The 70880-nt window shown below is 45.1% G+C and overlaps 2 protein-coding genes across 5 annotated transcripts in view; both read left to right on the top strand.

Annotated features, from left to right (window-relative positions):
• Window positions 1–9082, top strand: part of PGK1 (phosphoglycerate kinase 1) — a 22233-nt gene extending 13151 nt beyond the window's left edge. Inside the window, exons 7-11 of the mRNA XM_060692027.2 lie at window positions 428–542; window positions 4211–4390; window positions 4481–4658; window positions 5004–5102; window positions 8626–9082. Of these exons, the coding sequence (XP_060548010.1) occupies window positions 428–542; window positions 4211–4390; window positions 4481–4658; window positions 5004–5102; window positions 8626–8666 (613 nt within the window). The 3' untranslated portion in view covers window positions 8667–9082. The remainder of the gene's footprint in view (window positions 1–427; window positions 543–4210; window positions 4391–4480; window positions 4659–5003; window positions 5103–8625) is intronic.
• Window positions 9083–10316: 1234 nt separating this feature from the next.
• Window positions 10317–70440, top strand: AMOT (angiomotin). 4 transcript variants are annotated; one of them, XM_060692025.2, is made up of 13 exons: window positions 10317–10529; window positions 33768–33903; window positions 35214–36096; window positions 44424–44871; window positions 46153–46297; window positions 51710–51802; window positions 54902–55047; window positions 61632–61781; window positions 63898–64091; window positions 65555–65677; window positions 67267–67499; window positions 68500–68727; window positions 69357–70440. In XM_060692025.2, exons 3-13 carry the CDS (start codon window positions 35270–35272, stop codon window positions 69455–69457), a joined length of 2688 nt encoding a protein of 895 aa, XP_060548008.1. In that variant the 5' UTR covers window positions 10317–10529; window positions 33768–33903; window positions 35214–35269; the 3' UTR covers window positions 69458–70440. The 4 variants fall into 4 exon arrangements, with proteins under 4 accessions (XP_060548008.1, XP_087733852.1, XP_060548009.1 ...); XM_060692024.2 differs by lacking the exon at window positions 10317–10529 and adding an exon at window positions 19083–19464; XM_087877726.1 differs by lacking the exon at window positions 68500–68727.
• Window positions 70441–70880: the final 440 nt, after the last annotated feature.

Below are 70880 nucleotides of genomic sequence, written 5' to 3'. Positions count from 1 at the left end.
CACAGTAATAACCCATTCTGTAAAAGGGATTGGAACAACGGGGTTAGGGTCTACCTGTCTCAATACATTTTGGATAATTATAAATTATTTGTATTGATAATTCATAATGTTTTGATTTTTCAAACCAGAGTGGAGAACAGATGCGTCCAATCAATTTAGAGCTTCAATCCTTTTGACTTGAAAGAGAGCCAGGTCTATGGATGTGTCCCTCTGTAATGCCTTTCTCTCTATTTTAAGCTTTGCTTATATAAGTCAAAAAAGTAAATGAGTTTATGTGTTTCTCCCATTTAACAATAAAACACGAAATCTTTATTTTCATACTTGTTTCTACAGTCTAATTAGCTGTTTTCTTTGTCAAGCATTTTTATTTCAAATATTCCACAGAAATATTTAACAACTTGGATCTCTTTTTCTCCCTGCTCGTTAGAGCTAAGGTTCAGGATAAGATTCAGCTAATCAATAACATGTTGGATAAGGTCAATGAGATGATTATTGGTGGTGGAATGGCCTTCACCTTCCTCAAAGTACTCAACAATATGGAGGTATTTATTTATTTAATTTCTACAGGTGTCCCATCTCAGACAAGTGGGTCTGTGTGCTACAATGTTGTATTTAGTTGAGAAAAAGTAAATACCGTATTTTTCGGAGTATAAGACGCACCTTAGTTTTTGGGGAGGAAAATAAGAAAAAAGCTGATTGGCAGGTGGATCAGCCTCCCGGAATACCCTCAATCAGCTGTTCCCAGAGGTGAATTTTAGCAACAGGTTCCTTGGTTGTGAGCTCTGTGCCTTGCTTTTTTTTTTCCCCCTGCCTCTGAAACTTCTGAAACTCCGCTTCAGAAAAAACTTCTTTTCCTGCCTCTGAAAGCCTCCGAAACAGAGCTTCAGGAAAAAAAGCCTCTGAAGCTCTTCTTTGGGGGCTTCTTTTCTGAAGCTTCATTTCTGATGCTTTTTTCAGCCTCTGAAACCTCCATTTGAGAAGCTGGGCGGGGCTACATTCGGTGTATAAGACGCACCCAGATTTTCACCCTCTTTTTGGGGTGGGGGAGTGCATCTTATACTCCGAAAAATATGATATATAGGAACAATTCTTTGTATTAATCAGTGTTAAATGTTTAGTAAGTTGTTGGTCATATACAAGACAATTTTCCCTGATCTACTTTTTCATATAAGTTCATATTTCATTAATATTGCTCCTTTGACTAAGCTACTGTAACACTTCTAATTTAGACCTGAACTTTCAGAAGTCGCACTGCAAATAATTTTCTTCAGCCTCTTGCTTCCCATCTGCCACCAGTCACTTCATAGGAACATAGAAAATTGATGGCAGAAAATGTATTAAAATGGTTTTATTTTGAAAAGGCAACTTGACTTATTTTTGAGGAAAAACTAAATGTTTCGCTTCCTATCCTGGAAGCTTCATCAGTTGTATTGGATGTTGGGGGAGATGGAAGGGCAGTGACTGACAGTTGAGATTAGTTGGTGGGACAGAATGGGGAGGGGGGAGAAATAGGGGAAAGGTGTTTTTTTTTTTTTTTTTGCAGTGAACTGGTCTTAACATTCTCTGAAAGCCATTGTGGTTACTTGGGGTTTTATCTGTGATTCAGGGTCACCTAAATCAGAGGTGTGGAATCTGCTTGGAAGAGCCAAAAGGACTGCATTGTAAATTGGGGTAGGTGGTGTCTTATCCCTCCCCCTCTGTTGAGAGAGGGCTGCTCAGTGTTAATTTAAATGGCCTCTCTTACCCCTCTTTCAAATCAGTGGTCCTCTCTATCCACAATGTGGACTTTGCTATCTTCAAAAGGGTGACTCTTATCTTTCAAATGCAGATGGACCACTGAATCGTGTCCTGGTGGATTAAATTTCTCATGTGCCATGTGCTTCTGAAGTGGTTGTTTTGTTTCACCAATGTACACATCTGCACACGTCTCACTGCATTGTACACGCATCATAAACGTTTTATCCTTCAGGTGGACAAGTTTCTGCCTTATTGCACTCTTGGGCTTAAAATGTACAAGTTTGTGACGTTGGTTGAAAATCCTCCTGAGTTTTTCAGATATTCCAGCAATATGTGGAATGACAATGTTGCTTCGTTTGTTACTCTCTTCCTTGTGTAGAGGAGGTCATGCTCCTCTACACAATTTGATGAAGGCCCAGTTAGGATAGCAACTCTGAGGGATTCCTTGTTGTGTTCTAATTCTTTTTCTTTTCCCTCTTTACTGGTAGTCAAACTTTTAGCCCGATGGCGTAGGGTTCTGATCACTCCCAATTTGTGTTCTAGTGGGTAGTAAGAATTAAAATGCAAATACTGATCAGTGTGCATTGGTTTTTTTGTAAGATTCAATATTAAGGCTTCTGTCAGCCTCAGCTTGCCTGCTTCAGCTGCCATAAGAAACGGGGAGGGATTAGTTATGGAGCAAAGGGGGGAAGGGAGCAGGAGGTGGTTTTGTCTTTCTAGGAGGGGACTTCGTGAGAAACGAAACTGTATTTTCAAAAGGGGACGGCTGACCAACTGTCCGACATTCCTGATGAATGACGCTGCCAGACGTGTTGCCACCTGACCTTTGGAAGACCTTTGGATTGGCTGATGATTTATAAACACGAGGGGGGGAAGAAGCTTAGTAGATGCATTTCGCGCGTTTTGCTCACTTCCAGCTTTAACTGGGTTGTTAATCATTTCATATTCAGTAAAAGTACCAAATTCTTCAAAATGCTTGAGTTTGGGGTTTTCTTTCCTGGATATTGAAGGAAGCATACCTGACAGCTTCCATCTTCCGTAATGTGTACAACACAGTCCAGGAAAGCCAGACTGTTTTCCTTAACATCTTCCCGTTGGTATCCGTCCACAGAGTTGATGTGTTTGATGAAGGATTCCACTTCCTGTGTTTTAATCTTGATCCAAGTATCATCCACAGACCTCTACCAGTCAGTTGGTGAAATTCCTGGGAATGAGTTTAGGGCTTTGGTTTCTACCTCTTCCATGTACAGATTTGCCACAATGGGGGACACAGGTGAAGCCATGGCACAACCGTGTTTTCATTTGTAGAAACCCTCATTGTATTTAAAATAGGTAGTGGTCAGACAGAGGCCCAACGTGGCACATATGTGGTCTGGGCTGAGGTTGGTTCTGCTACCTCTTGTAGCAGACATTTCTTCATTACCATGACAGCTTCAGTTGTTGGAATGCAGGTGAAGAGTGAGGTCACATCGTAAGAAACCATAGTTTCATCTGGATCCAATTTTAGTTTCCAAGCTGACAAAGTCCTGTGAATTGTTGATGTGATGAATGGTGTTGCCAATCAAAGGAGCTAATAAAATGATTAGATGTTTTGCAGTGCTAGGTGACAAGAGTTGATGCTGCTGACAATTGGTCTGGATTTCCCCCTCTGGATTTGGGGGAGTATATATGCATGAGTGGCTTCCCCAGGGTAAAAGCGGGAGTATTGTGGCTTGTCAGTTGCATTGTCCTTAAGTAGCTTTTGCAGGAAGTTGATGACCCGTTTTCTTTTAAAATATATGGACTGCCCAAAATCTACAAAAAGGGAATACTTTCCTTTTCCATTTCTCTCCCACCCATCCCCCAATCCTGTCAGAACCTATTAATCTCAACTGTCAATAACTGTCCTTCCATCTCCCACAGCATCCAACACAACTGATGAAGCTTCTGGGATAGGAAGCAAAATGTCTTGTTTTTCCTCAAAAATCAGTCCAGTTGCCTTTTCAAAAGAAAAACCACTTTTGATCACCAGGATAACTGAGAATCTTCATAGACATTCTATGTCAGAAAAAGACCTAGTGGTCCATCAAATCTGCCTTTTGAGTTTAATTTTATTTTTTTAACTTTTGTTGGACGATGGATATGTGTTTATCCCAAGCATGTTTAAACTCAGTTACTGATGATTGACCCATCAGCTCCATTAGAAGTTTGTTCCAATCTTCCACTACTCTTTCTGTGATGTAATACTTTCTAGCATTACTTTTGAACTTCTCTCCTGTCAGTTTGAGGTTATGCTCCAGTGTTCTTGATGTTTGCTTATTATTGAAAATACTGCCTTCTAGAACCTTAATTTATTTAAAGGTTTTGATCATAGTCTTCCCTTTTCTTTCTTCTTTAAGGATACATATTTGCAGGTGTCTTTTGTGGCACTCATTGATTTCATTGCAGCTGGCACCACCATTATATGCTACTGAACTGTCTTTGTTTCTTCCAGATTGGCAACTCTTTGTTTGATGAAGAAGGATCAAAAATCGTCAAAGATCTGATGGCCAAAGCTGAGAAGAATGGTGTCCGGATCACTTTGCCTGTCGACTTTATCACTGCAGACAAATTTGATGAGAACGCTAACACTGGGGTAGCTACATTGGCCTCTGGCATTCCTGCAGGCTGGATGGTGAGTGGAAGAAATCATTGCTAGACGTTTTTCTTCTCTGCACTTTCCAGAGAAAGGGCTGAATGGTCTCATTTGCTCCCTTGGCCTTAGGGACTGGATTGTGGCCCTGAAAGCACTAAGCTCTTTGTGGAAGCTGTGGGCAGAGCCAAGCAAATTGTGTGGAACGGTCCGGTCGGTGTCTTTGAGTGGGAGAAGTTTGCCAAAGGAACCAAAGCCGTGATGGATAAAGTAGTGGAAGTTACCAGCAAAGGCTGCATCACCATTATCGGTACAAATCTTTCTGTTCTTCTTCTGGGTGTCACTTTTTGATTAGCACCTTTTTGATCAATTTGAACAATGTCTTTCACAGAAGGAACAGAGGGCATTGCCTTACATTGGCAAATTCAGTAATATCGATGCCACCTATCTCTGTTGCCCTTATTTTGTATTTGGATTGTACTTTGGATTGTCCAGCATATCCAACTGGCAAAGAATGTTTGGAATGGTACCTGGAGAGAACCTCTGGCTGGAAGTGGGTTGCTCTGACCCTTCTTTTAAACGGTTTTAACAACAAACAACACATTTTGGTATCAGCCCAGTTGTGTGTCCTCACACAGTCCAAACTATTTTACAGGTGGAGGAGACACTGCTACCTGCTGTGCAAAGTGGGATACGGAAGATAAAGTTAGCCACGTTAGTACAGGAGGTGGAGCCAGTCTGGAACTTTTAGAAGGTAATGGGTTTCTTTTTCTTTCTTTTTTTTTAAATTACCTGATGAGTTAATAGCTTGCTTTGAGCACTGCTCCTGCCACAGACTTTTTTGTTGTTCAGTCACTAAGCCGTGTCTGATTCCCGTGACTCTATCAACCCGTCCTCCAATAATCCTGGGAGTTTGCCCAAATTCATGCTCATTGCATCAATAACACTATCTAACCATCTTAGCCTTTGCTGCCCCCCTTCTCCTTTTGCTTTTTGTCTTTCCCAACATCAGGGTCTTTTCCAAAGAGTCCTCCCTTCTCATGGTGGCCAAAGTATTTCAGCTTCGGCATCTGTCCTTGCAAAGGACAGTAAGGGTTGATTTCCTTTAGGATTGACTGATTTGACCTCTTTGCAGCCCAAGGGACTCTCCACCACCACAATTACCACGCTTCCGAAGCATCAGTTCTTCGGTGGTCAGCCTAGTTTATGGTCCAGTTCTCACAGCCATACATTACTACTGGGAAAACCATAGCTTTGACTATACAGACCTTTGTCACCAAGGTGATGCCTCTGCTTTTTAATAGGCTTAGGTTTGCCATAGCTTTCCCCACAAGGAGCAAGCATCTTTTAATTTCATGGCTGCAGTCACCGTCTGCAGTGATCTTGGAGCGCAAGGAAATAAAATCTCATTGCTAAAGGCTGGCTGGTAGGATGTTGAGCGTGAACTTGCTAGCGTGTGAAATGAGAACAATTGTTCGGTAGTTGGAACATTCTTTGGCATTGCCCTTCTTTGGGATTGGAATGTAAACTGACCTTTTCCAATCCTGTGGCCATTCTTAAGAGTTTTCCAAATTTGCTGGCATGCTGAATCCAGCACTTTAACAGCATTATCTTTTAGGATTTTAAATAACTCAACTGGAATACTGTCATCTCTGCTAGATTTGTTGTTGGTAATACTTCCTAAGGCCCATTTGATTTCGCACTCCAGAATGTTTGGCTCAAGGTCAGCGATTACATCATCATGGTTATCAGAGACAGTATAGTTCTATGGATTCTTGCCACCTCTTCTTTATCGCTTCTGTTAGGTTTTTAAAGATGGGCACCCATCTTTGCATGAAACATTCCCTTGATAGCTTCAATTTTCTTGAAAGTCTTTCTCTAATTTTTCCCATTCAGATGTTTTCCTCTATTTCCCTGCCTTGTTCATTTAAGAGGGCCTTCTTATCTCTCCTTGCTTTTCTCTGGAAATGTACATTCGATTGGGTATATCTTTTCCTTTCTCCCTTGTCTTTTGCTTTCCTTCTTTCCTCAGCCATTTGTAAGGCCTCATCAGCCACTTCACTTTTTCATTTCTTTTTCTTTGGGATGGTTTTAGTTGCTGCCTCTTATACAATGTTTCAAACCTCCATCCATAGTTCTTCAGGCACGCTGTCTACCAGATCGAATCTCTTAAATCTATTAATCACCTCCTTTGTATATTCATAAGGGATATGATTTAGGTCAGGCTTGAGCAGCCTAGTGGTGTTCCCTAACTTCCTTCAATTTAAGCGTGAATTTTGCAGTAAGAAGCCACAATCATCTCCAGGTCTTGTTTTTATTGACCACACAGAGCTTCTCCATCTTTGGCTGCAAAGTGCATAATCTGATTTTGGTACTGATTATCTGGTGATGTCCATGTGTAAAGTCGCCTTTTGGGTTGTTGGAAAAGAATGTTTGCTGTGGTCGGCATATTCTCTTGACCGAATTCTGTTAGCCTTTGCCCTGCTTCATTTTGTACTCCAAACATGCCTGTAATTCCAGTTGCCTCTTGACTTCCTACTTTAGCATTCCAATCCCCTATGATAAAAAGGACATCTTTTTTTGGTATTAGTTCTACAAGATGTTGTAGGTCTTCATAGTATCAGTCAATGTCAACCTCTTCAGCATTGGTGGTTGGATTACTGCGATGTTGAATGGTTTGCCTTGGATTTGAAACTGAGACCATTCTGTCATTTTTGTGATTGTACCCCAGTACTGTCCCCACTCTTTTATTGACAATGAGGACTGTTCCATTTCTTCTAAGGTTCTTGCTCACATTAGTAGACTCAGGGCCACCTGAGTTAAATTCACCCATTCCCGTCCACTTTAGTTCACTGATTCCCAACATGTCAATGTTCAATCTTGCCATGTTTGACCACATCCTGCTTACCTTGATTGATACATCTTACATTCCAGGTTCCTATGCAATATATTTCTTTACAGCATCAGACTTTCCTTTCCCCACCAGACACATCAACAGTTGAGCATCCTTTTGGCTTTGGCCCAGCCGCTTCACTCTTTCTGGATCTACTTGTAATCGCCCCCCACTCTTCCCCAGTAGCATATTGGGCACCTTCTGACCTGAGGGACACATCTTCTAGCATCCTATCTTTGGTGTAGTGCAATTGCATGTGATGAATTGTATCCATGAAAATTTATGACAGAATTAAATATATGACTTTTAAGGTGCTACAGGATTCCTAGTTTGTTGGCAAAGACTAATGCTGTCACCTCTTGGGGGAAAAAAATATAGTTGTGTCTTTGTGGGCTGCATTGTTCTGTGAATGATTTGATTTCCTCTAGTAATTAAGCTGTTTCCCAATACATACACATTTTGTCTTTCTGTTGCCTTTACTTGCTGTCTGAAAAATAAGCCAAACTAAAGTCTTCTGCAACTATTATTACCAGAAATGCTATGCTGGACAGGCTCTTTGTCTCTGTTGCCTAGGAATTAACAATGAAGGGGAAAGAATGTGCACTTGTAGAGAGAGCCCATGAAAGTGAAATGTCCTCTTTAGTTTAGACTGTTAGCATTCAAAATGTAGGTTTTCCTCAGTGGTTCTAAACGGTGGTGGTAAAATTTCCTCAGGATATAATGCATGTTTAGTAAAGCTGTAGCTAAACTCCTTAAAATACATTATTAAAGAATATGAGAATTAGGGTGTGACTTTAGAACAGATAAAGATAGATTTCTATTATTTTAAAGTACATTTAGTGCAGCATGTAATTTGCTCAATTTGGGTTAAAATTTCTGATTTCTTACCTGGTGCCCTTGAACTGGTACTTCAGCGATAGGTGGTCTTTTCCTTGTTGAAAACCACCTTCTCTATGCGTTGCTACACCATACATACTAGACAGTGGGCAAGTCAAACCAAAAATAGATGACCGTTGAAATGAATACGTGGGCTGCCTCTGCACTGCTCCACATCATGAAGAGAACATACTTGCCAGTAGTTCTCCATGCAGGCATCATCAGTTGGAGCGGCTAATTCAAATTCTTGAGTTAATGTGTCCTGGGTAATATAACACATACGAATGAAAACCTATCATTGAAATTTACTTTCGATTGTCTTAGTTGTGCAGAAATCCCTGAAATTTTCTGTAATGGCCCCTATTCCTTCAGCATTCTAAACACTCCAGCAGGAGATAGCAAAGACCTCTGGGAGGTGAGGGCTTGAGGGAGGACCTTTGACTCAGACGATGAAATGAGCTGTGCTGAAGTTAGTTATTCATGCTTGTGTCTTTTCAACCATGTGCAGGTAAAGTTCTTCCAGGTGTCGATGCTCTGAGCAGCGTGTAATGCGTAGGACGTGGGATAAATGAACACCACTTCTCTGACTGTTCCTCTGCGCCAGCATTTAAAGTAGATACTGCACCACCTTCATAATTGTTCAAGCAGCAGAGCAGAGGGTGTACACTGGAAGCAAGCGGAATCAGGCTCTGTTCTGCAAAGGCGACGGTTTACATAACACTGATTTGCCTGTTGCTATCTCATCTGAACTACTGTATTGCGAAAACAGCTTCTGTTATTTTCAGTGTACATACTCATATTTTAGCCTTTTAAAATAGGCAGAGTTCCCTGATGTCAGATTTTCAAAACCATCAGTTTGCTTCCGTGGTACTTTAGCTGCTTCACACGATCCACAAGCAAGCGAAGAACATACATTTCAGGATATGAATGTAAGCTTTCAAATAAATGTTAAGTGTGAGTAGAAATATTTCCTTTTGAGTGTATTTTTTCTAAATTTCGTTACATAGTACAAAGTTTATACAATTAGAACATCTCCCAGGAATAGTTTTAAGGATTGACCAAGATACTCTACCCTTAGCATGTCTAGGAAAAACTTTTTAAAAAGAGTTTGAATCATGTCCAATTACTGAGGGACTGTAGCAATATTCAGATTATTCTCTTTGCTTTTCTCTGATGATTGCAGTTTTAAGTATTGACACTACAGTTTAAGATGTCGAGAAAGTACATATGTCTGTACAGAATTTTTTAACTTCTCTTTTTTGGAGGGTGGGACAATATGGGAAGTATGTGCAACCTATATACAAGTTGACTTGTTATTTTAAATATGAACTACAGTTGCTTTATTTTCTTCACAGCAGATAAATTGTTGTGAAATATAAAATGCCCAGTCAGAAGCTTTTTAGCAACATCTGGTTTTATTTCTTACACAATGGGTAAAATTGCTTCAGTAGTTCAGTGTTCCCACAAAAGTAAGTTTTTCTGTAAATTGGAGTGTTGTAACAGCCTTTATTCAATTTCATAACTTATTTGGAGGGTGAATAAAACTCTCAACTATCAATTTCAAAAATATGGGGAGTAGATTTGCCCTTTTAAATTATGGAACTTAAGTGACTGAAAATAGGTTTCCCATTACGTATATATTCGCCAAAAGAAAATGATTATCTCTGGAGGAAATAGTTGGGGTGCTGAGACAGTTTGGGACGTTGGCGTATGAAAGGTTTGTGGGAGTATGAAAAGACGTGTATAACAAAGTTGTTAAGTCAAAAGTGGCCAAATACATCCAGTGGGAGCCACTCCAGGCCTCTCCAGAAATAAAAAGCAAAAACACTCAGAATTTTCAGTTCAGTAGACGAGAAAGATCCCGGTGGCTTCGTTTACATGAAGCATTTTTTACTGCGATATTTTTTACAGCTGGCAAAAATTGTTCCCATCCGCTTTCATTTGACACTGTGCCTTTGTAAAAGAACAGCGTTTAAATCTGGCTTTAAAAACCTTTTTGCCTTGGTTCAAACAAGCCCTCAAGCTGAGGAAAAATACCTTGGAATACAGTCAATTTTAAAAAAAAAATCAGATTAATAGCACTGCTGGAATACTGTTAAAAAAAAAAAAAGAAGAGAAAAACGCCTTCAAGCGAGCTGCGGGAGGCAGGAAGGGCCGCAGAGCCGCCGGGGGCTCAAGTTTCCCAAAGCGCCTGGCTGAATCGGCCTCCCGCTCGGCCTTGCAAAGGCCTCGGGAGGGGGGGGAGAGCGGGAAACTCCATTTCCCGAAGGCCTTTGCGGGCACACCTGGCCTTGGCAAGGCATGCCGGGAAGCCTCATTGAAAGCGGGGCGGAGGAAAGCCAAGACGCCCCTCCGCCTCTCTTCCGGGGAAGCGGCGCCGGAGCCCGGGAGGAGCCGAGCGGGAGGCGCGCGGTAAGAAGGCCCGGAAGGAGCGGGGTGGGGGGGGGGCTTTGCAGCTGTGGAAGGCCGCGGAGTGGCTTGCCCCGGGGGAGGGGGAGGGGGAAAGGGGGTGGGGTGGGGGGGCCGCCTGGGCATCTTCGCCGCGAAAAAGGAAAAGGCTCCTAAAAGGGGGGGGGGCAATCTGGCTCTTTTACAACCTGGCTCAGGAATTCTGGGAGTTGAAGTCCACAGGTTGTAAAAGAGCCAGATTGCCCCCCCCAAGGGAATTCGCACCTGGAGGCTGGAAAGACACACACACACACACACACACACACACACGCACGCACGCAAGCCTTTCTGCACCTGCCAGGTGAGGCGTGGGCGGGGCAGCGCAGCCAGGACGTCCCTGCCTTCTGGGCAAGGCCAAGCCTGGGCATTGGAGGCTCGAAGGGGCATCCCGAGGTGGTCATGCCGTGCCTGGCAGCGATGGGCGCCATTTGGAGCAGAAGGCCGGGGCAGCAACGGCGCAGTTGCCCTCCGCTGGGCCAGGGCTGACTGGGCTGAGGCTTCCAGCTTTTCTGCTCTGGGATTTATTTATTTATTACATATATTTATATGCCGCCATTCTCCCGAAGGACTCAGGGCAGCGAACACAAGTTAAGAAACAAGCACAATAAAATCATAATTTAATCCAAATAACTAATTAATAGTAACTAATAAAACCCGGAATCAGTCTCAGCCTATTTGTTTGAACAGCCAAGTCTTCAGGTCCCGACGGAAGGAACGGAGATCAGGAGCCGTCCGGAGCCCAATAGGTAGTTCATTCCAGAGGGTGGGAGCACCCACAGAGAACGCCCTACCCCTGGGCACAGCAAGGTGACATTGGCTCGCCGTCGGAACCCTGAGGAGAGCAGCCCTATGTGAGCGAACAGGACTTGAATGGATGGAGAAGCTTCCCTCCCGCACTAAAAACAGGGCAAGCCTATTTTCTGCACTTCACCGCACACTTTTCTCTGCCGGCAGTTTGGGTTCTTTCGCTACCTGTCCACTTACTTATTACCTCCCCTTCCTCCTCATGCAACACTCCAGCAACTTATAGCCAGAAGAGATAGAAAGGATCAAACAGAAGGGTAAAAACAATTCAATCACTACCAAGGCCAAATGAAAAATGGACACTTGGAGTGGTGGTGAATGAGATTTAGCAAAATTCTGGGAGAGTGCATGGGAAAATGCTGAAATGATTCTTGCACACGAGAAAGGGCCCCAAGATGACTTAAAGAACTATCGCCCGATAAGCCTTCTCTCCGTCGTCTACAAGGTTTTTACCAAGATAATAGCAAAAAGAATATAGAGAACATTAAATAATGCACAGCCAAAGGAGCAGGCAGGCTTCAGAAGTGGCTACAGCACGATGGGTCATATCCAGGTGTCCAGCAAGTCACTTAAAGGCACAACAATACCATGCCTCTGTGCGTGGCTTTCATTGACCACGAAAAGGTGTTTGACTCCATATTCCAGGAAGCAGTCATTAAGGCATTGTTCAACCAAGGCATAGACACGGCTTACATAAACTTACTACAATCAATCTATGAAAAAACAATGGCGATAGTTTGCTTTAATGACTTTAAAGTGGAAATCGACATAGAACGAGGTGTACGACAAGGCAATACAATATCACCTATTCTTTTCTCAGCCTGCCTTGAAGAAGTATTTCACAAACTGGATTGGGCAAAAGATGGAATAAAAATCAATGGAGCCTATTTCAGTCGCTTAAGATTTGCAGATGATGATCTCTTCTCACAAGATCTAGAAGAGCTACAAAGGCGAGCTGCACGAAGCAGGAGAACCATTCAGCTTAAAAATAAACCTGAAAAAGAGCCAGGTTATGTTCAATAAATTCACTAAAGAAAGAAAAAAAATTAATATCTGGAGAAGAACTAGATCAGAGGTCTTCAAACCTGGCAGCTTTAAGACTTGTGGACTCCAACTCCCAGAATTCTCCAGCCAGCTATGCTCCAACTCTGGGAGTTGGAGTCCACAAGTCTTAAAGCTGCCAGGTTTGAAGACCTCTGAACTAGATGTAGCAGACCACTACATAGGCCTTGGCCAATGGATCTCAATGGAAGGCAATACAGTAAAGGAAATTGAACAGAATGTGGTTGGCAGGCATTCGGCAAGCTAAGCATAATTTTCAAGAACAACCTCCCCCTATGCCTGAAGAGAAAAGTTTTCGATCACTGGGTGCTACCTGCTCTAACATCTGCCAGTGGATATGGACACTAACCTCACAATCCATACAAAAGCTACGAGTGTCGCAAAGAGCCATGGAAAGAGACATGCTCGAGACGAGAGAGAAAGACCTGCACATGGATTAGAGAACAAACAGAAGTAGATGATGCCATCAAGAGAATCAAAGAATTGAAATGGAAATGGGCAGGTCACATAGCAAGAAGAACTGAGGGCAGGTAGACCAAGGTGGTCATAGAATGGATCCCACTGGATCAAAAGTGTCCACAAAAGAGACCTAAAACAAGTTGGATGGATGACATCAGCACGCATCGTGGGCCCAATTGGCAAAAGAAAGCTCAGGACCGTCTGGGTTGGAAACATGCGGAAGAGGCCTTCATCCTGCAGTGGATAGATAATGGGTAGAATGATGATGATGATGATAACTGGGAACATGGAGACCGAATGCACCTCCTTGAGCAAAGTTTTCGCTATCCTAGGGGCCACATGGGAAAAGACCCTCTCCAGGATGCTAAATAGGGAAACTTCAAGCAAATCCAAGGAGTCTCTTCTGAGGTCTGTGAACCTAAGTAATTGGACTGGTTTATAGTTCATAGGAGAATTGATCCCTCAGATGTTTTTCCCAACCTCTCTTCTCTGTCTCCATACTTAAAAAGTAATCACTTCTCTCTGGACTTTCTTATGATAGGGTGAGATCCACAAAAGACAGTACGTCTATGTACTACTAAAATTCTCTTTCCTCTAACTTTTAAGGGAGTGAAACAGTTGGAGTTCTCTTGGTTGATGAGGTGAACTCAACGGCCTCCACTCCACTCCCTCCAGGGCCATCTCTCTGGCCCTTGGCACTGGCTTTGTTGGCTTCTTGACAGGCCCTGCAGGTACTTTTTGGGCTGGATGCGCGACTTGGCAGTCGGCAGCTTGGTACCCTTCCTTCCCACACTTAAAGCAGCCAGTGGAACATCTGTGTGGGCTTTGCTAAAGTTACAGACTTTTCCCCTTCATCCCTTCCCCTTGACCAGTTCGTCTTTGACCAGTGATGTGCCATCTAGGTGTTTTGGGAGCCGCTTGGATGTTTGGTGCAATTCGTATTCCATTCCCAAGCTTCATTGGCCTTGAAGACTGGTTTCTTACACCTCTGGCTTCTGTCAAACCTGTCATCCCCCCTCCCTATTTCTCAGCTCTACTCCAATACACGTTTAGTGCCCCTTTCCTCTCCTCCCCCCTTCCAATAGTTGATGGCAGTTTGCAAGCAAGGTCCTAAGCCGAAGATGGCAGATCTGGCAGGATCAAAGCAAATTGGCACCAGCTAAAAGTTGATGGATTTGGGGGATGGGGGTTGATCTTCGGTCTCTTCCAGGGATGTAGGGACTCCAGACTGACAGGTTTAACCCATCCCTCAGGCTGGTCATCTACATGCCCCTGTTCCATGCAGGACCCTAAATTAAAGCATCCCAGACAGAGGGATGTCCTTTTTCTTCTTGAATGGATCTAATGAAACTGTTGAACTATTTTTACTGATGTTCTACTGGTATCTCTTTTCCTGTAACTTCGATCCATTATTTTCCATCTGGAACTTGAGGATAGGTCGTGGCTATGTCCTCTGTAATTCCTCAAGAGGTTTATGAAGCAGATTCTCATCTTCTCACCATCAGGTTCAAAACAGTGCTTTCATTCTCTGCAGAGCTCTGTTCCCTTATCAGCCTTATTGCTCTCCTTTTCCCATGGATAAACTTGTCTGAATCCTTTGGCATGACTTTAGAGTACAGATAGTCTTAGAAGAGGTCGGTCAACTGTCTAGCCTAGACAGTACAAAAGGAAAACCCAACCAATTAATTAGATTGTTTTAGAGAGGTAGAATGTTAAGAGTGTGAAGGAGGGTGGACTTGATGATCTTTTAGGTCTCTTCCAATGCTGTGATTCAATGAGAATCTCCTATCTGGATTCAGTTGAAGACCCTTCAGCTCAATCATCTGTTCTCCAGCAGTGGCTAATCAGATATTTTAGGGAAGTTCCTGAGCTTGGAATAGTGCAAGATTGGAAAATGGGGAGAGATCAGGCCCATAAATCAAGAATCAGACTTGACTGAAGAATTCTCCCCCGTGGGTTGCTCACTGTTTCCGATCCTAAATGGGTTCCATTTAGCCTTTGTGGCTCTAAAACAGTGTTTCTCAACCTTGGTAGCTTGAAGTCCACCCATCTTCAAGCTTCCAAGGTTAAGAAACGCTGCTCTAAAAGCTGTCCTTTGATCCTGCCTTCCATGCATTTGTCTAACAGTCACTTGAGCAATTCGGCTGGTCTTAACGTTTGTGGCAATACTCCTATTTCTGGTTGCTGATGCCTAGATAGCCGAGTTGAAGGCCAATCCAGTGATAAATCTTGGACTGGTTTGTGGTGGATTGGCAGGAGTTTCTCCCCATTTTAATAATATTAACAATTCACTGCTATCTTATTAGACCATTGAAATTAACAAAAAAGTTAACGGTGATTTTATTCAACTATTGATTTATTTTTATACAGCTTTTATCGAAAACCACGATTTGACTGATTTGGAACTCAAAGGCATTCTAATCCTTATTTCTGTGAATGTCTACTATCAAGCTTCCTTTATTTTGAAGTGGTTCTTGGATTTTGAGATGTGAACCTGGAGGTTTTTAACAAAAAAACCATCCTACAGACCCAAGAAGCCTATTGTTTTCTTGCTGTTGCTGTTGCTACAGCGTAAGACACGGACTGAGGGCCACTTTAGGCCTTGACTTACAATCACACTTGGCACTAGAGTTTCTTTTGGTAAGCCAGATGGTTGTTCAGTCACACCTGATATTATAACATTTTTGCCATGGTGGTTAAGTGAGTCACTGCACTTGTTACACGCATCATACAGTTGTTAGGCAAGTTGGGCTTCCCCCATTGGCTTTACTTGGTGGAAGACAATTGGGGAGGTTGCAAATTGTGATCACATGATTCCAGGTGTGTTGTGGGTATCTGTTGTAAATATATGCTGATGGCCGAGCACCATTTGCCTGATTCTATCAAATGCGTTAGGAGATTTTGCAGCTCTGTATTTAAATGCTGCGTGTTTTGTAACTGAGACAAGTAAATATCTGTTACATACAGACACTGGTTCATTAGGAACAAAGAAATGTCATAGATCAGTGATGGCTAACCTTTTTGCTGTCATGTGCCAAAAGTGAGAGGAGAGCGGAGGGGTTGTGTGCACATGTGCCCACACCTATAATTCAATGCGTCCTACCCACTGCACATGCATGCGTGACCCATCCTCACTCCCCCTGCTTTTGGCATGCGATGGCCCGGTGGGCCCGGTAGGCCTGTTTTTTGCCCTCCCCAGGCGCCAGAGGCTTTCTAGGATTCTGGGGAGGGTGAAAACAGCCTTCCCCATCCCCCCGGAGACCCTCCGGAGGCTGGAAAAGTCCGTTTCCCAACTTCTGGTTGGCCCCGAAGGCCCAAAAATTAGCTGGCCAGTGCATGCATGTGCGCTGGAGTTGAGCTAGGGCAATGCTCGTGTGCCCACAGATATGGCTCCACGTGTTCACCATCACGGTCATAGATCATGGTTGCGTGACCACGGGAGTACTGTAAAAAGCTGTCTGGTTTCTGAGTGCCCGCAATGTGATCACCTGAGAAGGCATGGGAGAAGGTGGCCACCTGAATCCAGGTCATAAGTAGCCCTGGAGAGGTCTGTGGTAACTTTTAATGGTCGCTAAGTGAATGGTCATAAATGGAAGACTACCTCTATTGGAGGATTCCCTTGAAACGGGGTGCAACTTCTTAGCCCTCCTGGTTCTTCAGTGTACAAAATGCGTGCCCTGTTGCTTTGTGCCTGACCTTAGAGGAGTTTGGTTGCCTCCCATCCTTTCCACTCTCCCCACTGCTCAGTTGGACTCTTACCTGTGGGACTGACCCCCAAAACATTTACATAACACTTCAGACGTTCATCTTTAAGGTGCTGCAAGAGTCAGTCGATTTGGCTGCCAAAAACAGTAACATTTGCCCCTCTGGAAAATGGTGGAGGTGGTGAATCTGAGGGGCCGTGTGGCGCTTTCCTTTGGGGTGCTTTTGTCCAGCCCCACCCCTCTTGGCCAGCCTCTCCCCGCCTAACCAGAGGTGTTTCTCTTCTAGCTGCATTCCTCTGGACGGTGGCATCAGAAACAAAAGGCCTTTGGGGCCTTCTTGACTGATGGTTTCCAAAGTCATCCTTCTGCTCTGTGTTCTTTTCTCTGGATCCGAAGTAACCTTTTGCTTCATTGTGCAACTTGAAAAGCTGGCTGGAACGGAGTGGTTTTTTCAGCGCTCTTCCTGTGGCGTTTCCTGCATTCTGACATTGTAGCATGATCTATTCATGGAAAAATTGCAGACTTCCTTTCTCTAGCCAGCCCTTGGAGTATATGCCATGGCTTGGGAAGGCTGGAGGGGCGGGGTGGGGTGGGGGGGACTTGGCAAAAGAGGCCTGGGATGTCCTGCTTTCTTTCTTTGCTCTTTTCCTGCTTGGCTCAAGTCCTCAGACCAGGCTTTCTTCAGCGAAACCTTCAGCACGCTCTTGTTTCCTTCCATTGAAAGGAAGATGGTTGCCAAACCCCCTCAACAATGGCTGAGACGGGCACTTATTCTGTGCTTTATGAAACACAGCCTGGTTTAACCTTTTCTGATTCCCTCCTTAGGATCAGCCAGTCACATAAAAAAGCATCAAAAGAAATAGTGGCCATTTTGTGCTGGTTGAAAAAAAACATACAACAAGATTCATAGAAATAAACACTATGAGAATTACGGCTTTACAAAATAGTTGCAAGCTTTTTTTTTTTTTTTTTTTGATTTGATTTATATGCCGCCCTTCTCCGGAGACTCAGGGCAGCTTACAATGCACTAAGCAATAGCCTTCATACTTTTTGTATATTTATACAAAGTCAACTTATTGCCCCCACAAACTGGGTCCTCAATTTACCCACCTTAGAATGGATGGAAGGCTGAGTCAACCTTGAGCCTGGGGAGATTTGAACTTGCAGAAATTGCAGGCAGCTGGTGTTAATCACAGTGCTTTAGTCTGCTGAGCCACCAGGCCCAGTTTTTGATTTTAACTCTGGCCAAGGGAACTGTGCATTGTGATAGGATGGGAAATGTTTCCAATTTTGGAAGCTGGAATGTCATAAATCCCTGAATCATTCCAGACCAATGACCATCCAATCTTCTTGGAACAGCCCCTCTCCCCAGTGATGGACCCCCCCCCCCTCCACTCCAGGAGGCAGGCTCTCATAACCCGAAAACTCCTCCTAAGGTGGACTCTAGATGTGTCTCTCGCTGCTGCTCCATTTCTACCTACCGAGATGTAATTCACCCCCTGCCCTGTGACGGCCCTTCAGGAGGCCACTTCCACATCTCAGGCCTCCTCGCTGTCTTTCTGTGCAAAAATGTAAGCCGGTCCCTGGTCAAGGCTCAGCTGGAACACAGCCTGTGTTTCTCCCTTTTTCAGCTTCTGACTGTCCGCCCTGATGCAGAGAGGTTGGCAATTTGAAAGTATGCAACTATTTTGGAAAACGCTTTGATCTAAAATCGGGTTGAGAAGATGTATGCAGGTTCCCCTGACTCCGTATTGCCCTTATCCCGGCCACTCCAATTCATCTCCCACGGTTATTGTGCAATAGTCCACTGGTCCCGGTTTTAAAAACCACCGTCCGGTAAGAGGCTCGGCCATTTTTGTCGCTTTAACCCAGGGGCCTGCATGCGTGTTCTGGGATCAAAATGTCCGGAAGGGATGATGCTTGCAAGAAGGAAACCGCCCGGCCTCTTTCTGGGGGAAACGTTCCCATTGTGGCTGGGGGGGTCCGGCCTCTTCCCACCCTTGGCTTTGTGGTGGTAGGCCGGGGGACGGTGAGGAGGGGCAGAGGCAGAGAGTTGCCCATCCTGCTTGCCTTGCAAGGCCTTCTTGGGCTCTTGGTGCAAAGCAAGGGGGGTCCCAACCGGGGTGAGGATGGGGGCTCTTTGGGGATGGCGAAGGCAGCTGAGCAGGGCAGGGACTGGGGGTCCCGGGGAGGTCAGAGGCTGGGGGCTCCTGCAGGTATTTGGGGCAGAGGCTTCTCCCTCCCCCTCCCCCTCCCCCTTCTTCCCTGGCAGGCAAGAGGGGCGGGGGTCCCATTCAGAGCGGTGCTTGTAACCAGGGCGACCGGGCAGCCGAGCTTTCTCGGGTCCTGGCACTTGGCGGGCGCCCCCTCCGGCCCTTTGGGCTGCCTTCCTGCAGCGGCCGCCGGTGCTCGGCCTGCGGGGGGCGCGCGGGGCTCCCTCCTTCCTTCCCGGCGGGGACAATGGGGCCTTGTTTGGCGCCCCCCCCCCGCTTTCTCCAGGGGCGGGAGTGGCAGGCCGGGCGGCCAACCGGCGTCGGCGTCGGGGCGGGCGCGGCCAGTGAAGGGGCGTCGGGGGGCTCCGGGCATCCTTTCCTGCCCGCCCCGCTGGCGTGGCGAGCGGGGAGAGCTGCAGCGCGGGGCGACGGGCTCGCCAACCTCGCTGCTGCCCGCCCAGCCATGGCGCCCCGGGCGCGGCGCTGAAGACGTCGGGTGGCCGCCCTGCCTGCCTCTCCTCCTCCTCCGGCCGGGCTTCCTGCGGACGCGGCGGCGGCGATGGGCTGCTGGCCGGGGCCGTTGCCGGAGCCTTCGGGGCTGCGCGCCCGCTTTTCCCCCGCCCGCAAGAGCGCCGCCTCCTCCTCTCCGTCCTCCCGGTAAGGCGATGCCCCGAAGAAGGGGCCGGTTCGGGAGCGGAGCCCCCTCCCCGAAAGAAGCGCTTCGCCACGGGGCTCCGACGCCCTTTTACGCGGCTGACCGACGGCGGCCTTCCCTGGCCGGGCGGCTTTGGCTCTGCGCCAGGCGTGCAGGCGGCTTTCCGCTCCGTTGCGCCGGGACGGGGAGGGTGGCGTCGGTCCCGGGGACGGCGACCTTGGCCTCTGGCCGCCGCAGCAGCAGGCAGGCGTCTTGGGTGCCTGGAGCGGAGAAGTGAACGGGAGCGTCGGATGCCCCCCGGCCCTCTTGGGAAGGGACGCCAGCTGGCATCTGGGTCGGTGGCACCAACCGACCACCTCCTGGAGCAGTGCTTCTCAACCTTGGAAGCTTGAAGATGGGTGGACTTCAACTCCCAGAATTCCCCCAGCCAGCAAAGCCAAGCCAGCAAAGCAGCGCTGGCTGGGGGATTCTGGGAGTTGAAGTCCACCCATCTTCAAGCTTCCAAGGTTGAGAAACACTGTCCTAAAGCAGGACTCTCCGCCCTTGGCAACTTTAGGCCTGGAAGACTTCAACTCCCAGAATCCCCCCAGCCAGCAAAGCCAAGCCAGCAAAGCAGCGCTGGCTGGGGGATTCTGGGAGTGGAAGTCCACCCATCTTCAAGCTTCCAAGGTTGAGAAGCACTGCTCTAAAAGGATGCAAATGACCAGCTGTCTGCAAGGAGTATAAATCCTTCCATTCCCCACTATCCTGTCAAGAGAAGCTTCTTGGATGAGAAGTGAAACTATTCCTTGCAGACAGCTGGTCATTTGCATCCTTTTAGAGCAGTGTTTCTCAACCTTGGTAGCTTGAAGATGGGTGGACTTCAACTCCCAGAATCCCCCAGCCAGCAACGCTGGCTGGGGGATTCTGGGAGTTGAAGTCCACTCATCTTCAAGCTTCCAAGGTTGAGAAACACTGTCCTAAAGCAGGACTCTCCGCCCTTGGCAACTTTAGGCCTGGAAGACTTCAACTCCCAGAATTCCCCCAGCCAGCAAAGCAAAGCTGGCTGGGGAATTCTGGGAGTGGAAGTCCAGCAGGCTTGGTGTTGCCAAGGCTGCAGACCCCCGTCGTAGACTTCTTCCCGTAGATATCGGGAAGCTCCATCTTATTCCCAGGCTGGGAGGCAGGGCAGGGAGAAGAGGAATGCTGTGGGGCAGGTGCTCCACCCCACAAGTGGCTTCTGAGTTCTCACGTTAGGGTGTGACGCCGGCCGGGCTCTTTCCTTGAATTTGGGATAGACAGGCCTGGAAAGGGTTGGTCCAGTGGGCAAGGCCCGGCCCTTGCTCTGCTTGGCCTGCAAGAGCGGCTCCGATGGGGAATCTTAAGCCGTTGGGCTTTTGCTACACCGACACATCACTTCCACCACAAACCTTTGTTGCCGTTGCAGTGGGAAAGCCATTGCTTGGAGAAGTTTATTGGCGGAATGCTAGCTTGTTATTATAAATGGTTAAAAATGAGCCACCAAGTTCATTGAGCAGCAACTTTTTGGTAAAAATAATTAGTTTTTAACAAAAGCACTTCTTAAGAAAGACGGATGACGGGTACCATTTTAGCTGGCTTTCTTTAGGACGATGTCTTGGACATTTGTACCGTTGGATTTGAATTCCCATAATCTCCCTTAGCTCATGTTGCAGAGCTCCCCTCACATCTCATGGGTGCCCGTTGAGTCATGCTGTAGAAAGTTTTGACTGTACTCGATATACAGTTTTTTGATTTTGTGAAGTACACCTCTGATACTAGATGTCTAAGGATAATGGGCGTAATTTCTTCCTTGGAGTGGACACAGTTCTGTTTAAAATAGATTGGATATTTGAAGGTTCAAGTACAGGTAGTCCTTGACTTACGACAGTTCACTTAGTGACAGGTTACAACGGCACTGTAAAAAGTGACTTACGACCATTTTTCACACAAAGAACCGTTGCAGCATCCCCCATGGTCACATGATTTACATTCATATGCTTGACAATGGACTCACATTTATGACGGTTGCAGTGTGCCGGGGTCAGGTGATCTCCTTTTGCAACCTGCCGACAGGCCAAGTGAATGGGGAAGCCAGATTCACTTAACAACTGGATTACTAATTTCACAACTGCAGTGATTCACTTAACAACTGTGGCGGGAAAAGTTGTAAAAAGTCACTTAACAAATTTCTCATTTAGCAACATAAATTTTGGGCTCCATTGTGGTCATAAATTGAGGGCTGCCTTCATAAGTAAAGAAGTGGGTAGTATATAATACTGCCTAAAATTGGGAAGACATTTTATTCCAGGTTTGCAATCAGATTTAAAAAAGGTTTGCAATCTGCATATCTGCGATCTGTTGCTTATTCGGTATGATCACTTAGTTGCATTTTTTTTGTTCCCAGCTAGAGAATGAGGAACTACTTATTCCCAGGATGCAATTTGTTCTGTTTAAGCTCCACAACAGCTACTCTTTATTTTTTTCTATCTGGCAAGTGGCTCCTTGAGTGAAGCTGGGTTAAATGTTATTTCCTTTCTACCCTCAAAGCGAAGAAGCTGCCCTGGGGCCATTCCAGAGCCACCCAGATGGCTTAGAGAATTGGATAGCTTTCTCCTACCTTGAACTACCTTTTCCAGCTCCAGGTGGTTGATGGAGATCCAGGCTGAAACCAGCTGCTGATCAGTGGCAAGCAGTAGGCGCCAGGAATTTAGCCTTACCTGAATGCTGTTCAAGGATTGTGTCTCCTCATTTGGGAGAAATCCACAGGAGGCTCTCTCTTTTTGGTGCTGTTGTTGCAAAAACAGAAAATTACTTGCCTCTAGTACAGTTCTGTGTTTCTTCTGAAGATTCTGGTGCGAGTTAAATGCACGTCCTCAATAATGGAAGACCTGGATGTTGCACCTGCTGAATCTTTTCCAGGCCTCTTCACTTCCCCTGTAGAAATTTGGGCATCCTGTGGTCGCACAAGTGCTCTCAATTCTTTTTGGCCACCCTTTCCCAGAAGTTAGGCCATTGATGTCAGAGGGCATTGCATAAGAGGCGATCGCATCTGTTGTCCCTCTACAGTAAATGTTAACCTGATTTAGCACCATCAAAAACTAAAGCAAAAACAATCCCTTTTTCAAAAGGCATTCCTGTGACATTATGTGTTCCTCTTTGCCTGTTAAAAATTATAGCAGTAGCACTTCTATACCGCTTCGTAGTGCTTTTACAGCCCTCTCTAAGCGGTTTACAAGGTCAGCATCTTCTTGCCCCCAACAGTCTGGGTCCTCATTTTTACCCATCTCGGAAGGGTGGAAGGCTGAGTCAACCTTGTGCCTGGTGAGCTTTGAACTTTAAATGTCAATTTTCATAAAGGTGATCTTCCTCGGCACTAAGAGGTGCCATTTAGTTAGGGCTCAGAGGCTGGCTTTAGAGCCAGACTAGGTTTTTTGAGTCCCCTTCAAAAAGTAAAAGATAGGCCAGGAAAGAATTACCATAATTTCTTTGATATTTATCCTTTATTAAATTAAACTTGGCAAAGGGGATTACGTCCCCATCATAGATTCCCCCCTTGTGTCACATTATTTTATTTTATTTTATTTTATTTTATTATTTTATTTCTATACCGCCCTTCTCCCGAAGGTCTCAGGGCGGTGTACAGCCTGATTAAAAGCACAAAGACAGACAAAATTTAAAAATAATTAAAATTATTAAATGATAGGCTCAATTTAAAACCCCAAATTTAAAATCCCATTTTTAAAAACCATTTTTTTTTAAATTTTTTATTGATTTTTCCAAAACAAAAAAGAGAATGTACAATCCATCTCTGCTTTCGAAGGTACAGTGTAATTACAATATAATAAAACAAAAATTGGGGAAAATAAGGCTTCAATCTTAACTATACATGATACTATACAATATGGCTATAGTAGATGTGCCAGGTCAAAATTCTAAAGTCATGTTTTCGTCTTATTTTTAAGCCAGTGGTACCAGATACCCCATACATCATAATATCTTAAGTTGTCCTCATTTTTTAACTCGCCTGACAGTTTCGCCATTTCTGCGCACTCTAAGATCTTATTTATTAGAGTTTCTTCTGAGGGTATAAGTTTGTTTTTCCACCATTTTGCGAAGGCTAATCTAGCCGCAGTTATAATCTGAATTATCAGTTGGGTTTTGTTGTTGTTTAAGCCCTCTTCAGTTATGCCTAGGAGGAAAAGTTCCGGAACTAGGGCTACCTCCTGTCCTGTTATTTCACAGAGCCAATGTTGGATTTTGGACCAGTACTTTTTAGTCTCAGGGCAGGTCCACCATAGGTGATAAAAGGTGCTGACCGATTAAAACCTTAAAAACCATTTTTATCTTGATAACCCAGCCTGGCGGAACAACAAGGTTTTGAGGGCACGGCGGAAAGCACGGAGATCAGGGATATTCCGAATCTCGGGGCAGTTCATTCCAAAGGGTTGGAGCCCCCACAGAGAAGGCCCTCCCCCTGGGTGTCGCCAGCCAACATAATTTGGCCGATGGCACCCTGAGGAGACCCTCTCTGTGGGAGCGGACTGGCCGGTGGGAGGCTACTGGTGGCAGAAGACGCTCTCGAAGGTATCCAGGTCCAATGCCATGGAGCACTTTAAAGGTGGTAACCAACATCTTGAATCATTAACAAAGATGGTTTGATTAAAACCTGAGGAGGCCTTTGGGCGGCCCAGTCACTTTGGCAGGTGGAAGCTTTGCTTCCTGTCCCAATGGTGCCCTGCGGCACAAGGAAGGTCCTCCCAGCTTCTGTTGAAATGACTGTCACGGAGCACAAGAGGAGAGGGTGGAAGTCGCCTTGGGCAGCTCCTGCTGTGAGTGTCTGCATGCCTTAATCTATCTCTGGTTATCTCCAGAGTCTCACCTTCCCAGGTGAGAAAGAGGCTGAGGGCTTAGCAGAAAAAGGATAATCAGGGCATACGCTGAGCAGGTTGAACTTGATGCGCAGTTGAGTGAGAGAGGCCCTGGAAGAGCCCTGGGGCTCTGGGCTAAACTGAAAAGCCACAAAATATCCCAGGGAGCAGCAAACCGTTTCGTTTTTCTCACCAAGAAAAATACCGTAGATGTGTCTTCATAATCAGCAAAAGCCAAGTTTGATTCCAGGCTGTTTTTTTGCACTTAATAACCTACTTTTTAAAAAGCCAGTTTTCCAAGTCGTCATACTGCACAGATTTTCCTTAAGGGAAAATTGAACTCTTAATAAAAAAGCTTGCTATCATTATCCATTGTACATTATGAAGCAGCAGAACAGAAAACTGCTTCCACAGATGGATGCAGCAATTGTAGCACTCCCCTCCCCCTCTCCCCCCCCTTTCTGAGTTTTGCTGGCCCACAAATCAGTCTTCCGGCCATTGCTGCTGGTATGCTTGTGTCCATCCAACTTCTGTTCAAGGCAGTTAACAATACAAGTAACATTCAGATAAGGCGGTAAGATTGCTTTAAAACATTAAAATTGGCTACATGAATGCTCATAATTTTTTTTTAAAAAACCCATTAAGAAACAAGTAAGAATACTTGCCATACTAAGCCTTATTCAGAAAAAAAAATTGCCTTCATCAGACAGGGCTGTGTGAATGGTAGAAGTTAAGTTTAAGACATGGTTTATTGCTTTTAGCTAGCTTTAGCTGTATGGAGCCAACTTTACTGATTGCTGTTCCATTTTAGTCTGAACTTCATGGTCAAGGAAAGCTAAGTTATAGTTTAAATTCATAGCTTAGTACAGGGGTCTCCAACCTTGACAACTGTAAGACTTGTGGACTTCAACTCCCAGAATTCCTCAGCAAAGGAGATGAAGTCCACAAGCAAAGCTGGCTGAGGAATTCTGGGAGTTGAAGTCCACAAGTCTTACAGTTGTCAAGGTTGGAGACCCCTGGCTTAGGATGAAGCATAAAGCCAGGCTATTTCTCTGACCGCTGATGGTCAAGCTACAAGGTGATGTCATCCTGGCCTGCCTTATCATCGATTCCAGACCAACCACCAAAACCAGGAAGGTCCTCTGGTGTTACTTTTTCCCCAAATGCATGTCCAGCAGAAGCAAGTCAAGGCCAAAACCTTTCAGCTGAAGGAGGCTCTAGAGGGAGGACGTGTCCCTGGCTTTTAAAAAACCACTTGGTTGTGTTTTCACCCAAATTACTACGTGGGGTATTTTTAAGCTGCTCAGAGTTGTTATGATTAGAGTGAATGGAAGCCCAAGCATTAAATAAGTGCACGTTGTGCGTCTGAGACTAAAACTTATATTGATATCAACATCTTCCCCAAATTGATCGAGTCCTCTTTTAAAGCTATCCAAAAGTTAGTAGTGTTTGTCACCCTATCTTGTAACGCTTTGAGGGAAACGTGGCTTCTTCCGTCTTAGCCAATGGTTCTATTTAGATCAGGGTGGATAAAAATCATTGATTTTTTTTAAAAAAATCAAAAAAAAATCACATTTTTTTTATTTAAATCGGATTTTTTTTATTTAAATCAGATTTTTTTTTATTTTTATTGAATTTATTTTAATAAAAAACTTTTGGGGTAAAAATCTATCGTAAGATAGTTTTCTATTTAAGATACATAAATAATTTAGTTTATTCAGCATGAAATGGAGCTTAGTTCTGTAGCGTGAGGCTGTATATTCTGCAACACTGGGACTATCAGTGAGTCAACAGTGGGTCAAAGGAGTAGCAGAGATGGCAGTTGCTCTTTAAAAATTATGATTTAAATCGAGTTGATTTAAATCAAGCCTTTTTACTAGTGATTTAAATCATGATTTAAACTGTGATTTAAATCAACTCGATTTAAATCAAATCCACCCTGGCCAGCAGTAATCGCTCAGGGTTGGGGGCCCGTGGGCCAGAGGGTCCCCAAACTTGTTTCTTTCCCCATTCAAATAGAAACTGGAGCCAGTGGTACCAAAAACAGGTGCTTTATCCCAGCACAGGCAGGAGCTCTCAAGCTTTTTCCATGTTGGAAGTCATACCCAAACATTTCATACACCCTGCCGTATACATGGCAGGGATTGGCTGCAGACTGTTGGACCAAAGAGCAGAGTTGGGGTTATTGACAACAAGCCTACTCTTCAAAATGATGAGAGTGTTTGGGAGTTTTCTCTTTAGTGCTCCAAGGGTAACTTCCTCTATTTATTTACATTGAGGTTATGTCAGTTTTCCTCTGTTTTACTACAACTCCTGGGGGGGGGTGTGTGTGCAAAACCTTCTTCAGCTGGCAAGATTTCTTCCTTGCTGGAGGGCACATGGCCATTCTGCCTCCAACAAAATCAAAAAATGATTTTAGTTGGATATTTTAAATTTGGCCGAATGATTGAATTATTTAATTTAATTTTTGTTGTATATTGTTTTGACCATGGCTGTTCACCGCCCTGAGTCCCTCGGGAGAAGGGCGGTATATAAATATAATAAACTAACTAAACTAACTAACTAACAGGAGCTTTCTGCAAGATGGTTTCTGTTTCAGAAAATGAGCACGTCTCCTTTATTTTATTTTTATTTTTTAATCTTTCTGGACTCAGGAAAAGCAGAGGGAGATTGGGAACGGGCTGAATGGGTAGGGGGCAATAGCCCCCCTCATCAAAAGCCAGTTGCAAAATGACAACTTTTGGCACTCTGAATCATTTTACTTTAAAAATATTTTTTAAATGACAACATTTCAAATACTCACGCCACATCTGTAGTAGATGAAGCCTACGTATTTTGACAAAAAACACAGAAGGGGGAGCTGGGTCACCAGGTCAGAATAATGTGCTTTAGAACCCTAAAGTCACATCAATTGCAGCCCTTGAGTCTAGGCCCAGTTGCTTCTCGGTGGTCTGTTCAGTGATCCCAGGCCAGACCTTGTTTCAGCATCATTCTATCCCCGGGTTTCTTACAGGATTAAAAGGGGGGGGGAGAGTGTTTTTCAACCTCAGCAAGTGGACTTCATCTCCCAGAATTCTTGGGCCTTATCAGAGTTGCTGAAGTTGGGGGGGAAAAAAACCAAGACATTGAACTTAAAAGCTGCCTTGAACTTCTGGATGAAGGGTGGGATATAACTTTATTGATTGAATTAACGAATAAAAGTGCCACCAACTTCACCAGTGGGATTTCTTGGGGGCAGAAATCTGGGTTTGTGCTCGAAACAAAGTCATCCAAGCCGGGATTTGTATTGAATGAGATGCAGTTGGTTGGATTCACACAACGTGTTAATAATAAGTGACTTGAAAATGAGAAGTGCCTGGGTCCTCATGTCCAAGAATTTCCATTACAGCTTTTGTGTGGATCCAGTGATGACGAGGGCCCCTGCGCCGGAGCAGCTACAAATATGTAGTCCTTGACTTACAACAATTCATTTAGTGACTATTCGACAGTGGCGCTGAAAAAAATGACTTTGGAGCGTTTTTCACACTTACAACTGTTGCAACCTCCCCAGGGCCACAGAATCAAAATTTGGGTGCTTGGCAACTGACACGTTGTTATGACGGTCGCAGTGTCCTGGGGTCATATGACCATCTTCTGTGCCTTCTGACAAGCAAAGTCAATGGGGAAGTTAGATTCACTCAACAGCCGTGTTACTAACTTAACCACTTCAGTGATTTACTTAAGAACCCAGGCGAGAAAGGATGTAAAATGGGACAAAACTCACTTAACAATGTCTCACTTAGCAATGGAAACTTTGGGCTCAATTGTGGTTGTCATTCAAGGACTACCTGTATGCAGATTGCTTCATTAAATTGTATTTATTTATTGTGGTATTTGTGTACAGGCTCGGTCCCAACTGACTCCTAAATACTTTGGTCAGAAATTCTGACATCTGTAAAGCAGTCGTTTAATGGTAATCCTAGGAACCATGTCAACAGCTGAGCTTCATATAGGGAAGGATAAACCCACAGTAAACAAATGCCTGGCTAGAATATGTGTTATTTGATCTCCCCATGCAGCTTAGCACTTTTTAAATACTTTTTATGCCAATGAGAAAGCTCAGAGTTTTTGTTGAAAGCATTTCTGTTTTTCTTGATGAATTTGGAGGAGAGCTTGGAGTGCTTGAAGGTTAGAGTATGATCTCATATGGTTTTCATTAATGGTCAGCCCAGCACATAGATCTGGTCTAAATTAGCAAAGGAATGGCCAAACCACTGGCAGAAAGGAGAATGACGCCAATGCATTCTTGGGATGCTTGTGGGATGTGGCTGCTAACAAGCAAAGAAGAACAGGGCCTAAAATGTTGAAGAACAAAATAAAAGAACGGAGTCTAAACAATAAATGGCAATGCTCTACTACTCCTTTTTGGGAGGCTTTGGGTCAGAGTGGGGCAAGACCTTGTTCTGTTGAAGTGTTTTGCCCCTAGATTTCTGTCTGGGATTTCCAGAAAAAGCATTTCTTTTATCAACTGTTTTGTTTCAGGTGGCAAATCAAGTGCCGACTTTCTTGTGAACAAATTACTTTAATCCCAGGTATTCATACATTAGGATTGGATTCTACGTGGGGAAGAATGCCTGTATTCCCAGCGCACCACTTGTTGGAGGTTGGGCTAAAATGTGGCACATTATAACAGCATCCAGTAATGTTATAGAAGTGTTCAAGCAGGATCAGGCCAACTTAAAGCATTTGGGGTATTCAAGCTCTCACATCCATTCTGATGGCTTAGAAAACACTTGGGTAGCATTCTAGTCATCAAGGCAGTGCAGAGTTTGACCTTTAACAACAAGGAACTCTTCCGTTATGGATGAAATATCTCCAAATGATCACCTGGCTTTGGAACGATACGTCCTTAACGGTTGGAAGTCCAGATCCCACAAAGTGCAGAAGGCATCCTCTTATTGCCAGTCGTTGTGCTGCTGGTTTCAAATTAATGAGAGAAATCAGCCAAAGGAGAAGGAATGGAATGAGGATGTAAATTTCTGGCCTCCCTCCATGCACCTGCTGGTGCCGCACCTGTATTTTCATCTGAATCATAGTTGGCAGAGAGACAGAGGAATTGGGGAAGAAAGAGGAAGCCACGTGTAAGATGAGAAGCCTAAGAGTGCTGAGGCCACCTGGCACAACCCTTGGCCCTTCCCATTAACACTTTTTGCTTAATTGAAGATGATTGCGTGATTGGCCTTTTCTCTTTCCAAAAGCATTCACTAACATTTCATTGGGGTCATTTGTCCAGCTCAAAATATAAGTTCTCAAAATAGCTTCTTGTTTATCACGAAGTCTTTTGCTTCAGTTTCGTGGAAAGCTGGAAGCAATTATAGAAACAATTATCTGCATTTGCTTATGTCCCAGTTTCTCAGTCTGCCCAACTTTTGTGATTTTGTCACCTCTTGCTGTTCACCTACCTAGTTCTCTTACCTTCCTCAACTTTTGATGACTTTAAAATGTAATTGTAGTTTGGAATGGCAGTAAGAGCTCCAGATGTACCAGGGAGTCCTGTATGTAGCACAGTATCACCAAGGCTCATAATGGAGCATTATCAAAGCATTACGTGAGAGCCTTAATTGATCGTAAAGACATGGTGAAGGCCAATATATAATGGGTCCATCTGATGCTGAGCATGGGACATGGATGGTTGCAACCTGGAATGTAATAGGATGGATTGTAAGAAGCAAAATGAAATAAAAACAGTTCTTGAGGATCTCTAAAGCTAAAAGAAATAAGGAAGTAATAGATTTGATTGAAAAGGGTTTGTTCTGAGGGAGCGGAGATGGTGAATCCCTGAAGAGGGAATTTTAATTCTGAATAAAAGAGCTAAAACATATTGAGAAACTGAATTGATGTCATCTAGAGTGCTGTGTGTGTATGAATGTAGAAGTTCATAGGTTGGCGATAGTTGCATCTTACATTTCAATAAATAATGACATCAAAAGGAAAAAAAACATGCGTCTGGGAGAATTGTGCAACATTTCAAAATAATATCATCTAGAGGGGAAATATTTTTCTGAGTGAAATGAATAGATGAGTGGCAATGAAACAAGAAAATACAACTGGGCCATTTGAAGACCCAAGAATGGAGGAGAATAGTGATTGACGTTTGCGTAACCCTTTAGAAAAGATGTTTGTTTCAAATAATGAGGTTTAAGCATAAACATTCATATGGCGAGGTAATGAATATAAAATTAAAAGAGTGGTTGAGTGGGCTATTTATAATGAAAGAGCTACAAGGAATGATAATCTGAATATAGGAGATAATTTTGATAGAATTGAGAGTGAATCTTGGGGGATACACATAAAAAAAGGAAAGAAGTGAAAGAAAGTAGAGAGTACTATTTAAGTTTAAGTTTAATGCAATTTATATGCCGCCCTATCTCCAATGGACTCAGGGCGGCTCACAACAATAAAATGCACAATTGCACATTAAAACAGTATGAAATTAAAAGTTCAAGTTAAAACAGTTTAAAATCGATTTAAAAACTATTAAGAAACACACACCCCCCATCATTGCATGAAAAGAAAGTATAAGTCCTGTATGAAGAAGTATTAGAAGATAGGATAAATGGAAGAAGACAGAAGGAATGACGTGGAAGATGCTTGAAACAGAGTGGAACAAATTCAGTCTTAAAATTATATGTATGCAATCTGTTCTGTAAAATCAGTTTCAAGATTACTTTGGTATGACAACTTATTTCTCTTTCCAGAAAGATTCTTCTCCATTAATTTATAGTGTGCATTTTCAAAGTAGAATTATTTTATATGATTTTCATTACAGAAGTATTTTGAAATCTTTCTTCACTAAGAACGATTCAGTTTGTTTGCCAATGGATAATAGAAGAGCAGACTGTAGATACTATTACATTTGTGTTGGAAGCACCTACCAAGGTGCCAGATGCTACAGATATATGAGAGGAAATTCTGTGGGATCTTCAGCAGATCCAGAATGCTGCAGATAGTTATGTGGAGTATGGCCTGTCTTATTGGAACTACTGCAATCTCAAGATACTGCTGGATCTAGGGCAAAATGATGGGTATGGAATCCACATTAGTTGTGGATCAGGATGGAACAAGGCTGACTCTCCACTGGAGCCTGATCACTCCTTTACAGGTTCTGAATAAGTACTTTGCAAGCCACCAATGTTATTTTGGACATGTGATGTGACACCCAGAAAAATACGGCATCCTTCACTTAATCCTCCAGGGAAAGATTGAAGGCAAACGAGGTCCAGGCAGAAGAAGAACATCATGGATTCAAAATCTAAGGGCCTGGTTTGGACAAAACTCAGCAGCACTTTTCCGTGCGGTTGTTGATAAAAATAAGATCGCCAACATGATCGCCAATGTCCGATGACGGATATGGCAGAAGAAGAAGAAGAAGCCACCAATATCTGGGCTTTCATTTCAGGTGTTCTGAAGGCAGCTTGCTTTCAGTCATGGAGCTTCCTTTGTGAAGACCTGCCTTGGCCCTTTCCTAAGATGATCCTGTGGCAGTCTTAAATATTTCTAGCTTTCTTACAAGCATTTGATCTTCTGATACGTTAAGCTTTTTAGCCTCATATTTCAGTTGGAATCTTTTTTTCTCCTTTTTTCATTCTTTTCATTCCTTTTGCTATTGTTTTGGTGTTATTGATCAAGACAAGTCATAGGGATCATTTTCAAGAATTGTAGAGTATTGAGGGGGGTGGAAACTTGGCTTAGGTTTTACTTTGCTGTATTTTTAAAGACATTTTTCTCAACTTACTGATGATGCTACCATTCCTGTCCTCTCCTAGCCTTTTGAGGTGTGTGTGTGTATGAGTGTGTATGTCCTTTAGTAGCTCTCTTAGGAACCAGTCAGAAGAAGATATGAGTTATCTCTCATTGTCTTCCTATGTTTGGTCACATGAATTCTACAGTCATTTGTATATAGTTGTAATCATAGTTAAGCTCTCTAGTCTAGATAAAATGCCCATTGTTATCACTATATCTCTTTGCTGCTTTCTAAAAGCATTCCATAACTACTCACTTTTGTTCTAATTCACCCAACCCAACCAACAGCTATAATTTTGCTTAAATGCAGAGTTTTATATCTTCAGTCCATTTAAATCTACTTTCTCTACTTTACAGTTAACCATTAAGAATCCCGAGCCATAAACATGGCTGTTTGTATGATCTTAGCTCCTAATTCAAATCAGTGTGTGCATATTTTAAACATTTCAATGGCTTGATTTTTTTTTTGTTGTTGTTGTTGTTAAATTTATTCCATCCCTTTTCCAAGGAATGAAGGAGACATGTTTTTTTTTCCTCTTACCTCATTTCTCCAGTTTTGCATATCCATTAACTCTTCAAAATATATTTATTGGAGAAGGAATGAGCTAGCCTCAAGTGACCCTGGAGACATCAGCCATGCAGTACATGGATCTTAACCTGGGCCTTCATGTCCTGGCACTCTTCTTATTGTCATTGCCTCATACGGTATTGACTCTTTGAATATTAGAAATATTGTGAATATTTCCCTTTCATCCCCAAATGTCTAGAGGTTGATATTATTCCTTACAATTTGGTTCAAAGTAGAATAAAGAAAATTTGATTGATTAGGAAACTTCATGCCCTTCCTCAATTTTTTACCCAAATCCAACCATATTTGATACCAGGTTCAAGCAGTGGTGAATATCCTCTCCCTTCACCCTTTTTTTTAATTTCCATGTCTTATCCTTTACCAACACACCAAAATATTGTCATCTTCACCCATTTGATACCTTTCCTTTGGGGCCACAAATAGCAAATTCAATCTTCTGTTGCCTGAAATGTGTCTTTGCTGGGCAAAGGGCCTGCCGAGCTCAGTGGGACGACGTCTCAGTTGCCCTAAAAGCCCATCCCCATAAGTATGGGGAGTCGGTTCCCTTTGTCCTGTGAAGAGTTGGTCCTCAGATCAGGAGGTCCTTTTATTTGAGGGAGACTGGCTGGGAGAACCCAGGGAACGACGCCCCAAAAGCCTGGAAGTTTCTCTCAGGACATTGTGCTTCGTAGTCTCACCTGCGTTGTTGCCTGTGGCTAGAATTCTTTCTCATCTGGACATCTCAGATTCTTAAGAGGTAGTTCCAGGTCTGAAAACTTTTGCAGAGGTAGGCAGTAAAAATATGATAAAAATTGGCCTCAGTTTCACCTCTAAGTCATTTGATGCTTTAGTAGATACTTCAAGTTCTCAGGCAAGAACACAAAAACCTTGGAAGATTCCATAAGTGAGTGTGAGTGTGTTGAAATAAAAGGACATTCCTCAGGTATTAAGGATTTAACCGATGTTGCGGTGTCCCAAGGCCAGCTTTTGTGCTCAAAATTAAGAAAAGAAACTTGTTGGGGATACACAAGCACACACACACACATTTATATATAGAATTTTAATTTTCATCTTTTCCTGTTTTCAGATCTTTCTAAAGAGTGAAGAATTAATTGAGTAACTCCAATCAAAACAAGATCGTGAAAAGCCTATTCCTGCTTTGCCAAAAAGAGCCAGCTTCTCCTCATGTTTCAGGACGGCTTCTTCTAACTCCACCAATAAAAGTAAGTAATGCTTGCCTTCAGAGATTGCTTCTCCTTTTCCACCCACGGCAATTGCCCACCACACTTTACATGTATCCTATTTTGGGACGAGAAAGTGTGAATGAAAGCCTTCACTATGGAGCAACTACAAAAAATTCCTTCCACAAATGGTGACTTGAGAAACTTTAAGTCTTCCAGGCTTAAAGTTGCCAAGGTTGGAGACCCCTGATGTAGACCAGGCCTGGTTGATGTGGAGGACGGAATGGGCATCCCAAATGGTTTGTCCAACCGTCTGCTTCTTTTTGAAGCCCACAGATCACCCCTGGATGGAGAGCACCAACCTTTTCAGCCATCCGGTCTTGGACTGAAAGGCAGGGCAAAATGAGACCCTTAAGCTTAGGGAAGCCATTTGACCTTCAACCTCTTCTCCCAAATGAGACGTATATCGCGGACCTTTCTATTGTAGTGATGTGTCGTCACCTATTGTATCCCTGCATCCCTCAAAGAGAAATTTATTTATTTATTTATTTTATTTTATTAAATTTGTATACCACCCTTCTCCTACTGGACTCAGGGCGGTGCACAGCCAAAATAAAAACATCCCAATACAAAATTTAAAATTTGTTAAAAGAATTACACAACTTTGGCCTAAATTTAAAATCCCGACTAAAACCCATAGACAATTAAAAATTAACATCTCAAAAGGGGGGGGGGTTTACGGCAGCCCTGCTTGGTGAAAAAGAAAGGTTTTAGGGCATGGCGAAAAGCCCGGAAATCTGGTATCATACGTATCTCCGGGGGCAGGTCGTTCCAGAGGGCAGGTGCTGCCACAGAGAAGGCCCTCTCCCTGGGGGTCGCCAGCCGACACTGCCTGGCTGACGGCACCCTGAGGGGTCCCTCTCTGTGGGAGCGTACTGGCCGGTTATCGTACTGGCTATCGGCGGCAGAAGGCGGTCCCGCAAATACCCAGGCCCAATGCCATGGAGCGCTTTAAAGGTGGTAACCAATACCTTGAAGCGCACCCGGAAGACTACCGGAAGCCAATGCAGCTCACGCAGGAGAGGCGTCACATGGGAGCACCCCCTCGCTCCCATAATCCCCCGCGTGGCCGCATTCTGCACCAGTTGGAGCCTCCGTGGTTCTTTCCTCAAGAAATTTCTCCATAGAAGTTGGGGACTTTACAAAAGTCCATGGAAACTCATCTTTCATGAGAGGGTCCTCCTATTTTTATTTATCTCTCCCAACTTTAAAGTTTTCTCCCCGCTATTCTTCCTCCCCCCTGCCCTTCCTCATTAGCTCCTCCAGTAAGCCTCCTTTCTCTCCCCCTCCAGGCCCAGGGCAGCCACGGCTCCCTTTTGCGTTCCACCCAGGGGGCATCACAGTGGAGATGAGGAATTCAGAAGAGCAAACCACAACGACAGTTTTACAGCGTTTGCTGCAGGAGCAGCTCCGATATGGGAATCCCAACGAGAGCCGCACCCTCCTTGCTTTGCACCAGCAGGCCACCCTGCCTTTTGCCAGCAGCGGGAGCCCCGGGGCTCCCAATGAAGGGCTGAGCAACCAGGACCACACCATTGGGACCCATGTTGCTCGCCAAGAGCCCCAGGGCCAGGAGATTCAAATGGACAACTGTATCATGGAGAAGCAGCTCTCGCCAAGGCTCCAAACAGGTGAGGACCTCCCAACCTACGAAGAAGCCAAAGTCCAGTCTCAGTATTTCCGGGGTCAGCCGCATGCCAGCGTTGGAGCGGCGTTTTATGTAACCGGTGTCTCCAACCAGAAGATGAGGACCGAAGGGCGCCCCACCGTACAGCGGCTGAGCCCAGGGAAGGTCCACCAGGATGAAGGACTGAGGGACCTCAAGCAGGGACACGTCCGCTCCCTGAGTGAGCGGCTGATGCAGCTGTCTCTGGCCACCAGTGGTGTGAAGGCCCACGCCCCCGTCACCAGCGCCCCACTGTCCCCTCTCTCCTCCCAGCAGACCAATGACTTCTACAAGACTTCTGGGGCAGGCCCTCCGCAGCCCGGGGTAAAAGGCTTGGAGCACAGGGGGCCTCCTCCCGAATACCCATACAAGAACATGTCCAGCCCGTCCATGGGCTGTAAGCCACTGGATCCTGGGCATTTCTATAGTGACCACCGCCTGCCCCAGCAAGGACGCTCTGACGGGCCCACCATGAGGTACCAGCATCCCCCTGAATACGGCTCATTCCGGTAAGTAGTTCAGCCTCCTTGCGGTCCTAAGCGCCGAGGTTTAGGAAGCTGCCACTTGGGTGCTGTTTTGTCCTTTCTCTTGTCAGGTGTTCTTGGGTGGCCCTTGTCAGAGGTGGTGGGATTTGGGCCTGTCACAATTGGGCACCAGGATGGTAGCGTTGGATCTGGGGATTGGAGACTCATCTTCTCTCAAAGGGGGGGGGAGGGCTTTTGCTGCATGTCAGTGGCACTGTACCACATCCCAACTTTTCACCTTTTCCCTGACCCCCACAACGGAAAATATGCCACGGCTGAAGTTCAGCCACAAAGTGCCAGAGGCCAGCTCTGAAACCAGGGATATTAGGGATTCAGGAGAGGCAAAGTTTGGAGATACTTGAGTCCCTTCCTGCTTCCCATCTTCTCCACATCTGCCCTCAGAGACCATAATTTTGTTTTTAAAAAAATACTAGAGTGCCCCCAACACCCTGCTTGAAATGAACTTGGGGGACCAGCAGTGGGTCCTCTTCAGAAGGTTCAAGGTGAGTTGTGGAGGGTGGTTTGCTCCTAGGTTGCACCGATCTATTTTCCTGTTCCAGAGGGTGAGACATCAAGCTAATTCGGCCTTTTTCCCTGAACAATTTGATGATCCAGCAGGGAGTGGCTGCCTTTCCTTCACGTGACAGGAAATGTATGTCAGTTGCACCAAATGCCAAAAGTTTTGGTTTTGCAGGGATGCTTTGTTTTATTTTTTTAATCCCCTGGCAAGAAAATTGTGTGAATTAGCAGTTGAGCCGCTGCCTGTTCAGTGCTTGGCAGAATGGTGCCCCAATATTTGGGGAATGGATGCTTTGCTTCTCCGCATCAGTGCCCGACTGGTGTTTAGATGCTCGGTTTGTATGCATGAAAGGTCCTGAAAAAGGTCTTTGATCTCCCTGAATAACTAGGGAAGAAGGCCAGAACAGGCAGGTTACAGTGCCTTGCGAAAGGCTTTGGCAGATGCCTTCAGAAGAAGTCTTTGCGGGCAATTGGGAACCTCTGGCCAGGTGAAAACTAGAGCTGCCATTCTCAAAGTTTCCACTCAGAACCGAATTTTATTCTCTGGGCCTCTTTCAGTGGACTGGATTATGCTGGGCTCAGCAATCAAACCTTTTGCCCGTTAGAGTTTGAAACAGGGTGGATTTGATTTAAATCGAGTTGATTTAAATCACAATTTAAATCGTGATTTAAATCACTAGTAAAAAGGCTTGATTTAAATCAACTCAATTTAAATCATAATTTTTAAAGAGCAACTGTCATCTCTGCTACTCCTTTGACCCGCTGTTGACTCACCGATAGTCCCAGTGTTGCAGAATATACAGCCTCCTGCTACAGAACTAAGCTCCATTTCATGCTGAATAAACTAAATTATTTATGTATCTTAAATAGAAAACTATCTTATGATAGATTTTTACCCCAAAAGGTTTTTATTAAAATAAATTCGATAAAAATCAAAAAAATCCGATTTAAATCAAAAAAATCTGATTTTTTTGATTTTTTAAAAAAAATCATTGATTTTTATCCACCCTGGTTTGAAACAGCCCAGTAAGCAAAGTTTACAAAAGTCAAGGGACGGGATGGATAGACCTGAGCAGAGTAAAGGTCCTAGCACATCAAGATCACGTGAAATGTTGATACCACTTTATAATGCTTTGGTAAGGATACCCTTGGAATATTGCATCCATTTTTTATCAAAAAAGTTGTTGAGACTCTGGAAAGAGTGCAGAGAAGAGCAACAAAGATGATTAGGGGGCTGGAGGCTCAAAGATACGATGAACGAGTGCAGGAATTGGGAATGTCTAGTTCAATCAAAAGAAGAACTAAGGGTGATATGATAGCAATCTTCCAATATTTGAGGGGCTGCCACAAAGAAGAGGGAGTCAACCTACCCTGTTTCCCCCAAAATAAGACATCCCCTGATAATAAGCCCAATCGGGCTTTTGAGCGCATGGCAATAAGGCCAAGCGCTTATTTCAAGGTTCAAAAAAATGTAAGACAGGGTCTTATTTTCGGGAAAACATTGTGTTCTCCAAAGCACCCGAAGGCAGGTCAAGAAGCAATGAATGGAAACTAATTAAGGAGAGAAGCGACCTAGAACTAAGGGGAAATTACTTGACAGAACAATTAATGAGTGGCATGACTTGCCACCAGAAATTGTGGCTGCTCCATCGCTGGATGTTTCTAATGGTTGATTAGACCAGTGGTCTCCAACCTTGGCAACTATTGCATCATCAGGGAATCATCCGGCCACCCTGTTTAGGGTGATCCGCTCCCTACTCCATCCGGGAGTGCGGGAGGATCCCTTGGAAGGCAGGGCGGAGGATTTTGGACAATACCTGTATGACAAAATCGCTCAGATCCGGCGGGATTTGGACTCTGACTGGGTAGATCAGGGCAGAGTGACGAGGAATAGTCTTGAGAATGTTATCTGGGAGGAGTTTGACGCTGTGACTCCCGATGATGTGGACAGGATTTTGGGGAGACTTAGTGCGGCCACATGTTTACTGGACCCGTGTCCCTCCTGGTTAGTACTGGCTTCCCGGGAGGTTACACGAGGCTGGCTCCAGGGTGTTATCAACGCTTCGCTGAGTGAGGGCCACTTTCCTGCTGCCTTGAAAGAGGCGGTGGTGAGGCCTCTCCTCAAGAAGCCCTCCCTGGATCCGGCAATATTGGCCAACTATCGTCCTGTCTCCAACCTTCGCTTTATGGCGAAGGTTGTTGAGAGTGTGGTCGCGCGACAGTTCCCACAATTCCTGGAGGAAACATCTTATCTAGATCCGTTCCAGTCGGGTTTCAGGTCTGGGCACAGCACGGAAACGGCATTGGTCGCGTTGGTTGATGATCTCTGGAGGGCTCGGGACAGGGGTTGCTCCTCTGTTCTGGTCCTGTTAGACCTCTCAGCGGCTTTTGATACCATCGACCATGGTATCATGCTGCACCGGCTGGAAGAGTTGGGGGTGGGAGGCACCGTGTTGCGGTGGTTCTCCTCCTTTCTCTCCGACCGGTCGCAGTTTGTGTTGGCAGGGGGGCAGAGGTTGGCCTCGAGGCCTCTCATCTGTGGAGTGCCGCAGGGATCGGTCCTCTCGCCCCTTCTGTTCAACATTTATGTGAAGCCGCTGGGTGAGATCATCCATGGCTTCGGGGTGAGATACCACCAGTACGCTGATGACACCCAGCTGTATATCTCCACCCCAGGCCACCCCAATGATGCCCTTGAAGTGATGTCCCAGTGCCTGGAGGCTGTGCGGATCTGGATGGGGAGGAACATGCTCAAGCTCAACTCTTCCAAGACTGAGTGGCTGTGGCTCCTGGCATCCCGATATAGTCAGTTGACTCCATCACTGACTATTGGGGGAGAGTCTTTGGCCCCCACAGAGAGGGCTCGCAATCTGGGAGTCCTCCTGGATAGCCAGCTGTCCTTGGAGGAACATCTGACAGCTGTAACCAGGGGGACCTTTTGTCAGGTTCGCCTGATTCGCCAGTTGCGGCCCTTTCTTGATCAGGATTCCCTGTGCACAGTCACTCATGCCCTCGTCACCTCTCGCCTTGACTACTGCAACACTCTCTACATGGGGCTCCCCTTGAAGAGCACCCGGAGGCTCCAACTGGTCCAGAATGCAGCAGCGCGGGTAGTGATGGGAGCAACATGGCGCTCCCATGTAACACCGCTCCTGCGCGAGCTGCACTGGCTCCCAGTGGTCTTCCGGGTGCGCTTCAAGGTGCTGGTTATCACCTTTAAAGCGCTCCATGGCATCGGGCCTAGCTATCTGCGAGACCGCCTGCTGCTACCAACGACCTCCCATCGTCCTGTGCGCTCCCACAGAGAGGGCCTCCTCAGGGTGCCATCAGCCAATCAATGCAGGCTGGTGACCCCCAGGGGGAGGGCCTTCTCTGTGGGGGCTCCCACCCTCTGGAATCAGTTGCCCCCAGAGATAAGGAGAATCCAAGACCTCAGTGCCTTCCGCCGTGCCCTTAAAACCCAGTTTTTCCAGCAAGCCGGGCTGGCTTAAGAAGAAATTTTAAATGTTTTAATTGGTTTGTATTTTTAATTTTGGGCCAAATTTATATATATTTTAATTGTTTTTAATATTTGTATTTCATGTTTTTTAATTCTGGCTGTACACCGCCCTGAGTCCTCAGGGAGAAGGGCGGTATATAAATTTAAAATAAATAAATAAAAAATAAATAAATAAGCCTGGCGGACTTCAACTCCCAGAATTCCCCAGCCAGCAAAGCTGGCTGCGGAATTCTGAGAGTTGAAGTCTGCCAGGCTTGAAGTTGCCAAAGTTGGAGACTCCTGGATTAGACCAGTGGTCACTGACGGTCCGTGAGAAAGTTTTATTGGTCTGCAGAAAAATTATTTGCATTTGTATATTGTACTAAATACTATTTCTCTTTTTAAAAAATCCATATTAGTGGTCCGTGGGATTTAAAATTATGAATTTAGTGGTTCCTGAGGTCCAAAAGGTTGGTGACCCCTGGATTAGACAACCATTTGTCTGAAATTTATTTATTTATTTTATTAAACTTGTATGCCGCCCTCTCTCCCAAAGGGCTCAGGGCGGCTCACAATGATAAAAAAACACATAAAATTCAGTATTCAAATATAAAAACCAATACAATCCCCTTTAAAAACCCCTTCAATCCAATCCGGCCAGGCCAAATAGCCATGTTTTGAGGTCACGGCGGAAAGAGCGAAGGTCAGGGGCCATCCGGAGCTCCAGGGGGAGCTGATTCCACGGATTAAGCGTGCCCACAGAGAAGGCCCGCTCCCTGGGAGTTGCCAGCCGACACTGGCCGACGGGACCCCAAGGAGGCCCTCCCTGTGAGAGCACACCGGGCAATGGGGAGCTGTCGCTGGCCGCAAATGGTCAGCCAGGTACCCCGGGCCTAAGCCATGTAGAGCTTTATAGGTAATTACCAGCACCTTGAATCTCACCCGGAGGGCAACCGGTAGCCAATGCAGGTCCCGCAGGCGGGGTGTAACATGAGAGTGTCGGGTCCCTCCCGCAACAACCCGTGCAGCCGCATTCTGTACCAGCTGAAGCCTCTGGGTGGTCTTCAAGGGCAGCCCCATGTAGAGAGCATTGCAGTAGTCGATCCAGGAGGTGACGAGCGCATGACTGACTGTGTGCAGGTCATCACGGTCCAGGTAGGGGCGCAACTGGCGCACCAGACGAATCTGAGCAAATGCCCCCCTGGTCACGGTCATAACATGGTTGTCCAGAGTCAACCGTGAGTCCAGGAGGACGCCTAGATTGTGCGCCCTTTCTACAGGGGGCAACACCTCACCCCCTATAGCCAACGATGGAATATTCTCCTAGAACCGCGATGCCGGTATCCACAGCCACTCCGTCTTGGCAGGGTTGAGCTGAAGCCTGTTCCTCCCCATCCAGAGCCGCACCGCTTCCAGGCACCGGGACATCACGTCGAGAGCATCACTGGTGGAAATGATCTAGGGTTTCCTGTTTGAGCAGGGGGTTGGACTAGAACACCTCCAAGGTCCCTTCCAATTCTGTTATTCATAATAAAACCTAATCTTACTTACAAGTTTAAATTTTCATCTTCCAAAATATTTTTCCAAAATAGCATAATTGTAAATATTGTAAAATTTTTACAATTTACAGTAGTAAATATTTTTACAATACTTACAGTTATAAGACACTACACAGATCTAACAATATTAAACGTTGAAAATACAGACGTTTTCATTGTTATTAAAAAGAGTTCAGTCAAAGCTCCACAAAAACTTGTGTCTTACAAGGCGTAGGATAATCATGAACCTGCCCTTACTCTTACAGGGCCTGACAGGCAGCTTTGGTAAGGTAACTTGCAATAAAACAGGTTTAAATAAACCTGAGAATCCAGGTTTATTGTCTCGCTGTGGAGACTGTTGAAGCTGCAATAGAAATATTTGGTTTAGGCACAAAAAATGGTAATTTTAGGCTAGGAAAAAGAATTAAAATACTCTTGATTCATGTTAAGTGTATTCATTCAAGAAAAACTCAGGATCATCCAACTTAAGATAAGTTAATGAAATAATATTGACATGATAGTCCCAAAGGTGCTTTTTCAAGAGGCAGCTGGACTTCCTTGTGTTTTCTTTTGAAGACGTTTCGCTTCTCATCCAAGAAGCTTCTTCAGCTCTTGACAAGATAGTGGGGAATGGAAGGATTGATATTCCTTGCAGACAGCTGGTCATTTGCATCCTTTTAGAGCAGTGGGGGATTCTGGGAGTTGAAGTCCACCCATCTTCAAGCTTCCAAGGTTGAGAAACACTGTTTTAGAGGGTGGTTGAAGCACTTGGAGGTTTATTTGTGTCCTCAGGATCACCTGAGTTCCTGTGAAAGTCCAGTTGCCTCCTGAAAAAACAACTGAGAATCTCTACAGACTTTTATTGACACGATAGTTTAATTATGGTCCTATTTCTGTCATGTCAGAAATTATAGTTTAGCTGCAGTTGGCTTTAGAGGTACTTTGAGGGCCCCACCTGCAACTGCAGACCGGTCTCCTTGCCAGGAAGTGGGTTAGCAAAGCACTCGTCACCTCCGTCACTTTCAGCTGGAACTGAAGGTGCTGGTTTGTTCTCTCCCTTAAAAGGTCCTCCTTGAAGAACTAGATCAGACAAGTATCTCTGGAGATCCTCAGTCATCCAGGTCATAGTTGGCTCAAAGGTGCTTTTTCAAAAGGGCAGCTGGACTGTGATTGTGATGGTGGGGGGGATGGAAGGATACAGTAGGTACCAGGTACCTGAAAATGCACCTTTGAGTAAGCTCGGATGAGCTGATGACCACAATTGTCATGGTGGGACCAGGTGATGAATCAATAAGTGGTCCAAACTTATCCAAAATTGAGGCTTGTTGTGTTTTAATACCTAGCTCAGAGGTCTTCAAACTTGGCAGCTTTAGACACTTGTGGACTTCAACTCCCAGAATTCTCCAGCCAGCATAGGAGAATTCTGTGAGTTGAAGTCCACAAGTCTTAAAGCTGCCAAGTTTGAAGACCTCTGACCTAGCTTATTGTTCTGGCCAAAATGGCTGCTTCATCGGGATTGCGTTATCAACGTTTCCAGTTCTTTCTTCGTTTTTACAGCCCTTACTGATCCTTGGCTAGCTACTATAGCTCAGATTCATAGAACAGCCACACTTCAGGCAAAATGATTGTTCAGATTTATAGTGCATCTCGGCGTACGCCTGAGTCTGCATTCACGGAGTTAGGGAAGTATTAGATGACAATTGTTTTTGCAGCATTAGAAGTCTTGGAAGGGGCTCTGCTGCATACACACCCGCCTCACTTTTTGGGGGCCATGACATTCAGGGTGCATTAAATGATTATGTAAAAATGATAAATGGAATGAAAGCTTACGAGTATACATGAATAATGTAGAAAAGCAGCCATTTACTTGGGAAGGGTGGGGGTGGGGCTGGGATGTTTCCTAGTGGTCAAACTCCATTTCCCAGCAACCCCAACTACGTGGGTGATGGAGGCTGGGAGAGCTTTGTGCTTTTTCAGCCAGATCTGGAAATACCCAGAGTCTCCATGCTTGAATTAACTAAGAAAGCATCTCTAGAAATCTTTTATGGAATGAAACCAGGCATTCAGTTAAATGGACTACCACAAAGCCTAAATGAGCAGCAGAGAGCAACAAGGAGTCTGGAGTAACCAAATTGTAAGGTTTTGACATAAGCACAAGAAGGATTTTTCTACGGGAGACACCTAACTTCTGCAGACAAAGGTGTGTCAACACGGTCAGCTGTCCAGCCAGTTGGAGTAAGAACAGGGAGCCCTTCAGATACCAGCCAGATCTCAGACTAGACAGAACTTCAGTGTTTTTGAATTGCGCCTATAAACAATCCATGGATGTCAATGAAGCCTCCTTATATTAAGGTGAAGTCTGCTCAGACTTATCATCAACTTGGCTACGATTCTCTGACCCTGTTGAGATTTTTCGGACAAAATTGGAAACTGTCTTGTATGTAAGTCTGGAGCTTCATCACATCTGTTAAGTTGTTCATATTATCACTGAAGTTGGAAGATCCTATGTGAAGCTCTGTAGGTAGTCCCTTCAGCACCCAAAGCTAGGATTAGCACCCTCTACTCCCAACAGCCTTTAGCATCATAACCCAACCGACATGAGCTCTGCTGCTTCAGAAAGGTCTAAGGAGAATTGGAGCCCAAAGCTCAAAGGGTGATGGAATAGAAGCCTATAAAGTGTCCCGGGGGGGGGGGGGGAAGAGGGGGGACCAAGTTAGGGAAGCTGCAGGCACAAATGCGGTGTCCTTTTTAAATGAAGTATTGGTTGTCCTTGACAGGCAAAACCCGGAGATTCAACTGCCATTCCAGCAACGACCTCCCCACCACCACAGCCCGACCTCTTCCCTGACCTCTTTGGGGTCCCTGACGCTGTTGCAGTCACTGCCCCCTTCCAGGCTGTCTCCGTCTCAGCATCAGCCACCTCTGACCCCTAGCCAAGGAGACCCCTTCTCTCTGCCCCGGACGCAGCCGCTCTTTTTGCCCAACCAGATTCACCAGGGTGACCTGTACCGATTCTGCCAGCCTCTCACTGGACAGCAGCAAGCGGACTCTTACTCGGCCCTGCCCAGGCCCCCCCCGGCCCCTTCTCCCTACCAGCAAATGCCGGTGGACCCCTATGTCATTGTCTCCAGGGCCCAGCAAATGGTGGAGATCCTCTCCGAGGAGAACAAGTCTCTGCGGCAAGAGCTGGACGGATGCTACGAGAAAGTGGCAAGGTTGCAAAAGGTAGGAAAAAGCCGCTTTTCTTCCCTCTCCTCCTCCTTCCCTTTGGACAGTCGCAAGGATGGTCAGTTGGAGAAGCCAGCACTGTTGCAAATCAGCCCTCTGCACAGCATCCCCCCATCCTCACGTCCCGATTTAATCTGCATACAGGTAGTCCTCAATTTAAGACAGTTCATTTAGTGACGATTCAAAGTTATGACCGTTTTTCATACTTTGAAAAACATACTTTGCAGCATCCTCATGGTCATGTGATCAAAATTCAGATGCTTGGGAACTATTTTGTATTTATGACGGTTGCTGTGTCCTGACAAGCAACGTCAAGGGGGAAGCCAGATTCATTTAACAACCATGTTAACTAACTTAACAACTGTGGCAAGAAAGGTGGCAAAATGAGGCAAAATTCACTTAACAGACGTCTCCCTTAGCCGCATAAATGTTGGGCTCAATTGTGGACGTAACCTGAGGACTACCTGTACTGTGTCTAATTTTGGGCCGCTTGAAGAGACGCACCTTGGGAGAAGGGGACGCTCAGTGCCAGAAGGCCGGCCTTGGTGTCCAGAAAGCCTGGGGCTGAGGAGAGACCCCTGGCTCTTCGGCTGCAGGCGGGGCTTTCCCAACCCTCCCTTCACTTTTGACTCCCATCCTTTCGATCCAGGCTGCTGGCAGATGTTCTCTGGGAATCGCAGGGGATGAAAATCGGGCCTCGGTTGAGGGGAAACGACACCAGCCCATTCAGAGATAATGAGCCTCTGGTTTGGGGCAAGGGCTGAGTTCGTATACTATGCCAAGCCATAATGCAGTCGGTCTGGTTCTTACTTAGCACGATATGTCAGCCCAGCCACTGTGCTTGTTCAGCATGTTTGAAGTGAATAATACCTTAGCGCAAAGCATAAACTTCCTATGTTCAAACCTTCCAGTCAAGGTTTTGTCAAGGTGTTGAAGTGTCTCTCAGGTCGATTCGCAATTCCTTGGAAGATTGCAAGGGAGGCGCAGTCCAGGGTGTGTTGATGCACGTCGTGTGACTTTTGTGCGTTGGCTCCCAGCTGGCTTCCCCTGCAGACATCCTGGAGTTTGGCTGCCCACGTCAGGGCCAACCTGGCATCGGGTGCCAGATGAAAGGGAGTCTTTCTGCTGCTCAGCTGCCAGGCTTCAGGGCTTCCTCTTCCCACTCTCCAAACCACCCACCCTTCTCGGAGTTTTGCACAGAGCTGTTGGGATTCAGAGTTGAATATTGGAACACCCTGCTGAATATTTTTTTTATTCTCGTTTAATTATTTGTTATAGCTAGAAACAGAAATCCAACAAGTTTCAGAGGCCTATAAAAATCTGGAGAAGTCTTCTTCCAAGAGGGAATCTCTGGAAAAGACCATGAGAAACAAGCTGGAATGTGAAATCCGTAGACTTCATGATTTTAATCGGGATCTCAGAGGTAAAACTAACTTAAAGTTCTCCTGATTGCTGCCGAGTGATTTTAAAATCAGGTTTATAATTCTGTGGCTCCTAAAAGAAAAACCCAGAAAACAGTATGCACCTCACTTTTTCTCCCTTTGTAAAATCCCTGTATATCTTCACATTGTGAACATGCAGTCTCATAATTTGGGTTGGGGGGGAGGGGAGGGAATAGTTTCCTGCCCAGTTACAAAGTTCAATCTGTGTTGCTGGGTTCAGTCTCAGTTGACTGAGTTTGTAGCCCCAAAATTGTCCCCAAAGAATTTAAAAGTTCAAAACCATTTTTATTAATGTGGCACAGGGGAAGAGGATAGCAATCATTTGTTTTTAGAATTACTATCACTTATAATTATTCTGCTCTGCAAAGGGTCAAGACAACCTGCCTGAGTTTAACAAGGAAAGGGGCAGTATGAACATTTAGAAAAGAGAAGTCTCAACCTCCCATGAAAGGACCCCCAAGACAGACCTTAAGCTATGAGCAAGCTATTCACATGGGCCGATGCGGGTTTTCAGCTATCATGATCCCAAACCATTTAGGCCTTTATAAGTAAGTCCCAAAGCTCCGTATAAAAACCTGAAAACAAATCAGCCGGGTCGATGAAAGACATGTGGGACAACAACTGAATTGGGATGCTGCGTTTTGCACTGGTTTTAATTCCTAAATCCTGCCCGTTCGTGGGCCGCCCAGAGTTACACCCCATTAATTTAGAGAGGTGCTTAAAACCTGTGGCTAGCTCCGTCTTCTCCAGCCAGAGCTGCCAGACCCCTCCGGAGTAGGCCCTGTTTCTAGAACCACCTCCAAGCTGCAAAGAAAAAGGATACCGAGGAAACGTCACCTGGTTCTATCCAGATCTGGGTTGTGCCCTCCATTCTGACTGAGTTTTCCCAGGGATCAACATTACCGGCCCCTTGTCTGGACTGAGCCTACATCCAGTCAGCCAGGGCATCCAGACTGTAGCGTTAATGTGACCGCAGGGGAAAATTAATAAATTGAGGAAATAGATTTCTTAGATAGATTTAATTTCAATTTATTTTAAATGTAATGTATTTATTTTAAATAAAAGGAGATCAAATTGATATTTTATCCTGGCTCCTACCCATTTGTGCGAGTACATTGCTAATAAGCTATCTGAAAAGGTTAAAGCATGGCAACTGGGCCAAAGTTTATTAAAACTGAGACGTTTCGTTACTCATCCAAGTAACTTCTTCAGTCAAAATGAAAATTTGGGTAGGCGGAGAATCAGATAGTCATTGGAAAGAACCACCTCTTGCCATAAGGATTGCAGGAGATTTCTCCCAAAATGAAAAGCAACATATAAATAGAAATTCAATCATCCAGACCAGTGGTGGGTTTCCAATTTTTTTACTATCGGTTCTGTGGGTGTGGCTTGGTGGGCGTGGAAGGGGAAGGATACTGTAAAATCTCCATTCCCTCCCCAAGAGCCTTAGTGGCGCAGCAGACTAAAGCGCTGTTAAGTAGCACCAGCTGCCTGCAATTACTGCTAGTTCAAATCTCACCAGGCTCAAGGTTGACTCAGCCTCCCATCCTTTCGAGGTAGGTAAAATGAGGACCTGGTTTGTGGGGGCAATAAGGTGACTTTGTATAAAAAAGAACACCGCTTTGGGGGGGGGGAAAGCCCTAGTAAGCAGGTATATACAGAAGTATGAAGGTTATTGCTTAACGCATTGTAAGACGCCCTGAGCCTCTGGAGAAGGGCGGCATATAAATCGAACCAATAAATAAACAATAAATAAATCCAGGGGAAGGTTACTGCAAAATCCCCATTTCCTCCCGATCAACTGGGACTGGAATAATAGATGAGAATAGATGGGGGCAGGGCTAGTCAGAATTTCCACTACCAGTTCTCCAGAACTGGTCAGAACCTGCTGAAACCCACCTCTGATCCAGACCAAAAGTATTTTAAAAGATTAAATCAAGCACCAAGGTTTATTAAAACTGAAATGTTTCATTACTCATCCAAGTAACTTCTTCGATCAAAATGAAAATTTGTATGGCAAGAATTGGTTCTTTCCAATGACTATCTGACACTCTTCCTACCCAAATTTTCATGTTGACTGAAGACACTACTTGGATGAATAACGAAACGTCTCAGTTTTAATAAACTTCGGTCCAGTTGCCATGATTTAATCTTTTAAGATACTTTTGGCCTGGATGATTGCATCTCTATTCACATGTTGCTAAAGAGCTAGATAGAGTTCTCAGTTGGGAAGGGGGTCTGCCTGGCTCTTCTGGAAAGAGGTGTATTTAGCCTCCTCCTCTCCCCCCTTTCTGGTTTTATAATACAGCTGTAAGCACCTGAGGGAAGGACAAGAAGTAATAGGTGGAAGCTCATTAAAGAGAAACCCAACCTGGAACTAAGGAACAAATTCCTGACAGTGAGAACAATTAATCAATGCTTGCCTCCCAGACTTGTGGATGCTCCATCACTGGAGGTTTTCAGAAATAGATTGGACAACCGGTTGACCAGGATGGTATAAGGTCTCTTGCCTTGAGTAGGGAGTTGGGCTACAAAACCTCCAAGGTTCCATCCAACTCTATTATTCTATGTTCTAAATTTCAAGGGAAAGAGGGGTGCAAGTCCATTCCAGGATTTTGTGCCCAGTGTGGTGGGTATATAACGGGTCAGCAACCTGCAGCTCTGGAGCCGCATGTGGCTCTCTCATCCCTCTGCTGCGGCTCCCTGTTGCTGGGCAGCTCCACAATTGATAGGGCTTTCGGTTAGGACAAGTAGAGGAAAAAGGATGCAGTGCTAGGAGGAGACTACGATGGGGAAACTTCACTTCCGGTCGGCTCCAGAATTGAATGGCGGTTTCTGGTTAGGACCTTTGTGGCTCTTTGAGTGTTTAAGGTTGCCAACCCCTGGTATATAAGATGCAGGTCTGATGCAGAATTAGCTCTCTTTTTTTTTTTTTTAATTTGATTTATATGCCGCCCTTCTCCGGAGACTCAGGGCGGCTTACAATGCGTTAAGCAATAGCCTTCATCCTTTTGTATATTTATACAAAGTCAGCTTATTGCCCCCACAAACTGGGTCCTCATTTAACCTACCTTAGAAAGGATGGAAGGCTGAGTCAACCTTGAGCCTTGGAGAGATTCGAACCAGCAGTAAATTGCAGGCAGCTGTGTTAATAGCAGGGTGCTTTAAACCACTGTAGTACCAAGCTCTGATGTGGCGGAGGGAATGGGGTGATGCCTCTTGCACAGAGGATGCCAGCTATGACGTTTGGTGTCTCGTTGGGCAGCAAAGGTCAAAGACTCACTGAAAGGGGGTGGGAAGGATTCATGGGAGAAGCGAAGTCTGCCAGAAGCCATTTGCCAAGATGGCTGCCTTCTCTACCAGAGAGAAGGAAGGACTTGCTGATTTTTTTGCCCTTCCATCCCCTTCAGGGACTGCCCAGAGAATTTGGGTCACCATCATGGGAGCAAAGTAAAGCAGGGGTCTCCAACCTGGGCAACTTTAAGACTTGTGGACTTCAACTCCCAGAATTCCTCAGCCAGCAAAGCTGGCTGAGGAATTCTGAGAGTTGAAGTCCACAAGTCTTAAAGTTGCCCAGGTTGGAGACCCCTGCCTTTAAAGGATTCGGAGATGGGTCACCCTGTGTGCTGACACCATGGGTCTTGGGTGAGAGCCAGCCGGGGTGACATCGTTAGTAAAAATTCTGGACTAGGACCAGCGTTGTGTCCCCGGAGCATTTGCAGCTCTGGCCAAAACAGGGTTACGTTCTCTCCGCTACAGCTGCATTCAAGGCACTCTGCCTTTGAGACAGTAATGAGCTTTGCAATTAGGTAAAGTTTAGCAACACTGACCCCTGCTAGCCAAAATAGGTGCAGCATGTTCCCTTCACAAGGAAGTCTTCGGGGATTATTATATACTTTCTCTTTCCTGTCTCAACACTTCTTGTTACAAAGCACTGGTAGCAAAGAGAAGAGAAGTGAGGCCATTCCAGCCTCCATTTTCCATGCAGACAAGCCATACACAAGTCCTCAACTGCAAATTCGACGCATCTGGAGGTGGGCAAGGGATTCCTTCCTACCTTTAGGCAGCTTAGGCTCCGTAGGGTGCAGTGTAGCTTAGACAGTAGGTAGGCCACACTACAGCTAGGAGCACACGGCCTCTTTTATGGAACATGGCTGCTAGTTATTGTGTACATTCAGAAAGTATTCAGTCCCTCTTCACTTTTGTCAATTTTGTTATGCGGCAGCCTGATTCTACAGTTGTTGAAATTCGGTTTTTTCTCATTGTTCTACATTCAGTACCCCATAATGACAAAGTGAAAGCAGAATTTTAGAAATGTCTGTAAATTATTTAAAAAAAAAAACTGAAATACCACATTGGCATAAGTATTTAGAAACTCTGATGCCTCCCATTTCTCTTGATCATTGCTGAGATGTTTCTTCACCTTAATTGGAGGCCACCTGTGGTAAATTAAACCTCTTCAGAAGGCCTCACAGCTGACAGTGCAGTGCGTACTGTAGCAGAGCAAAAGCCATGAGGTCAAAGGAACTGCCTGCAGAGCTCAGAGGCAGGATCATTGCAAGGCACAGATCTGGGGAAGGAAGGCTACAATAAAATTTCTGCTGCTGAAAGTTCCTAAGAGCACAGTGGCCTCCATAATTCTCAAATGGAAGAAGTTTGCTGCAACCAGGACTCTTCCAAGGGCTGGTCACCCGGTCAAACTGATTGATCGAGGGAGAAAGGCCTTAGTAAGAGAAATGACCAAGAACCCGAAGGTCACTGTGACTGAGCTCCAGAGATCTTGTGTGGAGATGGGACAGAGTTCCAGAAGGACAACCATCACTGCAGCCTCCACCCATCTGGGCTTTCTGGAAGAGTGGCTAGACGGGAAACCTCTCAGTGCAAAACACAGGAAAGCCCGCCTGGAGTTTGCAAAAAAGCCCCTGAAGGACTCTCAGACTGTGAGGAACAAATGCTAAGCGATTACTGATTAGTTTCTGAATGCCCTGTATCCTCAGACGTACAGTAGGTGTGCCTATTCGGGTGCCATGGCTTATTTTTTACAGCTTTGCCTGAATTTGCAGCTTTTAATAAAGATTAGATGGTGAAATAGTGTCTCCTCTGTTGAATGGCAAGAGAGGTTAACAGCTGGGATAGCTTTCCATAGAGCCACTGAGTTATGGATCAGCAAGATCCAGGGCAACCAGGAACGCCCATGTTCCAACTCATCTTCAGCCATGGAAGTTCACTGGGTGCCTTGGGCTGCAGTAATTTTCTTTCTCTCAGTCCAGCCCGCCTCACTAGACAGTCGTGCAAGGTGGCAGGAGGAATGATCCATGTGGGATAGACTCTTTAACAGTTAACTATTCAGCCCTAACAGTCCCATGACCTCTGCATTTCTTCTTCCTCTGCAGATCGTATGGATACGGCCAATAAGCAACTTGCAGAGAAAGAATTTGAAGGCACTGAGGATAACAGGAAAACCATCTCCCAGCTCTTTGCACAAAGTGAGTCCATCACATTTCCTGTACCAAGAACTGTGGTTAATTGTTTTGCAAAGTGCCTAAAGCAGAAGAAAGTAGGCTTGAGAAATTCCCAGGAGACGTTGGAGAGAGCCAGGAACAACCACTCTCGGTCCCTTGCGAGGAAAAGAGCTCCTCCTCTTATTCCCTTAGACATTTCAGCTGCCATTTCTGCTCTGCTGTGTGGTTGCTTATTTTCAGCTGCCTGGAGGGGAAGGCCAGGCATGTGGGGGAAACACCGGGTGTTCGGGCCCAATTTGTTTTCCCCCTGCCTCATGCTGAGGCTCACCTGTTGGGCCAGACCATTGTTTTGGAACGGTCCATATTCAGCTGAAACCCCCGTGTCTGTTAACCTTTAACCGGGCAAAACATTTTCAACCTCAAAATGACATAAAATGTCATCAAACGCTTCCTTTGCTGATGCTAGATGTAGTTCAGCAGGGGCGACTTTCAAGGCAGAGACATCTCTGAATATCTCCCTGGATTTTGAAGAACTTTTTCCAGTACCTTAGAAGTTCTTGTTGAAGGCGTTGAGGAATCTGGGGAGGAAACCTCTCTCAAAGGATGGCCCATCACAGGTCACAGATTGGCCAGTGGTTCATTGAAAATGAAGGATGGCTTTGATTCGTCCAGAAGTCTTCATCCAGAGATGTACAACCAGGGGCCAGGGCTGCCACTCAATATTGACTACAAAACAGTAACTTTTAACTTGCAGAAGCAGGGAGTCTCTAAATTGTGGGGAGCAATACTGAGTACATTTAATTACATGTTTAATTAATCTGTGTCTGGGGACGCAGATTGATGACAGTGGAAACTAGAATTCTATGAATGGAAGGACTCCAGCCTCCTGCATGAATGCTGTGGGATTTGGCGAGCTAAGCCACCATCCCGGCAGCTCCACCCTGCAGAGTACATGGAAAGAGTTGCTAATGGGTCAGCATCTTACCAAAACTAAGAAAGGGACTTGCCTTGTTTTTTGGAGGGACCTTCACTGTTCCCCGACCATGCTAGCACAAGGGATCTGCCCACGAGAAGCCTCTGTGTGTGTCCCGACGACTCTCTGCTTCCCTTCCCTGGTAGTTCTGCTGTCCCACCATCTCTGCCTGCCTGGCTAAAAGGGCATAACTCTGAAGGGTGCTGCACAATGACTCTTGAGGTCATTGTGCAAGCAAATCCCACGTTACTTCTCAGTGCTTCTCTCTGATGACCCAGTGGACTGGCAGACAACAATGGTAACGGCAAGCCGTTCCCCAAAGTGGCCTACCTTACTACCACGATAACTGGGAAGCAGCAGGAATCTCTCTTCTATTGTCTGAAGCAGCAATTTCATCCCTTGGGATGGTGGGCCGGTTCTGGCGGGACAGATGTTCCAGCTGCATGATGTCTTCATAATGAGGGCCAAAGATAGCTCCATGGATTCTGGGGACACAAACAGCATGAACCATTTCGTCCTTTAGCAGTTATCTCTGTCTGGTATTAGGACAAAGGCTCTCCCAACAGCCTTTGCTCTGCTCTTCCCTATAATGTTGAAAAGCTGTTAATTTATGCCAGATGTTGGAAGCAGAATTGAACGAACTTGTCTAGAACTAAACCAGGTAATCTTCCATTTCTGCCAAGATGCAACCAGAGACTCTTACTGGCAGTTCTGTGGTTCTCAGGTCTTGGTGGCAAAGTTAGCAATGGCAGCGTGAAGTTTCCGAAAGATGCCCTAATTAATTCATGAGCCATGAGCCAAACTTCAAAAGAAATACAGTCATTTATTAGGAGCACCATTTCGGCAATATTCGGATGCAGTTAGAACTAATCCCACGTAGATTTACGTTCCCCTATGACCCTGTCTCCCCCCTCCTCCCTGGCCACATTCTCCAATTAAATCACATTCTCCAATTAACCACATTGGCTGGTTGTGAAACCCAACACACTCCTACTGATTGTGATAAGAAAGAATCTATGGAATGCAGCTTCAGTTAGGGAAATCAATCAGCTCTATCAGTTCTCCCTCCCTCCTGCTCATGGCAACTTGAAAGCTTTGCAAGTTGACAGGCAGCTATGAGAGCTTCATGGAAAATAGAGCATCAGGGACACTCTACCATCAGCTGCTGGATAGCATCAGAAGGAAAGAATTCTGGTTTTTGTATCCTCCTTGCAGATTCTGGCAAACAGGATTTCCTGAAATAAGAGATTTCCCAAATCATACATATGTGCAGTGTGCAAGCATACACAACTGTTCTGACCCAGCCTTAGCAGGACCAAGAAACAGATTCCTTGTCCCGAAAAAAAAACCTTTATTTAACTACTGTGAATTCATGGCATTCCCACACAGAAAATACCATGCGATAATCCTTCCAAGGCTTAATTGCAATAACAGACCTTATCAGTCCTTGGATAATTGCCAGCTTCCAGCCACAAAGCTGTAAATTAATTCCCGGCAAGAAGTCTCTGAGGAACCAACCACGATAAGCAAATCTTCCGAAAGAAAGACGAACGGTTGTCTCCTGCAACCACCACTCCCTGTTTGCTTCTATCTATTCCCCAGCCAGGGAGGGGCCATTCGGCATCCACGTGTGCCTTTCTTCCCGAGTCGGCCCCTGTTCCTCGGTTGTTCTCCTCTCCTGACAGCTCTGCACATACGTGCATCTGGAACAGGCCCCAGCTGTTCTTCTTCCCCACTTATCTCTGACTCCGAAGGCAGTTGGGAACTATCAGGCAGCCCTGGCTCTATCTCTGCTTCCGACGCAGAGCATCCATCAGAGCCTTCTCCAGGCTCCAGGACTGGCCCAAGTTCCTCCCCAACCTCCTCATCCTCTGAGTCTGCCACCAGTTCCACTGATGGCTGGCAAGCCACATCAACAATCACACACACACACCTCCTTTGTTTACTACTGCTTAACTTCCGAAACATAATTGGAGAAAATAGAATTCATGCCATCCTGTGACAATAGGAGTGTCCTCGTAATTCTTTGAAAAATGTGCTTGAAACATGTTTCCCTTCATCCGCAAAGCTAATAGCTCACCCTTTGATCTCTGCCCCCCAGCAATTCTCAAAGCCATGTTCCCCCCCCTCTTTCTACTTTACCTGCCCAGATAAAGAAACCCAGAGGGAAAAGGAGAAACTGGAAGTGGAGCTAGCAGGGGTTCGCTCAACTAATGAGGAGCAACGGAGGCACATTGAGATCCGGGACCAGGCCTTGAACAATGCACAGGCCAAGGTGGTGAAGCTGGAGGAAGAAGTAAGTCTTTCCATTTTGCTCTTGGACATCATTTGAGTATGTTGTGTTTTGACTGAATCCTTAAGACAGTGTTTCTAAAAGCAAATGATAGTGGAGCATACCTGAAACCCAGTTCAGTAAGGAAGAAAAAAAATTTGTAGGAAGTGCTTTGCTTTCCCCAAAACCATAAAATAATTTAGTACTGTTTTTCCATTTTAAGAATGGGAACATTTTCCAGATTCTTGGCTGCAGAAAGTGCAGGGCTGATGAACCTAGAAAGATCCAATTTTCAGGTGATAGGGACTATATTGTCGTCTCTTAGTAATGATTTGTTGCAAGTCTTCTATGCCTGTTTTCTTGGCGTTCTGTGATTTCTCTTGCTCCTCCTTGGCAATCCCATAAAGGTCTTTCTGGCACAAAAGAACAATTTTCATTAGAAAAAAGGTTTAGCTGAAAGTATTGGCTTACTCCTCTGAAATCTTGCATGAGAATCCTCATGGGTTTTCTTTGCTGAAGAGAGACCCACTTGGTGCAGAAATCTATGTCTGTAATTTGAAGTACCATTACTAATAGAGACACACTGGTGGTCTAATATCTGGTGGAGTCCCAGGACTGACTTTGAGGCAGATTGGAGAGGAATAAATTGCAAACATCGGGTTCTAGTAAGATCCTGTATGAGTTTAATTCCCCCGCAAACATGTATGTATCCTGCAGTCCTAGATATTTCTATTTTACTGCCATGAAGGCTACAAACTTCATTTGCCAGACCTCCAGACATTTGAGAGGTCTGTGGATAGCAGCGAAGCTCTCAGTGGTTGCTTAAGGCAGTAACAGGTTGGACTTTTGCTAGTACACGATACTTACCCCTACTACAAAGGAGTCTTGTTATACTACCGGTAACTCAGAATTTCCAAATGCTATTTCTGTACTGTTTCTCTGCCTTTCATTCAGCTTTCATTCCCTTCTAGTGTTTCTAACCTTTGGATTGTCCTGCACTTCTCATTCCTGGTTAATGTCTTCTGTACTCTTGTTTTGCAAGATCACCGTACTTGTGTGGGTGATTTAAGAAAAAGGAGCACAAAAGCCTTCCGTTAACTAAAGCTCCCACTTCTTTAAACAGTGAAAAATGCTGCTTGTTCCTTTCTGCCTGCCTCATTTATAAGATACTTAAAATGTTTAGTTTGCTGACTCTTCCTCCCCTCTAAGGTTACAAAAATTTATCTTTTCATAAAGCATCATCTTTGCAGTCCTGGTACCAACAGACAGTCCAAAAAGAATAGCCCAAAATAACATATTTTATTTTATCTTGATCACATAAACCAACTTGGTATTCCTTGCTTTCACTTCTACCAATCTTAACCTTTAATTCATTCAAATATTGTTGTGGGATTTAATTTCTCCTCAATTCTTCTTTATCCCATTGCACGGATTTCTTCAACAAAGTCTCTGTTGTACATCTTATAAGAACACATTTTGCAGGTCATTCTCTTGGCTTAACATTCGTATTTTCCGTTTACTTTTAAAACTTCAGTCAGTTTCTTTTGTATATCTAGTAGAAGGTCTTTGACTTCCAACCATTATTTAATGACTGTTTAGCGTTACAGTGGCACTGAAAAAAGTGACTTATGACTATTTTTCTTACTTATGAACCTTGTAGCCTCCCCGTGGTCATGTGATCAAAATTCGGACACTTGTCAGTTGGCATGTTTCTATGACAGTTGCCTTGTCCCAGGGTCATGGTGATCATCAGCTTTTACAACCTTCCAACAAGACAGTGGGGGACACCAGACTCACTTAACAACCTTATTATTAATTTAATAGCCGCAGTGATTCACTTAACATCTAGGGCAAGAAAAGACTTAAACAGGGCAAAACTCACTCAACTGCCTTGCTTTGCAGTAGAAATGTTGGGCTCAGTTGTGGTCGTAAGTCAAGGTCTACCTATAAAGCACCCTTCTCTTGGCCTTTCGTTTATAGCTTTGGTACTTTCTCGGTCTGTCTTGTCCTTCCATGTCTGTCATTCCTCCGTTAATGTATTTTAGATCTAGTTTGTTGATAGAAGCAGACATCATTACTGACAGTGTTGATATTATAAGTTACCAATTTCTGGCCCCATTATTCAAAGTTTGTATTTAAAAGATTGTTTTTGATGTTACGACATTTTGTGTCGTTTTATAAGTCCAAATATTGACTGGCATCAAACGCAGGCTTGTATTTTTTTTTTCTTCTGCTTAAAATGTTTAGTCCCTTCTAGTGTCCTGTTCTAAAATCATCACTTATTTTTGTTATGACTTGCTAGCCAAAATAAGTCTGTTCCCCACAGGAAACTCTTTATTTTTTATAGTTAATTCCAAAATCTTATAGTAGCTGTCAATATTCCTAATTATTTGGACTCTGAATCCATTTATAACTTTCTTAGATCAAAATCTCATTCAGCTTTTTGCTGTTTATTCCAAATTCTTTATGTTCCTTAATATATAATTGATCTTTTTTCTGTTCAGAGTAGAAGATAAATTCCCCTGATGAAGACCTGTCATTCTGAAGGACTCTTTAGTAGCTTTAAGATGCTTAAAAGGCAATTCTCAAAAGTGATTAAAAAGCGAGATTGCTGAGTCTGATGCCTTTAAAGAGTTCTGCCATGGCTGTAAGCGAGATGGCTGAAGCCGTCATTCCTGTCATTCAAACTGGTGGAAAAACCACTGTCTCCTCATAAGAAGCAGCCCTCCGGAGCCCATGTAGGGCATCTCTTGTCCTCTCTTCGTTCAGAGATGTTCCTAGTCGCTGGTTCCTTGATCTTCGCAACATGAATCAGTTCGCCATTCTTCTCCCAGAATTTGTTAGCTTGCATCTGTAAAAGAAAAGTAGGCAACGCACTTAGCTTCCTTGTTCTATGGCCCACAGCCTCCCAGAATTTTCTGCTGGCTAAGCAGGTTCTGTGCTCTATTGAGCTTCCCTTAAAGAGGGGAGTCCTCAGATTGGAGGCCAGGCCACTGCAATACCAAGAGCAGGACTGGCAGCTTGTGAGGATTCTCTTCAAGTGACCTGTCTGCTCTTCCCTTACATGTGATTGTTCTTTATTGAGAATCTCGGACATAGAAGAGCCCAGATTTGAGTGGCTGTTTCCATCACTCAGCTGTATCCATGACGATTTTGGCAAAGTGCATCCCATATTTCAGTGTAGTTGTAGAATATGCCAGGTTTCCCGTGGGAGAGAGATCCTGCAGGGCTCGACTGCTGTAGCCATTAACAGCTCACTTTACTTTGGGAGAAAAGACGGGGCTGTTCACAGCTTCTTAGAGAAGGAGAAGGCTTGGAAGGGAGACAACTGCCCTGCTTTCATCTCAGGCCGATGAGATGCCATTGCATGGAAACTCTGCCAGAGGGGAAGGCACCAGTTTCCCTTCTTCCTGGCAACCAATGTGAAAGCTTCTCTGTGAATGAGAACCAACCTCCATCGTGCTGTGCCCCGAGAAGGGGAAGAGAAAAGGTTCAGCAGCCGGACTCAGTCTGACCAAATGTTAAAACCATCATCCCTGTGTTGGATTTGCCGTGTAATCCTAAACCGCCAGACAAATTGAAAACAAAAAATGAACTTTTGAAGATCTCTGGTTAAACTCATAGCAGGTATTAAGCTGTGATAGAAAGTTTGGTCAAAGCTTGTTTATTTATTTTAATTTTTCTGAGTTGGTAACTGTTGAGAATGTTTGACTCCATTTGGCGAGGAAGATGTGCTTAGCTAAGCTGTTTTTCGGCAGAGAGGCCAGCGGGAGGCCTCGGGCTTCCTTTGATCCTGTAACTTGGGCTTTCCTTTCTTTCTTGGCTCTCCTCAGCTTCCCTAACCTTTTCCAGGCCCCTTTTAAAAGCAAACCGGGCTCTTGTATTGCTTAACTTTGGATGTCAACATCTCAGAGCAGAACTCAGCCATCTTGTGCTCAGGGGTGTCTCCTCCCTTATCATTTCATGGGCCTCCCTGGCTCCCAACTGATTTGGAAGACATGCGGTGGGACTCAGGCAAGCAGCTGCCCTTTCGGCAGCACCTCAAAGCAGCCCAGCTTCTTTGGAGCCTGGAAAAAGGTGTCACAGCTGTGCTAATTTTAATGAGGGGATTCCTTCCCCAACCCTAATCCTAATTGTTTGGGCCAGAAATCTGGTGTGAGGTTCAATAGCTGTCTTCTAAAATCTCACAAGATCTCAAATTAAAAGCCTGAAGTTAAATGTGTGAGGCCAGTCTCACATTTGGCACAAGCTGGCACAAATCTAGGTCATTTTGCAGAAATGTACTTTGATTTCAGGCATCGTGAGTGCCTGAGGTGATTTGGCACCCACAAGGAATATGGGTAGATGACCTACGGCCACAGTTGGGAGCAGAATATCCATTGCTAAGCAAGGCAGTTGTTGAGTGGATCACATCCCATTTTATGACCTTTTTTTCCCATGGTTGTTAAGTGAATCACTAAAGTTGTTAAGCAAAGCCAGTTTCTCCCATTGACGTTTTTGTCAGAAGCCGACCAGTTGCAAATGACAACCAGTTGTCCATCTGTCATAAGTACAGGCCTGTTGCCAAGCTTCCATATTTTGATCACGTTACTGTGGGGACGAGGCGACAGTCGTAAGTACGAGGACCAGTCTCAAGTCACTTTTTTTCAACCCTGTTGTATCTGTGAACAGTCACCAAACAAATGGTTGTAAGTTGAGAACTACCTATAGTTTGCCACCTCCTTTACTAGGTTGGGATGGATTGGAGCTTCCAATTCTGGGTAGCTGAATTGCTCAGAGTGGCTGGAAGTGACCCCAAGACGGTAAGAGCATAACTCTGCCCTGGACAGGCGGTTCTTGGTCAAGGCATGTGACGCTTCGGGTCTTGTTTTGTGTCCCTGTGTCTGCCACCCAGAGATGAGCCCCAGCCCTCCCCCTCTCCCCCCTTCCCCCCAGTGCATCAGGTGCAGATTGCATAATTCTAGGCAGCTTCCAGAAAACTTTCCATGGACCAATATGGAGGGGGGGCCCTCAGTTGAGAAAGGGTTGTGCATCCATAACGACAGAAATTGCTGGGTTATTTTTAAACTGCTTTCTCGAGCCCTGCATTTTGGTTAGGGAGTAATTTTCTAGGGTTTTAACGAGCAAACAGTGGTGCTCTCTCCTTGGAGGGTAACATTGTATGCAGGGGTGAAAGGCTACTGGTTCGGTTCGGTTCGGGCAAACCGGTAGTAAGAAAATGCTTTAAAAAAGTAAAAAAAAGGTTCCAACGATTCCGCAGCACAGCTGATTGTCAATCAGCTGAGCTGCGTAACCGTCAGAACCTCTTTTTTTACTTTTTTAAAGCATTTTCTTACTACTGGTTCGGGTGAATAAGTAGTAAAAAATGCTTTAAATTTTTTTTTTAAAAAAAGGTTCTGATGATCATGTGGCACAGCTGTGATTGTGGGAACTTTTTTTTTTTTACTTTTTTAAAGCAATTTTTTACTACCTATTCGCCCGAACCAGTAGTAAAAAAAGTTTTAAAAAGGTTTTTTTTTAAAAAAAAAAAGGTTGGTCACGCCCACCGAGTCACATGAAGCCACACCCACCAAGCCACGTCCACAGAACCGGTAGCAACAAATTTTACATTTCACCACTGGTAATATGGCACAAATTGGTTTGGCCAGCATTTCTGAGCAGGCACATTGGCGCCTTACTCTATCCAAATCACCAGCTAGTTTTGGAAATCAGATTCTTCCCCATCCCTTGCCATTAAAGTTCATTAACCACATTTCCACAGTGGTGGAAAAATTAACATGCATATTAAGAACTGAGTAAAGCACAGCGCTTTCAAACATGTTCATGATGCATAATGTTCCTCATCTAAGTTTATTAAGGTCAATATTTCTTGGGATATAGTATGTTGTGCTCAAATATGCATTTTAATGATCTTGTTTGTTGAATAGCTCTCTTTTTCTAGTCGTCTCATTGGTGTCTGTCACTGTCTATTAAAATAAATTAGAAAAACTCTCAGAATACCCTTGGTGTTAGAATGTAGTCTGGATTTCCAGGAGGGAAGGGATGCATTCCGAAGGAGCAACAGACAGCAGCATTTAGATCAGTGTTTCTCAACCTTGGCAACTTTGAAGATGTGTGGACTTCAACTCCCAGAATTCCCCAGCCAGCAGCTGCTGGCTGGGGAGCAACTGCTGGCTGGGGAATTCTGGGAGTTGAAGTCCACACATCTTCAAAGTTGCCAAGGTTGAGAAACACTGATTTAGATAGTCTGTGTCGGAGAAAGAGGCTGAAGGCAACGCATCCTCCCTGCACTTCATGGTACCAGTAGTTTGCTTTAGATTGGCACGATTCTGCCGGAAGGCGAGGAACAATTTTAAAAAGCCTGCTTAGAAGAATCCTGTGTCTCTCTCGGTTTTTGGAACCTGACCGATTGTTTTGTGATGTGTGATTGGCAACAAAAGTGGGCATCACTTGGAGCTCTTTTTTTGCAGGCTTAACTGGCGAGGCCAGGGATCAACATGGACCATCCAGATTCGATGCTCCAGCTCTGTCCTCAGTCTGAGACAACCAGCCCAGTTGATGGGGCGACCGAACTCTTACTCTTTGTTTGTCTCCCTCCTTCGCTACAGCTGAAGAAGAAGCAGGTGTACGTGGAGAAGGTGGAGAAGATGCAGCAGGCGCTGGTTCAGTTACAGGCTGCTTGTGAGAAGCGGGAGCAGCTCGAGCACCGGCTCAGGACTCGGCTGGAAAGAGAACTCGAATCGCTCCGCATGCAGCAGGTAAAGGCAGCTCCACAACTTCTGCTTTTCCATCCGAAAAGGATATGCAGAGGTATTTGTTTATTAATCAAATGGATGGAGCCACCCATTTCACCCAAAGCAACTCTCGGTGGTCACACAATAGGATAAAACCGCAAATATAAAAATATTTTTAAAATGTAACAATCTACATTAAGAAATAAATGATATAAACTAATCTGCAGTGTCCTAGTCAAAGACAGGACCGTAAGCGGCCACTTCCCCCAAACAGAGCCATCTGAGCATGTCTCCGGTTCACTAGGCAACCCCAGGCCTGATCACAGGGCCAGCTCCTGAGCTCCGTCCTTCCCTAACGTCAAAAGGGAGGGGAGGAATCTGATTTCAGGGGAAAGGATGTTCCATAAGGAAGACGCCACCCCAGAGAAGGCACGTCTCCTGGGACCTCCGATGCCATTCCCTGGCTGATCTCTCTCTGCCAGATCTGATAGAACTGGGGAGAGATGCTCCCTCAAATAAACTGACCCCATGCCGTGAAGGGCTTCCAGGGTCAGTATCAGCACTTCAAACTGGACCCAGAAGCTTCTTGGCAACCCTGCGGCTTGTGGAGCAGAGGCGTCTCATGCTCTGTTCTAGGGACACATCTAACCGCCTTCCCTGCTGCATTTTGCACCAACCGAAGCTTCTTCAAGGGCAACCCATCAGGGGTGAAATTCGACCGGATCGAACCGGCTCAGGCGAACTGGTAGGGAGGATTTGAATCAGTTTGCTGAACCGGTAAAAATTACCCCTGGTTGGCCTCGCCCCTGCTCGCCGCTCACCTCTTCCGGCCACTCGATATTCCACAGAATTCAACGTTAAATGCAGCAGAGAGAATCCGAACTTCTCTCCCTCCATTCACAGCAGAGCTGCCTGTCCCTTTAAGGTGCTTTGACCCCTGGGAGGGAGGGGGCGGGGGGGGACCAGAAAGGGAGCAGCAGCTCTGCTGTGAATGGAGGGAGAAAAGTTCAGCTTCTCTCTGCCACAGAATTCAGTATGAGCCTTTCTCCTGCTCATACACACATTTTTTCCTACCAGGTTCTGTGGGTATGGCTTGGTGGTGGTGGGGGGTGTCATGTGACAATGGGTGTGGGCATGAGTGACATCAAGTTGGCCACACCCACTCAGTCACAGGACCCACCACCACCAAGCCACGCCCACAGAATCGGTAGGGAAAAAATGTGAATGTAAGGCATGTTACATTAGTCCAGTCTGGGGACTGGAGGAGGAGTCAATGGGTCAAGGGCTCTTTTTCAGACAGAGGCTGTAGTTGAAAGTGCCAGGTCTGGAGATAATTGTGGCTTTCCCCAGAAAGCTCAACGGGGCTGGACACGGATGGAAGAGCACCAGCAATGCTCTGGGTTCTAGACTGGAGTAGGACATCTAAGAAAAGACTTGACAGAGAAGGCAAAGGCAGCCCACTTTTAAATGGTGCTAAGAAAACTTCATGATTCCACCAGGAAGCCAGTCTGGATGTTTTACTTTAATAGGAGGGGTTGCCAAATTCATGAGCCATGTGCAACCAAAGTTAAAATGTTTACAGTTTTAAAATAATTCTACCACTTGCAGGATAATCAAATCTTTCTGAACTTCCTGCGATCTCATCTCCAAAATGCAAGAATGAAACGCTCCCATGATTTCAAAATCCCTTGCAACATTGAGGTCCCTTTTTCATTCATTTATTTCACTGTGATTGCTTCATTTGGCTTTATCGGGGGTGTGACAGGTGCTGTGTGGCTGGTCCCTAAGTAGAAATATTGTTCCTGCCTTGACATGTGACATCCGTTTAGGCTTTGTCACCAGGCAGGGGTTGGATTTGGACTGTTATGAGAGAGTTGCCACCTGGGACATCCTGTGGCCATCCCCACCTTGGAGAATGTAAGGGATTTAACTTTCTGGCCAAAGGGAGAGAGCAAACTGCTCACTCACTGCTCAAGGAAGACTGCTGGAATCATAAGTCTGGAAGGGACCTTGGAGGCCCCCCAGTCCAGCATCATTCGCGTGTCCCTCTCCCCACCTGGACTAGCTAAGGTGCCCCACCACATTTGTTGCCGTTCTGCACACTTCTCAGTGGACTTGTTCTGTTGCCTTTTCCTGCCAGCGCCAGGGAAACTCTCAGACGGCCAACGCCTCCTCCGAGTACAATGCTGGGGCCCTGATGGAGCTCTTGCGCGAAAAGGAGGAGCGGATTCTGGCTCTGGAGGCGGATATGACAAAGTGGGAGCAGAAGTATCTGGAAGAAAGTGTCATGCGTCAGTTCGCACTGGATGCGGCAGCCACCGTGGCTGCTCACCGGTAAGAGTGCACACACACACACAAACATTGAGACAACTTTGCAAAAGAATCATATATAATCTGACAGGAAAAAAATGTGCAGCTTGCTCACAAATATGCTCACATAACCAACAACTCTTCCAATTTCATCCTGGCAGGTCAAACCCAAAGAGAAGTAAGGAATATTGGTAGTTGGGGAAAATCCAGTTTCCAATTAATACAATATATTTTGACCATGTAATAGCAAAAGTATTTACCGTATTTTTTGGAGTATAAGACGCACCTTAGTTTTTGGGCAGGAAAATAAGAAAAAAGCTGATTGGCAGGTGGATCAAATACCCCCCCTCAGCTGTTCCCAGAGGTGAATTTTAGCAACAGGTTCCTTGGTTGTGAGCTCTGTGCCTTGCTTTTTTTGTTCCCCCTGCCTCTGAAACTTCTGAAACTCCACTTCAGAAAAAACTTTTTTTCCTGCCTCTGAAAGCCTCCGAAACAGAGCTTCAGGAAAAAAGCCTCTGAAGCTCTTCTTTGGGGGCTTCTTTTCTGAAGCTTTGTTTCTGATGCTTTTTTCAGCCTCTGAAACCTCCTTTGAGAAACTGGGCGGGGCTACATTCGGTGTATAAGACACACCCAGATTTTCACCCTCTTTTTTGGGGGGGAAAGGTGCGTCTTATATTCCGAAAAATACGGTACCAAAGTTCTTCCTTCCCACTTCTATAACTTATTATGCTGACTCCAATTTATATCCCCTTTCAAACGTATATATTCCCATTCATTTTTTTTCAAAAAAAGGCATCATCTATAGAGCAGTTCTTCCGATCGGCAAACTGTAAGGCAGAGATCTTCAAACTTGACAGCTTTAAGACTTGTGGACTTCAAGTCCCAGAATTCTCCAGCCAGCTGGCTGGAGAATTCTGGGAGTTGAAGTCCACAAGTCTTAAAGCTGCCAAGTTTGGAGACCTCTGCTGTAAGGAGTCAAATGTAGAGGGAAGGCATAGTCCTTTACCAATCTCTCAATGGAAGTGAGTGCAACTGGATGGTAATCCTTAAGGCATATGAATGTAGTTTTTTTGGGCACTAGTACAATGATTGCAGTCTCAAAACATGATGTTGTTTAGAAAATCTGTGTCACCCTTACATGTTGGGGAAGCTCCCTTATAATAATCACCCGATTATTATCACTTATAATAATCACCCAAATACCTTGCCACATACATCATCTTTAAACTAAAGACATATATTTTCTTGCATCTCAGAATCTAACGAACTATTTTGGTTCTGTATATGGGGATTTCTTTTGCAGGGGAAATTGGATTATCTTATTTTCCCCTGCTCTCCAATGTGAAATGGCCTAATTCAGCCAGCTGCATTTTGCCTATTTGCTGATGATGGAACAAGTTGGGTTCCTTCTTGCCTGGTAAATGGGAAGCTTCTGTGTCTCAAAGCCAGGCAGGGATCCCTGACTCCCCATCCAATACTGTTTGCAGGGACACCACTGTAATCAGCCCTTCACCCAACACCAGCTATGACACTTCCCTGGAAGCTCGCATCCAGAAGGAAGAGGAGGAGATCCTTCTGGCTAACCGGAGGTGCCTGGACATGGAGGGCAGGTAAGGGCAGCTGCTTCGTTTTTCTGCTCTGCATGGGGTGCGACTCTGAAATCCCGAACTCTTGAATTACCCAGAAATCCATGAAGGTCTTGACTGTTCAGGGAGTCTCAGGCTCCCAAAACCAAGAAAGATACAGAGAGTTTCTTTTACTGTTCCTCACCCAGAGACAGAAGTCTTGCCTCATTAAAGTAACTACTTGCCTCATTAAAGATGTGCTCTGTGAACTTTGGGGGGGGGGGGCGGCTGTGTTGACCCTCTTCCTCCCAACCGAACTAAACCAGTGATGGCTAACCTTTTCCGGACTGGCTGGCAAACCCCCAAAATGTAATGCACGCATAGTCCCCGTGCATGCACCCTGCCCCCCCTACGCAGGCTCAGCAGAGACCTGAAGACCAGCCGAGATGCGCGGCGGAGCTGAACTGGAACAACAGCTAGTGTGCCATCAGAGAGGGTGCTGCGTGCCACCTCTGGCACGCATGCGATAGGTTCGCCATCATGGATCTAAACCGTCTCTGGATCCTCTGGGATGCAGCCCCTCCCTCCCCCCTGGGAATCCAGACTACATTCCACCACAGGATGTTCTGCATGGGCTACTCTTGAAAAGTGGCCAAGTTGGAGTTGACACAAAGTAAAGTAACTAACTAGCGTAAGGTAGAAAGAGCATAGGATTCCAGGACTGAAAGATCTACATCAGTGGCCAGTTGCTTATCAAGTGCAGTTAAGATGATTGCATTGACCTGGGAAGTCCTTCGTGGTTTAGGGCAGCCCCAGGCTTGCAATGACCCTCCCTGTCCAGCTGTTGAGCCCCGTGAAGAGGCTCTTTGGAGGTGCCCTGTTTTCAGAGGGCATTCAAAAGGGGGAGCTTGTCCTGCATTCCTCTCTATGGTACCCCTTCATCACATACATGAATGATCAAGAACTCTTGCTCTCCTGCCTGTTTTTAATACTCAGACGATGAAAGGCAGAATTCCTGTGCTAGGAAAATATGTTGGCAACCCACATTCTAGCATTTCCCCCCCCCCCAAAAGATAAAGCAAAGCAATGAAGTAATCAGGAAGAGGAGGAAGGAGATCTTGGACATTTCTGCTCCTTAACTACTACATTACCAGTGTCGGTTCTCCATTCTGACAGGGATCCGGGGCCTTTCAGTTTGCAAATAGGAGGTTGTGGGAGGAGGGGGACAATCAATCTCTGGCTTTTGTAGGTGGAATCCATGTTTAGTTTCGGTATTCCCCCTTTTTGATGTTTTTCCTAGAGTGATTTAAATTCCTCTCTTGGGACTGTTGGGCTGAGGCTAATGTGGCCTGGCAGGGCTTCTTTGGAAGGTCCCGTTGCTTACACACCAGTGCAGCATATTCAGGGCCTTCCACATCGTCTTTCCACTCTTTGGATGTTGACGTCTGAATCTGCAGCTTTCCTGATCGAGAGAAGCAGGCCTGGAGGTCTAGAGTACCGCAGGGAGGCAGGGAGGCAGGTGTCTGGCCAACTAGCTGATAGATCCAATTTTCTGAATCCTTGGGAGAGCTTGTATAGCCCGAAAAACAGGGGGGTGACTGAAATGAGGAGATTGTTCTTTTCTCCCGCCTCAGAATCAAGACTCTTCACGCTCAGATCATTGAGAAGGACGCCATGATCAAGGTCCTTCAGCAGCGGTCCCGGAAGGAGGCCAGCAAGACCGACCAGCTGTCTTCCATGCGGCCAGCCAAGTCCCTCATCTCCATCTCCAACGCGGGCTCTGGCTTGCTCTCCCACTCCTCCACACTCAGCAGCACCCCCATCCTGGAAGACAAGCGGGAGGAGAAGAGCTGGAAAGGCAGCTTAGGTGACTCTTTCCTCCCCTTTGAATAGAGAAGCCAAAGGGAAGAAGGTCATCAATAAGTCGAAATTGCAAGAGTTACACAGGGAGTGCTTTGCATTTTATTGAGGAAAGGTTAACCGGAGAAGCAGAAGAGTTATTTTTAACAAAAAAGGAAATGATTTTTACAGGCCTTTTAACTCTTGCAGCTGAATGCCAGTACCTTCACTGCTTTATTATTTAAAGATCAATCTCCTAATAGGTTTGATCTTGGAGCATAAGTAATATTTGATTAAAATCACCAAACACACAAAAAAATGTGCTGAAAACATTAAGGAAATTTTTAGTTTCTAACTTCCATTATCATGATTTGCTATGAAATGTTGTACCGCCCTCACAGGGGCTCAGATCTGTCATTTGGGACATGGGGACCTCTGGCAGCCGAAGGGAAGATCTACCTGCTTTTATTGGCCACAAATTACAAAATGTTGTTCCTTGTAGATTGAGTAAATTGTTCCAAATTTACACATACTTAATTTTTTCCAATAAACATCTATTTTTTGTTAATCAAGTAAAAAAGCCTAAAAGGAGAAGGAATCTATGTATATAATTACATGGAGAGCGGTGTAATCTGTAACTTAACCTGTATTGCTACTGATCTTTTTCCTATTCCCCATAATGTTTTTAATGATGCTATTTGCAAGATTTACATTTTGAAAGTGGCTTCTGGCAGTGGCATCTGGAAAGTTAAGGATAAGTTGACAGACTATGAGGATAAAAATGAGGCTTAAAGCTCGATTGATGGCTGCCTGACTCCTTATAGGTTGCCGATGTGGAATTCAGCTCTGCTTGCAGGTTGCGATTTACACAACCGGCAGGTGCAAATCCTTCTTCCTTTCTCAATCCTGCATACACTTGCTTGGTAAAGTGGCTTCCCTGGAGGGTTGAATGGGCAGAGTTAGCAGCCAGGCCCCGGCCCATGGCAGAGCCAACCTCCAAGTAACCACCTGCCCCTCTTCCCTGCCAGGTGTTCTGCTGGGAACAGAATGCCGCTCGGAGTCCATCCCTTCCACCCCTTCACCGGTTCTTCCCTCCACGCCGCTGCTCTCGGTGCACTCCAAAACGGGCAGCCGGGACTGCAGTACTCAGACGGACCGGGGCAGTGAGCAGAGCAAGGCCCCTGCCTCCTCCCCTGTGCCCCCCACGCCAGGGAGACTCCCAATGGTGAATCTGGCCTATGGGGCAGACAAATCAGGTACGGAGGGGTGTTACTCTCAGTTGGGTCTCCAGCACTGGACACGGCAGAGGTCAAGCAAACCGGCCAGTGTCTCCTCCTCCTCTGCTGGGTCCTGCAGCCCAAAACTGCCTGAAGTCAGGCCCAAACACAGAGAGAGGCACACAAAGTTTCTTCTAAGCACTTTCCTTTATTGTTCCTCGCCTGTAGACGGAAATCTTGCCAAACTAATGCAAACGACTTGCATCATTAAAGGCAGACTCTGAGAACTCATGGGGGGTGGGGAGCCGTCTCAAACCTCTTCCGACCAAACTCTCTGCCCTTCCCACACGGGTTTGTTAAAAACAGATCAGGCCAAACCAATCTTACTTCATTCTTTGACAAAGTGACTAAATTAGACAACCAGCGAAATGCTGTGGACCAGTGGTGGGTTCTAACCAGTTTCACCACCGGTTCGCATCGCACAGGCGCTTTGCATGCGATCAAGTAAAGCCACACCCATTTTGACCATCTCTTCCCAACAATTGGCGTTCATGTTAAAAGGGTTAAATGACAAATGTTTTGCCGATTGATTTCAAGAGTATTTTTCTCACCATCCGTTTTACGTTTAATCATGGTGACACTTTGCCTTCTTCTCCTCTTACCTGCAGATGGCTCCATTTTCCATTCCAGCACCCTAGAAAGGAAAAACCCACCTCAGAATTTGGGGCAGGACCTCAAAGATGCCGAAATGGTGGAGTATCTTATCTGAAAAGACCATGCTGAAGACATAGCAAGAAAAATTTCTTCAGATACTTTTTTAAGATAGAAATTACAGTTAACTGTCTCATAAAGGAACCTTTTTTTTGTTATTTGTGTATATAATTTACCCTCAAAGTTATGAACAGCTTAACTTATAATTTGTTCCAAAATTATTAAACTAGATTAAGAATTGTTTTCCTTACCTTTTTTTTTTTTTTAATTACTGGATCTGGTAGCAGCTGGATGAAAGTAAACCAAGGTCTTAAATGCACTACATTTTTAAAATTACAATATTTTTTAAAAAGTTTGTATTTAAGAGAAATTTGTTAGCTCTCTGGATACCCATAATGCCTTTCCAAGCCCAGGTCCACCATTTTGGCAGGAGACGGGCAATGGTGCTGCCGTGTTTTGAGTATTAAATTTCCCAAAGTTTCTGGTTTCCTCAAAACCTTTGAGCCTCCAAGAGGTGGAAGGAAACTTTCTCTCCCATGTTTTCCTTCTAAGATGAATGTCCCATTTTTGTGAAACATTCCAGAACTGGAGAAAAAAATCCAGACAAAAAGACTTTCACAATGTGCCTGCACTTAGATTTTTTTTTTCCTTTAATGTTCCTGTCTTGTCTGATGAGTTTTAGGGGGTGTCATTTTCATGTATCATGATAAGGAATAATATCCAGTGTCCAGTTTCGGATGAGGAAGCCTGAGAGGAGCCTCTTCTGCACGGATCCTGTTCAGTCCGGAGGAAGCCACGTCATTCCACCAGACGGGCTCGATGGAGGGTTCGAGGCCCTCTCTGGACACGGAAGAGGGGGTTCTTTATGAAACCCGGCCTCTCTCTTTTTTTCTTTTTTATGCTCCATTTTCCACTTTTTCATTCCCAAATGGTTTGACTGTATCTCTGAATCCTTGTATATTATGATTTAGTGCCTTACTCGAGGCAATATTTACAGCAGGGACAGTATTTTCAGAAATAATAAAAGGTGGTTCAAAAACAGTTGTCATTTTCTGAAATGCTCCTTTCCGCACAATAAAATAAAATAATAGATATTAAAATTCAGGGTTTTCTGTTCCCCAGCCCATACTTCCAGCTACACAGGTATACTTTGGGAATTTAGTAAATTTTGTACATTGGGGTAATCAACACTGCAGAAGTACATTGTAGTGATTACATTTAGTTTCTAGTAGAAGAACATTTATTTACATGATAATCACTGTCCAGATAGATCCCAGATCGATGTATATTAAATTGGGGGACTTCACTATAAAGCGAAGAGCAAGTTTTTTAATCTTTGCACATCTGGATTAAGCCAAATGTCCTTTGACTCTTCTCCTTGAGAAGGATCCTTTTAAGAGCCAGCCTGTTGCATTAGGTGCTTTTCTTGGCATCCCCTCAAGGAGTCAGAAAGGGGGAAGGGGGTCATGTCCTGCTAAATA

Source organism: Pantherophis guttatus, chromosome 12, assembly GCF_059756535.1.
Source record: "Pantherophis guttatus breed Tessera chromosome 12, ASM5975653v1, whole genome shotgun sequence".
Classification (NCBI taxonomy): Eukaryota; Metazoa; Chordata; class Lepidosauria; order Squamata; family Colubridae; genus Pantherophis; species Pantherophis guttatus.
The sequence above is the reverse complement of the archived record's forward strand: the minus strand, read 5'-3'. Positions and strand labels throughout refer to the sequence as shown.

Coding starts and splice junctions, on each gene's coding strand:
- AMOT (XM_060692025.2), top strand. CDS start 35,270: ATGAGGAATTCAGAAGAGCAAACCACAACGACAGTTTTACAGCGTTTG. Junction 61,782..63,897: donor AATCGCTCCGCATGCAGCAG/GTAAAGGCAGCT, acceptor TTTTCCTGCCAG/CGCCAGGGAAACTCTCAGAC. Junction 65,678..67,266: donor TGCCTGGACATGGAGGGCAG/GTAAGGGCAGCT, acceptor CTCCCGCCTCAG/AATCAAGACTCTTCACGCTC.